Source organism: Taudactylus pleione, unplaced genomic scaffold (genome assembly GCF_031769625.1).
Source record: "Taudactylus pleione unplaced genomic scaffold, aTauple2 ptg000041l, whole genome shotgun sequence".
Classification (NCBI taxonomy): domain Eukaryota; kingdom Metazoa; phylum Chordata; class Amphibia; order Anura; family Myobatrachidae; genus Taudactylus; species Taudactylus pleione.
This window is the reverse complement of record NW_028284443.1, coordinates 71,896,123-71,968,211: the sequence shown is the minus strand read 5'-3', so window position 1 is coordinate 71,968,211 and position 72,089 is coordinate 71,896,123. Positions and strand designations below refer to the sequence as shown.

Sequence of the window (72,089 nt, the reverse complement as noted above, 5' to 3'; positions counted from 1 at the left end):
TCTCTATCCTGTATATCTCTGAAATATCACATACACTTTGTATGAGGCAGACTATAGATTTTTAAGGGCCCCATTTTCAAACGAATGGAAATATCAGCGGGAATTTTTGTTTAGTATTACTGTGATACAAACGAAAATTCCACTGGTATTTAGTAATACTTACCCCTCCGGCGAGGTCCCGTGAAGTCCAGCGGAATCCTCGTCCTCGACGAGGTCCTCAGCTGGGCTGCTGGCAGCCTAACACTGCCAGCGATGGGGCTCCAGGGCATGCGCGACGGTCCGTCTGCGCATGTGAATGACAGGGAGACCCGGCGGTGCCTGGAAGGCTTCGTTGAAGACGGAAATGCACCGCCGGGTCTCCGTTGCCGGCAATGGGGCCCGCATCACTCTCGCCATCTTTTATATGGCGAGAGCGATGCTGTACAAACAGCGGTAATCTTAGATTACCGCTGTTTACTAAATACAGCAAGATGGTACAACCCCTTTAGCGAGCGCTAAAGGGGTTATATTTCGTTTGTAAATGGGGCGCTTAGTGCTAATTATGCCCTCTTCATGGTCTGGACAACTCAATTTGGAAAAAAAAACCTCTAGAAATCCTGTGTTTTCCCCTGCAGCTTGAGCTTACACCTTAAAACACTTGTGGATAACTCTGTAATGTAGAAGGATCTTTATATTATATAGTTGTAGATCAAACAATGCTGTATTTACAGTCAGCAGTATATTATCGTATATTGAAAATGGTCAGAGAGTCAAGAGAGAAAGTACCATTTTGCCCGTTTATTAAACATTGGTGAAACTTGACTTGAACACACAGCTGAGTTTTTAGCAGCAACTCACAAAACAAGATGTCCTGGATCTGCAGAGAATGGCAACTACTGTAAATTAATAAAAGGTGTGCTAAATAATAGTTATAAGGAAAGGCTGTCTAATGCTGGGTACACACTTAACAATGTGTACCCAGCCAGTGTCGTGCCAGGCGCAACTGCGCGACAGCGGGGGCTATGCAGCATTGGGCAGCATGGCCTCCTCTGACGATATTGCCGGGCGTTGTCACTGACGACGCATGGGAGCACGCATTATCAGCGACCTAGCGATGTGGACGAAATGTCATCCGATCCATTTATTGTATACCCGGCTTTAGATAGATTTGTTTACACTGGAGAAGAAAAGATGTTAGGGTGGATATGATCAATGGCTTATATTAATAATTCTGTAGCAACCTGGTCAGTTTAACATCCCTATAGGAGATACACAATAATAGAAAAAAATAGATTTTATATAAAAAAAAAAAACCTGCATGAAACTATACTTCCACATGAACTGCTATTGGTTGAAACTGTAGATGAACATACTGTATTCCAGATAGGGATGAGCGTTTTGGATTCTGTGGAATCAGAACCGCTACGAACACCAGAGGTCCAAGTCCACTCGAGCCGCGGCTCGGATGTTGTCATTTGACTCGGATCCCACTTCGAGGCCGAACGTCAACCTACCGACGATGGATTCTCGTGAGAGTTGTTTTCTATATAAGGCGACTCGCAAGTGGCTGTGTGGTAAAGTGACTGTATAGGGAGCGCCGACTGCACGCTGATGTATGCTTCGCTTTACTCTGCTGATTAAGTGGCTGTGTCCAGAGACTCACAAGTGGCTGTGCTGGTAAAGTGACTGTGTATAGGGGGCACACTGCACGATGATGTATGCTGCGCTATACTCTGCTGATTAAAGTGGCTGTGTCCAGACTCAAAAGTGGCTGTGTACAAAAAAGTTTAAAACAGTAAAAAAAACTTTCAAAAAAACTTTAAAATGTAAAAAAAAAAAAAAACTTGTTTTCAAGCACCTTCCCCTGTTACCACCCACAAACGGTATATTCTGTCAATCAAATTAGCAGCCCCTCGCTGTTTTGCGAGCGCATGATTTCTGACCGCAATGAATGGTTTGCGCATTATGACCCATACGCATGCGCAGTTGTGCGAACATCGCTCAGAGCGAACGAGCGGCCGCTTATGAGCGGCTCTGAATCAGGCCCATAGCTCACTGTGTATACAAACACTGTGACTCCTTGGGCCGTAGCCCTCTGTGTATACAAGTACTGTGACTCCTTAGGCCATACCCCACTGCATACACAAGTACTGTGACACTGTTGGCCGTACCCCACTCTATATACAAGCACTGTGACTCCTTGGGCTGTAGCCCACTGCATGTTCATAGCACACAAGTACTGTAACAAGTTAACGCAAGCAAAGTTAAAACAAAAGTTTAAAAAGTAAAAGAAATTAATAATTGTAAAAAAAAACCAGTTTATTTGTGCTGTACCCCACTGTGTACTGTATACAAGTACTGTGACTCTGCAGGCCGTAGCCCACTGTGTATACAAGCACTGTGACTCCTTGGGCCATACCCCACTGTGTATACAAGCACTGTGACTTGTTCGACCGTCCCCCACTGTGTATACAAGCACCTTGACTCCTTGGGTTGTGCCTAACTGCATGTTCATAGTGTACACAAAAGTGGCAGTCCCTGTTGCTGAAGTGCTTGGTTTGTTAAAGTGTGCATGTCCTTTTTAATATCCATCTTAAGGGTAGGTAGGAGGGCCCCAGGACCATTCCATCTTGCACTACCTTTCATTTCTGCCACTGCTGTGTGGCAATGTTTCATAGATGTGTCTTAAACTGCGGTGTCTGTGCCGCTGCTCTGACACTTAGTAACCAGCCAGCTCATTGCAGCCTTTGGCAAATAATGGTGTAAACAATATTGTGAGCTGTGAGGTGGTCTAAATTGACTGTAAATTACTGGAAATTAATGTTATTGAGGTTAATAATACTCTAGGAACAAAAAAAAAAGCCCAAATTATGTGATTTTAGCTTTTTTTGTAAATTTTTATTAAAAAATCCAAATCCAAATCCAGTCACGGCGGTTTGGCAAATCCAAAGCCGGATGACGAATCAGAGCCAAATCCAAATCCAGCAAAAATGGTTCTGCACACATCTCTAATTCCAGACAAAGCAAAATATAAAGGGATACTGGCATTAATAACACAATGCAGTGTGTTAATCAAAGGGATTTTCTGAAAGTCATTCCGGGAACAGGAAGGAGTCCCCTTCCCCTTTAAAAAAAAAAGAATAATAAAGCTGCTCTGTGTTACTGGATTGGTATATAGGTAAATGTTACCACATTAAGCGCTAATTGAACGTGTTAGTGTATGACACAGGGTGGATGTATTTGCATAAATAAATAAAAAACAAACAAACAAAAAAAAGAAAGAAAAAAGAAAACACAGACAAACAGACACCAATATACAAAAAACAATAAATCGCTAAAAAGATGTATGAAGAAATAGAGGGGAGATGGGTAAGGGATAGGAAAGTGTGGTGGGGTTTGGGTAAGCAAAAATAAAAATTTAAAAAAAATAAAAATAAAAACACAAACAAACTAGCCAAAAAAAACCCACAGACAAACAAGCAAACACATTTGTTTGATAATTATTTTTTTTTTTTGGGGGGGGGGGTTGATGGAGCAGTGCCGGAATAACATGGCAGCAAGGGTAGTATCCCCCACACCCTGGGGGCACCCACACATAGCTACTTCACCAGCGTGGGGTCACTGGTTTCTTTGTAGCGTTAAGTGAATTTGGGTGCACTACGATGTGTTTAACACATTTGTGGTGCTGGGAGTATTTACCCATTATGGGGATGATTATGAGTTGGGGCAAAGCAAAAAAGAGCAGATAACTTTGTACCTTGGTAAAACCATGTTGCACTGCAGGCGGGACAGCTTTAAATGCACATAGAGATTTCGTTTTCAGGAGGCGAGTACAAACTCAGATTTAAATTGCAGTGTAACAATAAATCTGTCCAGCATTTGTGCGCTACATGCAAAATCAGCCAGTATTTACCCAACATGCAAAATATTAAAGAATTTCCACCCCTTCCATTGCATAACATTTTTTACCAGATAAAAAGTTACATGCTTATTATTTTGCCCTCAAGTCACATCAGCCCCTATACTTTTTAATAACATCTCCAGCATATCATAATGACAAATTTTTTTTGTAGGGGCCCTTACACATCTTAATCACGCCCTGTGACGGACCAAACTTATGTAGATATGTCTTGTTTCAAACCGAACAACTATGCAACTATGAAAAAAATTGTTTATGAGCTCAACTCATAAAAACAGAAAATTAACTATATTCCAGGAGAATTTATAAAAATAAAATGTATGACCAAAAACTAATGAAGAAAGAGGAATAAGACTGTACATAAATTACAAAGCACATTTCACTGTGCATTCAATGCCTTCATATGCATATCAGTGCTCATAAAAGATCATTAAACCATAAAAATCTCTAGTCATGTGAACAGCATTAAAAATGAGACTGGACAGGCAGAGTTTGCTGAACATTTTATAACCACACGCAGTCAGACTCCTACAGGACGGAATTACATGGGAATTATTCCCAACAGTTAATCAAAGTTGTGGAGACAGTTTGAAAGAAATGATATATATTATATATTCCATTTGCACATACTGCTTCTGGTCCTTACAGAACTACAATTAGATATATAGTTTATGATTATTATATATCTCAGATAACATTATCAGACCTTCTTTAATTGTCACCTCAGCCTCTTCCTCTTTTCGGTCTCTCTCTCAGAAATGGAAGCTATGTTAGGTTTATCTAGAGTTACATATTATAATTATAAGTAGAGATTAGCGCGTCCGGTTCCCTGAGAACCAAACCCACCCGAACTTCCATATCAGAGGCGAGATCCAGTCCGGCTCGGGTTTTCCCGCCTGACTCAGATCTCAAAGCGAGGCAAAGTGTCATCATCCCGCTGTGGAATTCTCGTGGGTTTTGGATTGTATAAAAGTCCCTCCAACATGGTGATCGGCGCCATTAGCTTGCTGAGTCCCGGGCTGTCAGGACTGTGCTTCATCCAAGAGGGGCTGCTGAGTCTATCCAGGCCAGGGCTGCTGTGTCCATCCAGGGGCTGCTGTGGGTCTGCTGTGTCCATCCAGGGGTTGCTGTGTCCATCAAGGGCAGGGGCTTCTGTGTCTATCTAGGGCCTGCTGTGTCCATCCAAGCTGCTGTGTCCATCCAGGGGTTGTTGTGTCCATCTAGGGCAGGGGCTGATGTGTCCATCCAGGGGTTTTTGTGTCCATCCAGGGGCAGGGGCTGCTGTGTCCAACCAGGGGTGCTCTGTCCATCCATGGGTGCCCAGTATATAAAAAATAAAAGCTAATAAATAATTTAATTAATGAAAACATTTTATTATATTTTTTTTTTGTGCTGTACCCCAGTGTACTATATTTATTATTATTTTTTGTTATTGTGATGCTGCCTGTCAGACCGCAGTGTAATATTCATAGTTCATACACATATTGTTTGTGACACTGTAAGTGGTAGCGCAGTGTATAACAAATATTGTCACACTGTAAGTGGAAAACGCAGTGTATTCGTAAAAATATTGTCACACTGTAAGTGGAAAACGCAGTGTATTCGTAAAAAAATCTTGTCACACTGTAAGTGGAAAACGCAGTGTATTCGTATAAAATATTGTGACACTGTGTGGAAAATGCAGTGTATTCGTAAAAAATATTGTCACACTGTAAGTGGAAAGTGCAGTGTATTCGTAAAATATATTGTCACACTGTAAGTGAAAAACACAGTGTATTCGTAAAAAATATTGTCACACTGTTAGTGGAAACGCAGTGTATTCTTAAAAAAATTGTCACACTGTTAGTGGAAACGCAGTGTATTCGTAAAAAATATTGTCACACTGTAAGTGGAAAACGCAGTGTATTCGTAAAAAATATTCACACTGTAGGTCATTGATACCGCAGTGTAATATTTAAAATTGGTACAAATTGACGTATGTGCTGTACCACACTTAATTCGTGTTTGTTAATATGGAGAACGATCAGTTGAGAGGAGAGCAGGAACCACATGCTAGTGGTGGAGCTGCTGCCAGTGCCACCAGTCATACTCATGACGATACTAGTCCATCTAAATCATCTACTAAAGCCGATGCCCAAGGGCATACAGGGCTTAAGTCAGGGCATCTAAAATCAAGCAAGCAATGTTTTACAGCATTAAAGGAAAAAAAATTAACACCTAAGTTAACTGCAGAGAAACAAAAAATTGGCAATATGCCATTTACTACACGAAGTGGCAAGGAAAGGAGAAGGCCTTGGCCTTTATTTATGACTAGTGGTTCTGCATCTTATGATGATGTAATTCCTTCTCCCTGTAGAAGTGTAAAAAAAAAATTTAAATTGCTAAGGCACATGAACCAACTGTGTGGAATCATTTCCACCCAAATCCGGACAACAGTTGTCAAGCCATCTGTATCCATTGCCAAGTAACAGTGAGTAGAGGCAAGGGCCTTAACCATCTAGGAACCTCCCCCCTATTACGCCACTTGCAGCACATTCATCAAATTGAAAAGTGCTTTTCAAATTTAGAAACTTTGGCTAAAAAAAATGTAACAACAATCAGACCAGTGTCACCTAGCTGCTCCCTTCTCTCTGGATCCAAGCGCCTGCAATCTCCACCACCAACACCTGCATCATCATCAACATCCTCAATCATGATCGGAAGTAGTCCTGCATCCAATTACATAAGAATAACTGACTCTCTCCTATCCGTGGTTCCTCAGAAGGATCCTTGAGTGCAATACCTGTCGCTGCTGCTGCTGTGAGTGGATCTTCATCCCAGAAGGGGACCAGGAAGAAAACTACTTTAAATTTAACCAAACAATTGACTGTCAAACAATCCTTTGCAATGGGGAACAAGTATGACAGCAGACACCCAGTTGCACAGCGGATTACTGATGCCATAACAGCTATGCTGGTATTAGATGTGCATCCAGTATCTGCCATTAATGTAGTGGGTTTTACACAGTTACTGGAGGTCCTTTGTGCCCGCTACCATGTCTCTTCTAGATTCCATTTCTCTAGAATAGCAATTCCCAATCTGTACAAGGACATAAAAAAAACCCTTATTAATGTCCTCCGAAATGCCTTTGTGCCCACTGTCCACTTAACCACAGATATGTGGACAAGTGGGACAGGGCAAAGTAAAGATTACATGACTGTGACAGCCCACTGGGTAGGTGTATTGACTCCAACAGTGCAAACAGCAGCAGCATTTAACAAATGCCAGCTCATTCAGAGTGTATACTCTGTGTATCACCGGTTTCACTAAGAGGCATACCGCTGTGAACCTCTAAGAAAAACTCAGGGAAATCATTGCAAAGTGGCTTACCCCACTTGGACTCTCCCCAGGATTTATGATTTCTGACAATGCCAGTAATATTGTGCGAGCATTACATGTGGGCGAATTCGAACACATCCCATGCTTTGCTCACACAATTAATTTGGTGGTGCAACATTTTTTTTTAAATTGACAGGGGCATGCAGGAGATGTTCTCGGTGGCCCGAAAGATTTCGGGACATTTTCGACATTCAGCAACTGCGTGTCAAAGATTGCAGCACCAGCAAGTACTGTTGAATTTGCCCTGCCATCATCTGAAGCAAGAGGTAGTAACTAGGTAGAATTCTACCCTAAGGAGTAAATAGAGTTGAAGTTGCCTAAAGAACACATGAAAAGGGGCAGACTAGATGGGCCAAGTGGTTCTTATCTGCCATCAAATTCTATGTTTCTATGTTTCTATATGCTTCAACTGATGGAGGAGCAGCAAAAGGCCATCCAAGAGCTACACTACAGCCTATGACATAGGGAAAGGAGCAGGAAAGTGCAGTGGAGAATAATTTCCGTGTTGTGCAAGGTACTCAAACCCTTTGAACTGGCCACATGTGAAGTTAGTTCAGACACTGCCAGCTTGAGTCAAGTCATTCCCCTAATCAGACTTTTGCAAAAGCAGCTGGAGAAACTGAAGGAGGAGTTAAAACAGAGTGATTCAGCTAAGTATGTCTGACTTTGCCAGGATCCAAGGGTCGTTAATCTCTTGAAATCAGATCACTATATTTTGGCGACCATACTTGATCCTAGGTTTAAGTCATACCTTGTGTCTTTCTTTCCAATGGACATTAATCTGAAAAGATGCAAAGAGATGTTGGTGAGAAAATTGTCAGCTCAAGCAGCACGTGACACAGCAGCATCTCCTCCTACAGTTTCTGTGGCTGCCAGGAAAAAACTACATTTTACTAAGAGACCCACTGCTGGTGGTGATGCAGATCAGTCAGCAAAACCTAATGACATCTGGTTGGGTCTGAAAGAACTACCAACAATGAGTGACATGTCTACCATGACTTTGTCTAATACGGTCACCATTCAGAGAATGGTGGATGATTATTTCATGGATAGAATCCAAATAGGCATGTCACACAGTCTGTTTCACTACTGGCAGGAAAAAGAGGCAATTCGGAGATTTTAACACAAACTGGCTTTGCTTAACGTAAGTTGCCCACCCTCCAGTGTGTACTCTGAAAGAGTTTTCAGCACAGCCGGGAACCTTGTCAGTGATCAGCATAGGAGGTTACTTCCCCAAAATATGGAAAAGATGATGTTCATCAAAATGAATTACAAATTCCACGAGGAAGTCCTTTAACAGCAATTAAGTAAAAAAAATACAGAAGCACCTGTAATGCTGGATTCCAGCAGGGACAAATTAATATTGTGTGAAGAAGAGGATGTACACACTGATGTTTAATACAAAAATTAGTTGTGTATATTGGTCACATACACATATATTTACATGGTACATACAGTGCGTAAAGCAAGCTGAGGTAACCTGAAGCACGCCACCTGTTGACAAATAACTTCCAGCACACCCAGCAAACATCACAGATGCTGGGAGTTCTAATTCAGCTGGAGAACTACAGGCTGCTTTCCTCTGATGTAAACAGCAAGTCTTGGTCCCATTATCCCTAACAACCTCCTTGAGTACAAACTTGTAAACATCTGTTTACAGTATGCTCTAGCAGCACCTCTACAAGCAAGGTCACCTGTTAGATCATGAAGTATAAAAAATAAAAAATCCTCCTCCAGATCAAAAATGTGTTTTAGGAACTGAAGAACTTGATCCTAGATAGATCTTCCCTCATACATTTTTTAAGAATCAATACACTAAATTAAATAAATTAAAAAACTATTCAATCCTTCCGTCCTTTTCCTGTCTACAGTCCATAAACATTCCAAACCCGTCGGGCCTCTGACCTAGTTATGGAAAACATTCTTGGTTTTTAAATTCCTAGGGGTCGTATAGTTTATTTAACTGCCATCCTGTCTACCACTTCAATGCCACTCTGTGCCATGTTCGAAGCTGAACTGCCACATGTTAGTGCCGCCCACTGCTGTCGCTTAGCTTAGTCAGCCAACTAGCTGGATGCAACCTTTTGGCCCTAAACTAGATGAAAAAAAATCAATATTGTGAGCTGTGATTTGGTCAAAATTGATTGGAAATGACTGGAAATTAATAATACTATAGGAACAAAAACAGGCCCAAATGATGTGACTTTTTAGTAGTTTTTATGATTTTTTTAGAAAAAATACAGAACCAAAAAACAAAACACGGAAGGGCAGTTTGACAAAACCACTCCAGATCCAAAACACGAGGAGATACAGATCCAAAACCAAAACACGGGGTTCGGCACACATCTCTAATTACAAGGGCACAGTCGTGCTCTTATATTAAGGCTGAATTAAAAACCGGAAATCTCCATAGAGAACTCGGGAGGAGGGGGGCATGGTGTTTAAGGGGCTACACCTCAAAAGCTATTGGAGGTACCGGGCTGAAATTTGGCATGGGCGGGTAGAACTGTCGCTAAGTGCCAAATTTCAGGGAAAAAAAAATAGGATTTGGGAGTAATCTAAAGTGCCAACTGCCCGCTTTTTTTGACACTCTCAGTTAGGACCACTTTTTTGCTGTTCTCTATGGGGGATATTTGGGAAGGCATAACTCAGGGTAGAGGGCAAATTTAGACTTGGGGTTTGTTTTATTAGGTAGCTATTGTTCCAGGGTAGGGCCTTTTGTGGTTCAGGTAATTGAGAAAGTTACAGTTTTTAAACTATTACCTCACAATTGTGCCATTATAGAGATAGGAAGATTCAATTCCATGTGCAGCCTCAGTATGAGCCTCCAGCAGGTGTACTCACTGTGGCTTCACTTGGGTGCACCAAGATAGCTAGCTGGCAAGTGTGGGCGGTAGCAGCAGTGGGCTCGGGGGAAGAAAGCGGTCATTAGCTGCGGCTAGGACCCAGGGGAAGGGGTGGTAGCGGGCATTACACACACCGTAGAAAGTAATATTTTATTCAAACATACATGTACACACACGTATACACACATGTACTGATACTCACCTATGTATCCGCACCACTGTCTTTCACTCATTTGCATCACTTTGGCTCCACCCCTCTGTTCTGCTCAATCTTCCCCCCTCTACACGCCTTTCTGTCTCACCCATCCACACTGTTTTGTCTCCTCCCCCCCATCCACACCACCTTATCTCATCTGCGCAGCTCTATCTTCTGCTCAGACCTCAGTTGCATAGACTGTATGTGTGTATTCCAATGAGCACACAATTTTGTGAATTAGCAGCTCCACCATTTTGTGAGTGACAGCAATCTCACTGCTGAATCTGCAGTTAACTACAGGGTGTGATGGCATACCATATCTGTATTGCGCAAGTAACATATCCATTAAGGCAGCAGCTTTAATTATCGGAATTTCATTGCTTTTTAAGTTGGATTGGCAGAAATTCTATAGGTTTTGTGAAATTTCAGATAATGTCTAAGAAGCCTTAATGGGACACGTGAAAACGTAAGGTTTTTTGTCTATGGAATATATATTTATTTATGAGTATCCCCAATGCTTTTTTGTGTCAAATGTAAATTTATGTAAATTAGTATTACCATTTGACCAGCAGTGGAATTACCTTAATTGCAGAGGGTGTGGCCATTCTAATGCCAGATCACAATCCTGAGGTCCCTGCTTTTTACTTCTGAACATCAGTTTAGGTTGGCACATGTGCCAACCCCACACATACTTAGAAGAGCATAATGGGGGCCACAGAATGGCTTTTATCAGGCATTCCTGACTTCTCCTATGGGGTCTGGCAATGCCATGTTCTGCCTCTGGCATTTAGATACCTCAATATTTCTACATAATTGATATACAAATAAAGTCTAATTTATCAGCATGGTGCAAAGAGTATTGGTTACTACAGTAAAACTTATAGCAATTAATGAGATAATACATTTTAGCACTTTGTTGAAAACGTATGAAAAATAACACATCCAACTGTAGACACAAGATGGAACCTTAAGGGGTCCAAATGATTTAATGTATATTAACTTTAATATTTATTATTATTATTATTATTATTATTATTATTATTATTATTATTATTATTATTATTAATACCAATTTACAAAGTGCTGTACAGAGAACATTATTTTTAGTCAACAGTCAATTAACTTACCAGTATAATTTAAGGGTATGGGAGGAAACCAGAGCACTGGCATCACTAGGGGGTTGCGGGGCATGCGGGCCGCACCGAGTGACACCATCCGAGCTGCTCTGCTATTTTGGTGTCACCCAGTCGGATGGTGTCACCGAGCAGCCACACTACAGAGAAAGGCAGGGGAGAGACTGGGGCTGCCCAGCAGCTATTGGAGCTCTGGGTAAGCCCACTGCGTGCCGAGAATTGGTGTGTGACATGGCCATGCGCCCAAGAATAACACATATAAGGGAGCGTGGCTTCGTAGAGTGCACGCGGATTCCTGGCACAGCCGCACTGGTTGTCACCAAAGTAAGTGATGCCGCTGAACCAGAGGACCCAGGGGATACCCACACAAACACATGGAGGACATACTCGCCTATTTTTGATAAATCATTTCAGGGAGATTGTGAAAGCAGCACCTATGAATGCGGCAGTGACGTGGGCGTGTACTGCTACATCTGAGAGGTGTATCATAAACTGACTTACGTCCAAATGTAAATGAGCCCCAAAGCAGTTAGAAAGATCTATTTGCTGATAGAAAATACACTGATACTTTTCAAGGCTTACTGATGTATTGTGTTTTACCAGTGGTTCCATATACTGTAAGTGGCCAAGAGAAACCTTATTTAAAAATGATCTAGCCATAGGGATCATTGGGGTAGATGTATGAAGCCCAGAAACGGTATCAGCGCACGTTAAGTGCGCTGATACCGTTTCTCCCCGATGTATGATCGGGGGTCTGGGCGGTAAATGACAGGGGCGCTATGCGCCCCTGTCATTATCGGCGCTGCTATCTACAAGATAGCAGCGCCGACAGCCTGGGCTATGTATGAATGGTCAGATCGTCTGACCATTCGGCCGGCTGTAGCTGTCGTTATCGACAGCTACAGCCTGGCGTTAGCCTATACCCACAGCAGGGACAGCGCTGTCCCTGCTGTGGCGGCTTCCGGCTCCAGGGCTGCACGCGGGGATCTCGCGATACTTGCGAGATCCAGCGCATGCTCATTGGAGCCGGCCAGGCCTGACACACATCGCATCAGCACTAGGCTGATGCGATGTGGTCTGCAGCAGGTAGCGCCGGAGGGGGGAGTTAACGCTCCTCCTCTCCGGCCGGTGAGATGTTCACACATCTCACCGGTAGTGCTTCCTGCTTTGCCTCGGTAAAGAGGTGAAGCAGGAAGCGTTATAGCGGCACTTAACGTTCCACTATAATACATCTACCCCATTGTGCCTTAATGATACCGATGATCCAAGTTGAATGTACGTATCTCTGATTATTTTTATATAACAGCTACATAAAGGGGATATGGTGCAATCATGGAGATTCCTGGACTCTTCAGGGAGTCAGGGAGATTGCTACTATTTTAGAGACAATCATGGAGAATTGGCAAGTTTGATACAAACTTCACATAAATAATGCCCTGGTCGTGAATCAAGCTACTGAATCAGTGCCAAGAAACAATAATGCTAACCACTGCACCACCATTCTGCACTTGACTTAATGGGAACATCGATGATGCCAGTTACTAATTATCAATGAGCACGATAAAATAAAATCTCAGACACAAATTATTTGCTTGCTTTAGTTGAACCATTGTCTGCAGCCTTAGTGCCATGGAATGATTGTCACTGCACATCAGGCTGCTTCATGGCAATTTATAACAGGTACTGGAACTATGATTACATGGGCAGCAAGTAATGGATACTCTGGGCCTCATGCAAAGAAGAACTTTACATAAAAAACACAGACGTAAAATGTTTCAATAAAACGATTCATTTCCTTGTGTATGCAGTGCAGAACATATCATGATATACACAAAACTGCATACTATGCTAAATACATATACAACATGTTTAAGCATATCATATGCAGTAGAGAAGGCATATGTCAACATCATTTAGGGAATAATGACTGTGTTTTAATGTGCAAAAAAAAAAAAAAGAAATTAAAGAAGAGCAAAAGTGTGTACCCGTGTAGGCTCATACAAACAGCAGGGGTGTATCTAGTGATCCAAGTGTCCCTGGCAATGTAATGGACTGGCACCCCCCCCCCTATGCAGTACCCCCAATAGTAATCCCCCAGTAGTAATCCCCCCTATGCTGCATTGCCCCCAGTAGTAGCCCCCCTATACAGTGCCCCCAGTAGTAGCCCCCCCTATACAGTGCCCCCAGTAGTAGCCCCCCAATACAGTACCCCCAGTAGTAGTCCCCCCTATATAGTGCCCCCAATAGTGGCCACCACCCTAAATTGCCCCCGGTATTGGCCACCCCTATACAGTGCCCCCAGTAGTGGCCACCCACCCCTAAATTGCCCCCAGTAGTGGCCACCCCTATACAGTGCTCCCAGTAGTGGCCACTCCTATACAGTGCCCCCAGTAGCGGGCAACCCCCCATAAAGTGCCCCCGAAAGCGGCCACCCCCTATTTCAGTGCCCCCCCCCCTGTAGTGCCAGGATTACACACACAAACACACACACAAAGAACAAAAAAAAATTCAACTTACCTGATCCCCGCTCTTGACATGACCGCCGCTGTCCACTCTGAGTCCTGCCGCTCTTCTCCTGCATGGGAGAGACGTCATGACTTATGACGTCTCTCCCATCACATGCTGCTGGGGGAGCTGGCACACGGAGCTCATTAGTGAGCTCCAGCCGGCTCCCTCTGTGGACGACGCAGCAGCAAATGACAGTCTGTCTGACTCTCATTAGCTGGCTACTATTACAAACACACAACCGCCGCTGGCGGCTGTGTATTTGTAAAATGTGTAGGGCAGAACGCTATCACTGCGGTCTGCCCTACACTTGTGGGGCCGGGGGACCTGTCCACCCCTTGGCTACTGGCGGCACTGCCGGATGGTGCCCCCCCCTTTGGACGGCGCCCCTGGCAAGTGCCATCCTGGCCAATGGGTAGATACGCCCCTGACAAACAGTAAGAAATCCTTAAAGTTGTTACCAGCACTAGTCTATGACTAGGGAAGCCAATCCCACACCATTTTTGTATTCCTGGGATTCGGGATTGAAACAATTGTAATGCTGGGATTCCCAGGATTGAATGTACAAATAAACAAACAACTTCAGGGCCCCAGGGCACCTAAAACAGGGGTCTGTGCCTGCTGTGTTTGTGCCTCCTCCCCCCACACCTCCATGAGGCAGCAATGCTGCAGCGTGAGCAGATTTCAGAGCCCGCTAACTGGTAGCGCAGGTAACGATTCTGCTCGTCTCCAGCTCCCGCAGCCCGAAGCAGCTCTCAGCAGCGAGTTCTCCAAGCTGGAGTATACCTGACAGCAGCTGTACTGCTAATGCTGCTGGGAGACGCTAGCGGATGATGTCTCGCAGTATGAGGGACGCAGGCATAATACATAATTCTGGGAACACTTTAAGCCATGCATGCACGCTGATTAACAGCAGAAACCAGCAGCTCGGTAATCAACTATTGCTGTGCTGCTGCTGGTGGTGGCGAAGGCTAATTTTACTAATCCCAGGATTAAAATCCCAGACTTTTTCAGACTAAACCCCGAGATTGGTTTTCCTAGCTATTACAGGCTGGACTGGGGACACTACAGCTATCTAGTGCTGTCTGAGTAAGATACAGAAGTGTGTGGACATGCTCTAGTAGGAGACCTGTGACCCCCTACTTATGTTATCCACACTACCGCTGTTCCAGCACCGCTAACCACTATCCAGAGACAGTCACTGGCTGGTGAGCTGTCAGACCCCTCACCACAACAAGCTCCGCTCTATGAGATAACCAGTGTAATCATTATTGGCTCTGCGGGAGACAGCAGGCTATCATCACAGCAGAAAGGAACCCTCACACCTGGTACCAGCACTGCTTGTCAGACACTCTGGATGAATCTGGACCGTCCGCAGTGCACTTTCAATGCTGAACTTACATCTGTGTTCTGGTACGCAGGCCTCTGGGCCATGCATTGCTGTGTTGTGTCAGTGCCGGCTCTAGGGGTATTCGACCAGTGCGATTGCACAGGGGCGCCATCCATAGAGGGCGCACCCCTCCTCAACATCCCAATTTCAGCGGGACAGTACTGTCCTGATATTCCACCCGTGAGCCGAAGTGGCCCATGGGTGGTCAAATCGGAAGGTTGGGGACCCGCACCGCTGCAGCTGTGCGGCGGTGCCGGACCCCGGAGTCTGAATGAATGCTGCGCGCATCCGCGCGGCATCTATTCAGTGATGGGAGACGGCTGGGGGAAGCCCAGCTAGTGAGGCTCCCCCCAGCCTGGCGTTATCTGGAGGCATGCCATGCAGGCACGCCTACAAATAATGTCACGTAGGGGGCATGGCCTATGGTAATTAGGCCATGCCCCCATTTGATGTAAGGGCGCCCTGTTAAGAGCCGGCACAGGGTGTTCCGACCCCTGGAGCCGGCCCTGTGTTGAGTTTTTCTTTATTTTTCTTTATATATTTAGATGTAAATCCCATATGTTTTATTTATATTTTGTGCCTGCCAGGTCCATGTGCTGTTGCAGAGGTGGAGGTGCGCATTCCTCCTTTTCAGAGCCATAACTAGACTTTTTAGTGCCCTGTGCCAGAAAGAGCATTGGCGCCCCCCTCATTTTTCAAAGGGACATAATGCACCCAAAAAAGGGGAATGGCCTCATGGGGAAGGGCCAGGGAAGAGATAGGGGAGGCCAGGAGATGCTGGGGATGAAATAAGAGGAAGCTACAAGTGAGAATGATAATAAACAGACATTTGACAGGCCCAAACAGCGCCCCCTGACCTGTGGTGCCCTGTGCGATGGCACCGGCAGCACTATCCTATCTATGGCCCTGCTCCTTTTCACTACTTTTTTTAAAAATCTTTTTATTTATAACATTTGACAAACAAATATGTAGAATCAGATAATATATATAATGTGTATAAAACAAACAAATTTGACAAAAAAAAACATGTGAGTTTAAATGTACAAAAAAGATACTATCACCATATATATATGTTTCATTTCAAACTTAAACAGTTAAATAAAATAACACAGACAGTAAAAAGACAAAAAGGGGAGGAACAGGGAAATAAGGAAGGAACTGAGAGATAGACAACATATTAGTTATATCAGATCCGACCCAGAAAAGGTCACTGTCATACCAAACCAGGGAGTTGTCTCTGGTAAGAAGAGAACCAAGGGTCCCAGGGTGCATGAAATCTAAGTACAGAGGGCCTGATTCAGACCCACTCGCGAGCGGCTGTCCGCTCGCAAGTGGGTCGATGTTATGGACTGAGCATGCGCACGACGGAGGGAGCTCCGTCGTGCGCATGCGCCAGACGCGATGAGCGAAGGAAAGTCCTTCGCTCGTTGTGTCCGATCAAAGGGGGCGTGCTGTCAATGTTGATTGACAGCACGCCCCCCTTTGGTGGGCGTGCCGGGGGCGTGCCTCCCTGACAGGGGCGTTCCCACGGGAGCGCCTCCCGTCAAAAGCCGGCCCACTGACATCACTAGTGATGTCAGTGGGAGTGATTTTGGCTCTGATAGAGCCAAAATCACTCCGGAGCTTGCGGTTGAAAACCTCAACCGCAGGCTCCGGCTCGCAATTTCGATGGTCGCGATGGTCACGACCATCGCGGCCATCACAATGCACGCTCGTATAGCCTGTGGGTGGTGACCCACAGCTATACGAGCGTCCAGGAGGACGCTCCATTTTCATGGAGCCCGGCCCTCATTCAGAGCGTGCGCTCTGCTCAGAGCGTACGGCTCTGAATGAGGGCCAGAGTCATTGAGTAGAGCAGAAATATATTCCATTGGCGCAGTAAACCATATCTTATTGATTGAAGCCTGCATTGGAGGAGCATTTATTTGCTTCCAATTCACAGCAATCAAAAGTTTGGCTGCATTATATTTAATCTCTTTATTTTTCAAAAGGTAGATAACAAACAAAGAAGAAAATAATAATAACATACAGCCATAGAAAAGAAAAACAATTAAAGACATCAAACTACCTTGTTTTCTTGAGTTTGGTGTTAAAGAATTTAGCGTAAAAACCAATAATATCTAATAAATACAATATTCAATATAAAATCAGAGAAAATAGATGAGAAGAAAATAAAGTGGGGGGGGGGGGACACCAAGCATCAGAGTTGATAAAATAATAATAAAAATAAATAAATAGAACAGTTTCCAAAAGTACAAAATGAGGGTCACCCCAGACCTGGAAGGGTCCTATTAAAGTGAGAGTACCAAGGGGCCCATACTTCATGAAATGTTGGCATTTTGTCATGGAGGAGAGCAGTGATATATTCCATGGAAGCAGTGTACCAGATTCTATTGAGTAATGCAGGAATGGGGGCCGAATGCATTTTTTTCCAGTTAGTCGCAATCAAGATTTTGACAGCGTTAAATACATGAACACATAGTCTATTATGGGGTTTAGAAGTGTCGGGAAATGGTGTACATAGCAAGACAAGTAATGAATCCTTAATAGGTGCAGAGCTAAAGATATTACCTAACAACGACATGACTTCATCCCAGTACGTTGAAATCAGCGGACAGTCCCACCAAATGTAAAAGTAGGAGCCTTTATGTCCACGCTGATGCCAACAAAGGTCTGATGTCAATGGGTAGATAGAATGAAGTTTTTCAGGGACCATGTACCATCTGGTATAAAGTTTGTAAGCAATTTCTTTAAGGTTGGTGTTAGTGGACGTCTTAGAGACCAACTGACGAATATCTGACCATTCCTCATCATCGAGATTCCTACCCAGGTCAGTTTCCCATGCTATTTCAAATAGCTCTTTGAATTCAGTGGGGAACCCAGCTAATAGGGAATATAGAATGGAAATAGCACCTTTACGACCAGGGTTGTAAGTGCAGAGGCGCTTAAAGGAGCTGAGTTCCTTGAAGGAATGTGATTTACTGAGGAAATTGATGAAACTAGTGATCTGTAAATATGCAAAGTGGTATTTCGGTTGTAGGCCAGATTTTTCACACAGTTCCTCAAAAGTTCGAGAGGCAATATCCCCAACAACATGTAAGACTCTAGTGACATCTACAGCTACCCAGGGGTGCGAGTAAGGGCCCACACAACCCAAAGGAAACTGAGGATGTCTCCAAAGGGGTGTCAATTGGGATAGGTATGAGGTTAAGTCCAACCGTTTATTCACCCTGTCCCAAATACTCAAAGTGGCCTTAACACATGGAACCGTATGCACCAAGGCTGGTCTCAGATGTGGAGGGAGCCATGGGAGAAAACCCAGCTTTTGGTCTTCAATCAAATCGCTTTCAATATCCATCCATCCCCCAATACGTCCAGTCCAGGAAACACAGAGGGGAGCCCATCTAGCCAAATCCGCTTTAATAGATTGTAAAATATGGGTATAGTTAGCTACATACAACTGCTCATATAGTTTTGTTATCTGGATATCAAGATAAGTAAGAGACTTCGGTCACCAGAGGTAACCAAAATTAAGTTCCAATAATTTGGAAGCCGAGGAGGAAAGGTGAAATGCCAATGCCTCTGATTTTGACCAATTTATTTTGTACACCAAATATGTACCGTACAGGGCTACTTCAGCCTACAGGTTGGGAAGTGATGTCAGGGGAGAGGAAAGGGTCAGCTATACGTCGTCCGCAAATAGTGAGAGTTTGTATTGGAGATACCTTTGATATCTTGGCCACCAGGGGTTCAATGCTTAAGGCATAGAGTAAAGGGGAGAGGGGACAGCCCTGTCTGGTTCCATTATTTATTCTGAATGTCGGGGACGAGAGTCCATTAGTAGATACTATTGCTGTCGGATTAAAGTACAATGCTCGGACTGCCTGCAGAAAACCACCACAAAAACCATACGCCTGTAATGCCCGAAATATAAATAGCCAGGATAGCCTGTCAAAGGCTTTCTCTACGTCTAATGACAACAATATTACAGGTGTTTTAAATCTATTAATGTATGTGATGAGATTAGCTGTACACCGAGTATTGTCCAGAGCTTGTCTAGAAGGCACAAAGCCAACCTGGTCTACATCAATAAGCTGCTGGAGATGCAAATTTAGTCTATTGGCCAATATTTTAGCAAACAATTTAAGGTCAGCATTAATCAATGAGATTGGTCGATAGTTAGCGCAACACGTAGGGTCTTTTTGTGGTTTTGGAATTACAATACTAGCCGATTTAAGGGTGTCTGTATGAAAACTTTGCCCCTGTAGTATCTTATTAAAAAGGGTGAGCAAATGGGACAACAATACAGCGGAAAAGGACTTATAGAAAGAAGCAGTAAGGCCATCTGGGCCAGGGGCCTTAGAGGATTTCTGGCTATTCAGGGCAGCGACAAGTTCTTCAATTGAGATTGGAAAGTTAACTTTAGATATAGAGGTTGCTTTATAGATGTGGCCGCAGAGTTTATTTTGAGATTTAGTGAGGGATCTGAAGGGCTTACACAGTAACCCAAGGAGAGCGTCGTTTGGAGGGGAGATACCTAACACCTTATTGATCAAAGAAAAAACTTAATTCCAATATTTAGAGATCACCGGACAATCCCACCAAATATGCATATAGGTCCCAGTATGGCCATATTGTATCCACCTTTTAACTGCTTTTAAGTGGGAGAAGTGTCAGCACCACGGAGACCCCGTCAGTATGGTATCCAGCACACCTGCAAAAAACTGACACTGCTCAGAATTATATAACAGATCTCAGATAGTGTTGTGGCTATTAAACATGGTGGTTACTTATAAACTTCTGGCAATTTGCATACATTGGTTCTCCAGGCATATATGGATTTTGAAAACAGTGTATTGAATAGGTGTATAGATAACAATATTCACATGATTGGAAGCAGCAACTAATAAGGATCCTGGTAATGTAAGTTTATTGCGTATGTTTGAAAAATTGTGTTTTTTTGTGTATGTGTGGGATATAGTTGTTGATAGGTTAAAAAAAAAAGAAAAGAAAAGTGCTATCACATGTAGTGGTGGGCGAGATTATTAAATCTGCACAAAAGTCCCTGCAGTGCTGGAGATCATAAAGAATGAGCAGAGTAACTAATCACTTGTGGGCCGTAAACTTGCATTAAATGTTCACATGAGGAAAACATTAAACATTTGACTTGGTTGCTGTTTCAGCCATATCTTTGGCATGTTAGATAAGTGCCTGGAGATGTTTTCTATGCTTTGTGTGTAGGTTGGGATCCCACCACTTGTGAAATAAAAAGTAGTTTCACATAGTAAAAGTATTTGGTAACCAAGATGAAAACCATACGTACTTTATATATAACTAACATTTGTATCATTTTACAATATTAAATTTGGATTATTATACTTTGATTTATAACCTATGGCTGTTTTATCTTAAGGGGAATATACTCTTTGGTTTTCTGCTGTCTGACAGTGTGAGATTCTCTGAGTAGATATATTTACTGTGAATATGAATAAAATTGTTGACATGTTTGCACCGAGTCTGTCAACAACTGTGGCTGTATAGTTACAGTAACTGTTACAATGATAAGCAAACCTATGATGCACTATCCATTTACTCAGGTTGCCTTAAGGTGCCCACACACTAGGCAATAGTTTACACGATCAGCCCAATTCCGACGCATCGGGACCACAGATCGTGTAAAATATGTCCTAATCGTGAGTCTCTACTCACGATTACGATGCCAATGCACGTCCCCACTGGTCGTACATCGCATCCATAGATCTTGCCTCCTGCAGGCAAGATTTGCCAATCTCGTACCCAATGTGGTGCAGATCGTACGTGTGTTTGTACCAATGCACGATCTATCGTCCCTTCCGTCACTTGACTGACATACCCCTGTACACGCACAGTCTCTATTTTGTGCAGCATCGTGATTTCAAGGAAGACGGACGCGATCACCTTGTTCAGCACAGCTGAACTTGTAATCTGGTAATTTGGTGAGTATATATGTACTGAGCATCAATGTATATGCAGACCCTGTCCACCAATGAATATGCCTGACCCACTGGCCCAACCACTGACCACCTATATGGGTATAATGCATTGCCCACCCACCCACTGACCACCTAAAGTATTGCATTGCCCACCCACCCACCCACTGATCACCCACCCACCGACAACATACAGTATTGCATTGCCCATCCACCCACACCCACTAAACACCTATATGTGTATAATGCATTGCCCACCCACCCACTGACCACCTATATGCGTATAATGCATTTCCCACTCACCCACTAAACACCTACATGTGTATAATGCATCGCCCACCCACCCACTGACCACCTATATGTGTATAATGCATTGCCCACCACCCACTGACCACCTATATGTGTATAATGCATTGCCCACCCACCCACTGACCACCTATATGTGTATAATGCATCGCCCACCCACCCACTGATTCAAGTAAATTACTGAACTTTTTTTTACATTTATTTTAAAATGCAATCAGGATTTAAAAATTTAAAACACCATAACAACATAACCAAACCAAAAACAGAACCAAACCAAAAACAGAACCAAACCAAAAACAACTTAAAAACCAAACCGTAAACAACTTTTAAAATGTATTAACAGTCACTCTCATTTATATATATATGTATATATATATATATTCATTTTTTCCAAAGTATTACAAATTAGGACAGTTTTGTATACGTCCATATTTTTTATAATTTTTTTTTTTCCCAACAGAAATGTCTATGAATAAGGAACGTGATTTCATCACAGGCTTCCTGGAGCGTTGGGAGGCAAAGGAGTGCCTATGGAGGATTAATAGTTGCGACTACTCCAAAATTGTTAAGAAACTTATCGTGTTGGAGGAACTGGTTGAATACAGCCGCCAATTCTACCATGATGCAACACTGCGCCTTAAAATCCAAAACCTCCGCACTGTGTTTATAAAACAACGGAATAAGGTAGAGGATTCCAAACGATCCAAAACATCTGCTGATGATGTCTATCGCCCCAACCTATGGTACTATCCTTTGATATAATTTTTAAAGGAGCAGGAACCACAGCGACAGTCCATTGTACTGATGGCTAAGCGAGAGAGAGAAGAGGAGGCGGATGATGGTCCGAGTGGTTCGTCCCAGGCTGGTTTGGTAAGTAGAGTGCATACACACCGGTTTTTTTTTTTTTTTATATTTATCTGAGACAGTACTCCTGCCATGGCACTGCTCCAGGGCCATTAAAATAGGCCATATACTCCTCTCTCACCTGTTTGGCCTGTGCAGTGCCTGTTGCTTGCATTGTTGGTTCTGCCAAAGATTAAATCTGGCCAATCACCTACGGAAGGTATGGGTCTTCTGGCATAGCTGTGCCTGATGCCCTTTGTAGAGTGGTTTTGTGGCGTAAATAGTTATGGAGAACACAGCACGCCATCACGACCCAGTCTATCTTCTCCACACGCAGGTTTATGCTGGTGTGGAAAATGCGGAACCTGTTACTGAGTATCCCAAAGGCATTTTCCACAATCCTGCGTGCCGAGAAAGGCGATAGTTGTAGATTCTCTTTTCAGATGTCAAGCCCCTTTGCACATATGGCTTCATCACATTTTCATGTAATGTGAATGCTTCGTCAGCCACAAAAACGAAGTTTAGGCCGTGCTTCGTCTACTCCACTGACAGCAAGTTGAGAGTTTTGGAGGTGAGCCTCTCGTAGAATGCTGTCTGCTTGAATGACCCACCATCCGAAGCACGGCCATTCTTGCCAACATCTACAAAAACAAACTCATAGTTGGCATTCACCACCGCCATGAGAACGATGCTGAAGTACCCCTTGTAGTTGAAATAGTATGATCCACTGTTGGCAGGTGGGTTGATGCGGATGTGTTTGCCATCGATTGCTTCCCCGCAGTTAGGGAAATTCCAACACCGTTCGAAGTCTTCAGCAATGGTTTTCCACTCTTCAACTGTATTAGGAAACTAGGGAAAAATTAAAACAAAAACAAATGTTAAAACATTAATAATATTTTTCTTTTTTCTTTCAATACAGACTCTAACACAAGAACTAGATTTGGGGTCTATGCCCGATTTTAAGCTGCTGAGGGGGATGTGTGTTTATCCCATTGCACACCACCAACCACAACACCCCCAGCACCTACCCAGCAAAAAAGAAAACGTCCTGGGAAAAAAAGCCGAAGCAAAGATCCTGCGGACACATTTCTGCAAAAAGCAGAAGAGGTGTCAAGAAGGCCCCCAGACCATGTTGATAAGTTTACCACTAATATTAAAAGCACCATGCGCAAGATGAATGATGAAACGCAAAATCAATTCCAGCGGCTCGTGTATGAGTTGCTTATCAGGGCGATGGGTAACAACCTATACCCAGCTACCTATATTGGAACCCTGTACCCTTCCCACCTACTATTAAAAGTTAAGTTTTAATTTCATATAATTCTGGGATTGATTCTCACCCGCTCGCGAGCGCTGTACACTCGCAAGCGGGTCGATGGTGCCGAAGTGCGGGTCGATGGTGCCGAAGTGGTGGGCGTGCCAGGGGCGTGGCTGCCAGACGGAGGCGTTCCCATGGGAACGCCTACCATCTGGGTCTGGCCCCACTGACATCAGTAGTGATGTCAGTGGGAGTGATTTTGCCTCTGATAGAGCCAAAATCACTCCAGGGCTTGCGGCAGCGAGACCCTACCGCAGGGTCTCGTCGCAAGCCTGATAGTCGAGATGGTCTTGACCATCGCGACCATCATCATGGACGCTCGCTATAGCTGTGGGTGGTAACCCACAGCTATGCGAGCGTCCATGAGGCCGCTCCAAGAACAGGTAGGAGGGCCCTGATTCAGAGCGAGCTCTGATCAGAGCGTTCGGCTCTGAATCAGGCCCTCTGTTCATTAATTTTCATTACATTTCCTTTCTAAGAGTGCCCCAACAAAGGCTTATTTGTATTTTTTCTAGTTTTTGCTTTTTGCGTAACTATTTATTATAACTTTCCCACCTACCACCAACTGTCTCTGAGATGCCTCCATCCCAGGCACAGCCTACTCACCATTCGCTAACCCTCCCACCACAAGACAGGCTATATATAGTGCCCTTTTAGAGGTGATGATGACAATACAGGGTTTTACCAAATGTAATCTTTGATTGTTGTTGTTGTTGTTGCCTGCATTATCCCCAAATTTCAGCACTCTCAATACCTGCCCTATGGAATACAGTGGTGATGATGCTGATTGGACACGGTTAATACCCACATGGCGCAAGGACAGATTGTTGGAAGCCGGGGCCACAATCTGTCCTTGCGCCATGTGGGTATTGGCCTAATCAATCCGGCATCTGAACCACCGTATATCATAAAACAGGCTAGGTATCGGGACTGTTAAAATTTGGGGATAATGTAGTTTTTACATTATAAATGCTTTTACATTATAAATTATTATTATTATTATTATCCTTTATTTATATGGCGCCACAAAGGTTCCGCAGCGCCTTACACAGTACATAAATGAGCACACAAGAAAAACAGTTAATAGTAATACAAAACAATGCAGGACAAGGACAAGGTTATAAACTCAGCTGCAAAACACAAGCAGCAGGACATGAGCAACCAGGTGGTAGGTGCCATTGTAGGGAGTTAGGAGTAAATTATACTATAAGTAGGGGGAGGAGAAGCACGTGAGGATGAGGGCCCTGCTCGTGAGAGCTTACATTCTAAAGGGGAAGGGCAGACAGACAGGGGCGACACAGAGGGGTAGATAGTGAAGAAGGAGCATGGAGCAGTGGGTTAGGATATGTGCTGCGGAATGTGTGTGTATAAGACGACCTGATGTTATGTAAAAATTAAGTCCTTCATACATCTATCTCTATGATAGAAAATAGATTGTTTGTGTTATTTACATGAGAGATGTACAAAGTAAAGTAGAAGCACTTTAATTTGTGTGTTACATTTTAGCATCTATATACAGCCTGACAAGAAATGCAGCTATTATGGGACTGTCCCGCCATCCTAATACAGTAGTGACTACTTTAGTTCCAGCTGCTGGGTGCTATGCCATGCTCCTGTGAGTGGGTGCATCTCACATGCTAGACATGCAGCTTGCCTCAAAACCACTATGCTATGTTATGTATTCCATGTTTGGAATGGCAATGTTTTTACTGCTGTCAAGACAGTTTTATCGCTTGCAGCCATATTGTCTGAAATTTTGACCCAGTATTAAACTGTTTATACATTATTTTTCTACATTTGCAAAAAAAATTTTCTTCTGTTGCAAGAAACAAATGTGTAGTGTTGTTTTTCCTTACCTTGCAAAACTGATACTGCAGTACTTTCACAATAGCCTTGCAGGTCTCCGGAATGATGACGCCAAAAGCCTGAGGGGATATGAAGGTCAAAAAAAATTCAGATCTTCTAGTGACCGTCCTGTAGCCATGTACCTCAGGGTAGCCACCATCCTCTCCTCAGGGTATACAATCGGGAAGCCGGCTGCCTTAATACCGGCAGCCGGCTTCCCGACTGTCATATCCTGGCGAGGGTGAAATGCCGGGCATCTAGATGTAGACGCCTGACATTTCCCCGCCGCCTGGAGACCGGCGCCCGGCATCCTGATCGAAGGGTTAGGCACCCCCCCGGGGAACTTAGGTTTAGGCAGCAGGCAAAGGGGGAGGTTAGGGTTAGGCACTTGGAGGGGGGGTTAGGGTTAGGCACTTGGGGGGGACGTTAGGGTTAGTCAACCCTAAGGAGGGTTAGGGTTAGGGGATTAGGTTAGGTTAGTGAGTACTTACCTATCGACGATCGGGATTTCCAGCGCTGTCGGGCTTCCGCTGCCGGGAACTCTGCTTTGGTCGGCCAGGCGCTGCCGGGAATCAAACCACCGGCCATGCGGCTGGCGGTATTTCATACCGATTCCCTCCTCAGCAGGGATATCCCTCCGCAGCCTTGTGTCCTGCTACTGGATAAATAGGCTCACCAGACACAGCAACTTTAGAATGTGGCGTCATCCATGCGCAGGTAGTTGCGATAGTCATCCGGACTGTTCTCCCGAATCTCCATCAGCAGGGACATGTGCGAGCGACATTCCCTCTGCAGCAGCCACTCCTTGGTCCAGCATGCTCTCCTCCTATGCTGGGCCCTCTCCTTCATTATCTTCACCCCAGCATAAGCAACCATCACTCTATACCGATAGGGATCCATCAGCATAGAATACAGGATAGAATAGACAGAATGCAGCAAAAAAACACTTTGTTGAGCAAGGCAAAGCAATGTATAGCACAATAGCAATGTACAGCGGTCAGCAGGTATACACCAAGTCTCATTAGTCACAGAGCAGAAGTGCACAGACCTAAAATGGCGCCTGCTTTATATACCCTGACTTAAGCCCGCCCATTATTTAAATTTTTGTGCAATCTGACCATTCATCTTGGTGTTCAAACGATTTATCGTGTACGATCTCACGATTTTCGGCATCCGACACGATGCACGATAGATCGTGAGATCGTGTGACAATTTGGACAGTTTTTACTCAAAATCGGGTCCACGACTGCCGGGGAGAGTTCAAGGGAAATCGGACATGATATCGGATAGTGATCAGATCGCCTAGTGTGTGGGCACCATTAGTCAGATCAGTTATATTATTATATGACCATTTAGCTTTGAGAACTCCATGTGATCTCCAGGTCTATAACCGATTAGGCCAGGTGCCAGATCTTGCTATGTAGGAACAAGGGTTAGTCTGTGGGCCTGATTCTGACCCGCTCGCGAGCGCTGAGCGCTCGCAAGTGGGTCGGTGGTGCCCTAGTGCGCATGCGCACGATGGAGGGAGCTCCGTCGTGCGCATGCGCGAGACCCAAATAATGACAGGGTAGCCGTCGCTATGGGTCTCGCACCAAAGGGGGCGTGCTGTCGATGGTGAGTGACAGCACGCCCCCTTTGGTGGGCGTGCCGGGGGCGTGGCTGCCAGACGGAGGCGTTCCCATGGGAACGCCTACCGTCTGGGTCCGGCCCCACTGACATCACTAGTGATGTCAGTGGGAGTGCTTTTGGCTCTGATAGAGCCAAAAGCACCCCTGGGCTTGCGGCAGCGAGACCCTACCGCAGGGTCTCGTCGCAAAACCGACCATCTTTTTGGCCGCTCGCATATGCTGTGGGTGGTCACCCACAGCTATGCGAGTGGCCAGGAGGCCGCTCCAATATTAGGTAGGAGGGCCCTGATTCAGAGTGAGTGCTCTGGTCAGAGCGTCCGGCTCTGAATCAGGCCCTGTGTGTATTATAGAAGATAGCAATCAATTTGCTTTATCAGGTAATATCTTAGACATTTCAGACATGATAGGAAAACCCAAGCTCCAAATGTCACTGGAGAGGTTGGAGGGTTAGTCTGTGGTTTGGCATCCTCAGAAAATCAGTGCTTGCACAGCTGAACAACAGGTAAAGGCAGGACCAGCACAGAAGTATTATACTTTTATGCTTTCTCACACCAGAGGCAGAACTGCCACCTGGAATTGTGGGGCCCAGTACAAATGAAACTGGACCCCACACCCAGTGGTGTAGCTAGGGTATTTGAAGCCCAGGGCAAGATGAAAAATGGACACCCCCACTATGTGCGCATACCTAAGGCGCTTGCATCAAAAAAGTGGGCGTGGTCACATGCCACAAAGGGCGTGGCTACTGGAAAATGGGGGCATGTCAACATGACACACCACTGTTTCTCGTCACTCTGGGAACATTTCTTTCCATTCCATATGCACCTTAATGCCTCCATTAGTAGTGCCCCATGTAGTAGTGCCTCTTATACAGTGCTCCCAGTAGTGCACCCTTATAGTGCCCCATTAGTGTCCCTTATACAGTGCCCCCAGTGGTTTCACTTATACAGTGCTCCCAGTAGTGCCCTTTATACAGTGCCCCCAGTGGTGCCCCCCCTATGCAGTGCCCCAGTAGTGGTCCCCCCTTATGCAGTGCCCCTTATACAGTACCTCCAGTATTGCCCCTTTTACAGTGTCCCCAGTAGTGGTCCCCCTATGCAGTGCCCACAGTAGTGGTCCCCCCTATGGAGTGCCCCCAGTAGTGGCCCCTTATACAGTGCCCCTAGCAATGCCCCCAGCAGTGGTCCCCCTATGCAGTGCCCCCAGTAGTGGTCCTCATTATGTAGTGCCCCTTGCATATACACATTCACAGATACAAACAAGAACAAAAAAAAAACAACACTTACCTGATTCCCCGCTCCTGTGCCTGCCGCCGTCCGCTCCTCCGTCCTCCCAGCCCGCTCAGCACCATGGGAGAGACGTCATGATGTCTTTCCCATCACCCACTGTGGGAGCCAGAAAAGCGGACCTCATGAGTGAGCTCCAGCCCGGCTCCAGACGTGGGTGCAGCAGCCAGTGAGAGTCTGTCTGACTGTTATTGGCTGCTAAAACAAACACACTGCCGTCAGATAGTGCCAGTGTACTACCCAGCGCCGGCGCCAGTGTTTTTGTTTTACTGTGTAGTGCGGACCGCACTCACTGCTGTCTGTACTACACTGACTGAAACGGACCTGGACCGCGGCTGCCGGTCCCAGACACAGTGTGGAGACATAGGCATGCAAATGTAGGCAAAGAGAAAAATGGCAGGGGAGGGTAGAGGGACATGGAACAAGGGACGGTGGCCAGGTCCCATATGAAAGGGGTATATTCGCGCAAATGGTGATAGGTGGAAGCACACATGTGGAGGTGGGCCCCCTGATAGAGAGGGGACCACCGAGAGAAGGGGACAAGAAGGGGAGGCACGGGGCTCTGCTGTCACAAATGAACCTGACCTTGAACTGACTTTGTGGATCAGAACCAGTTTGCAGCCAAGATCATCAGCACCTGCAGCCCACCTTGTACGTTTGTGCCCCTTACTGTTGTACCCTTCTAATGGCATCACTGACCTGAGGAATCTGTTTCTTCTCAACCAAATCTAGTTATGGTCCATAACCCACTTACAAAGGTTACATCCATAAGTGGGTTTGCAAATGCCCTCCCCAAGTGAAATGATGGCAGAGTGATAAAGCTTCTCCTATTCATGTGTTTAGGCCATATATACGTTCACCTGGCAGCTATGCAAATGTAGAAGAGGCGTCTGCAATAAAGTCCCCTGCTTCACTTAGAAAGGAGATCATGCAAAAATGTTCTCTCTGAGGGGGAGATGTATCAAACCTTTGAGAGAGATAAAGTGTAGAATCTGTCCATAGCAACTAATCCGCTTCTGTCATTTTATAGACTGTGCTAGATAAATGATAGCTAGATGATTGGTTGCTATGGGCATCTTCTCCACTTTATCTCTCTTGAAGGTTTGATACAGTTCCCCTTGAGGGTTTCATTAGTGTTGTCCATATACTGTATGTTTTTTATTTTATTTTGCATCAAATATGTTCCATAACATCCATGCACACAAAGAAGGCTTGTGTCTGTATGCTCCTTTTGCTTATGGCTCCTTTGCTGACAGAGTCAGAATGGTTGTGGGAAAGGGCAGATGGGCATAGGCCATGTACAGTAAGAGCATGTTCATATAACGGAGTTACATCTGTAAGGAGGCGCACCTCTTGCATTCTTGTGTGTGCACGACCTCTTGGAGAACTGATGATGATTATCAGCTGCTTCAGATTTGCTAATTATTGCTGGACCCAGGGGCATATTTAGTGAGGAGGGGGCCATGTTCACTCATCATCTGGGACCCCCTCCTCTTTCTCCAGTGGCCGTGGCATACTGACGGATTCAGTAGACTCTTTGCATTACAAAAGTTTTAACCCAGGACCGCTCAAGAGTGGATTCCACTTTTCACAACTTCTCAGGGTAATCAGGATAACCTCCGATGAGACAGAGATACTGCATGCTCTAGAAAGCATGGGACAACGGTCCCTTGATAGAGGCTGTCACAAGAGTGACAGTGAGGAGGCTCTTCGGAAGATTGGACTACTCAAGAGGGAGGATTTGTTGAATAAGACTAAGAATGCACCAACTGAAACTGTGAGATTACCCTTCTGGAGCACCTTTTCTATTGCCTCTAAACATATCAAAGATATGGTATATAAACATTGGCAAAAATACAATATGTATCAGACGGCGCTAGTATATATAGATCTTCTGCAAGATAGCAGACTTCACATGCATACATAAATCAGTCATGGCTCCAAAATAGGAAATATGTACTAATATGTTAATATATTAATTTTTAATCCGATGTTTGTTCACAATTACAAATACTCATAATCTACAGACAAATACAACTCACATTAATCAAAATATACAATACACAAAACAATAAAACCTCTATTGAGCATATATATCTACACTAAAATCCACTTCGCTACTTGTGCATAATATGGCATGAATTTATGAAATCAAAACAAGGGGTAAAAAACCCAGAGCAGTCCACTTAGAATATTGATCCTATATCCACCACATGACAGTTGAATGTCATGTACTGACTTGCCAGCCGAATATTGAAAAACCGCTGTGTTGATGTGATATTAATCCGTTGTACGGTTCAGGTAATATAGCGTTGCGACGAACAAAAGAATGGCAATTTCTCCAATGAAATGGGTTACCGCTATAGCAAATATGGCTAGGCACAAACAAACATACCGTCTCCCTTGGCTCCTGCTGTGCTGATATGTTGTTCTCAGCTGTCCTTAATACAGGTCAAGTGGTGCATCGCCGCTGTATGTAGTAGGAGTCGGTTTCTCCAGTCGAAGTGAGCAGGTATTGGAGTGGGGGTATGATGATACATATTGTATTTTTGTTTTTTTTATGGGTGTTCACATATCCCATCATTTTAGACTTGCTGCTTTTAACTAACTGTTTGTTGCACATTTATTTGGTAAAATTTGGAATTCCAGATTAGCGCCGGGATCATTGGTTTGGTGTGTGATATAAACATTGGCACCTTATATCAAGTAAGGATACTGAATTAATACCTCTATACGTACCTACCTATACCTTCTAAAACCTGCCTATAAACCTCTAATATTGACGCTATTTGCGTACACAGTCATACAGTGAAATAAAGACTTTAGACCTTGAACATGTGTTTCCAAAGTACAAAGTATTATTCAAGTATAGTACAGTCAGTTACAGGCTGTGATCTAAGTACAATTTAGCGCAAAGAATTATACAAACCAAAGATACAGTCATACATACGCACGCGCTCTGGACCAGATCCCGGCATCAGCAAGATAACCTCCGTCAATCAGCAATCAGCAAAAGACTCCCGAATGGGGTCACAACCCACACATTTATACCCTTCCCGAAATAGACAACACAATAGAGAAGTTTGTTGCTGCTCCCATTGGTTCCCCATCGTGGTGTGCATGTTACAGGGCATTTAACAGGTTGATTCAAATGGACACAGAACAGCTTCTAACAGCTTGTTGCCTCCATTTCCTGCCTCATGCAAATCTTGGCTGTTGGTTTTACAATGTACATTCTGGTGCTTTAAGTCTCTAAGGTCCATAAGTTGCGAATGCATGTTGTGATCTCCACACCGATGGTACCGGGAAGCTGTTGATAGAGAGCAGATCAGTATAATACCAAACAAGGGTTACTTATCACTTATTAAACCTTAGATACCAAAATAGCCTTTATTTCACAGCATTTGTAATAAATGAATAAAACTTGGATCTTTTACTCTATAGCTATGGAACCTTTTGTGTAAGTGTGCATTATGTAAGTATTAGGGATATGGGTAAAGACGCTAGTTAGTTTTGTGCAGAAGCGTGCGCGCTAAGCTGAATGGAAAGCGTTCGCATGCTTGGTCTTATACATTCGCTAATGTGTGACATTTTAACAGCACACCTCTGTATTAATGTGTGTATGAGGTATGGAAAAAGATGCGATCACTTAATGTTAATAGCAGCATCGCCACATGTACTTAAGTGGGAGTTTAGCTAAAATGGCACTGAGCGGCCATTTGCAATATGGCGTCTTGCCGATCTCATTTCCAAAATGGTGTCTTGCGGCCATTCGCAAGATGGCGTCGTTTCGATCTTATTTTGAGCTGACCTTGTCTCAGCCAATTATCCAGCTTCGACAGTCCACCCTTTGATAGCGAACAACATGCTATCACATCCTGATGTTAAAATTAATTTTAGGCATGCATATACATGTGTTATTTAATGTTGTTATGGGATGGCATAAGATGATTCTTAATCCATCAATAATGTGTCTCTGGGAAGGGACCTAAAACTACCATTATACGCACACCGCGGATCTTGGAAGATCATGGGAATGATGTGGGGATGTATCAATCCTATAAGGGAAGTCTTGAGGGGGATCAGGGACTTACATTACTTGAGATGTTTAAAAATAACATTTTAATAATAATACATTTCATGAACGTCTAAACATAATACACTATATAATGGTATTCCCAAGTTCAGGGTTGTAATGCAGTTCTATATTTACCTCAGTATTCATATTGTCATTACTGACCACCATCATAATTTTGTTCCTTCATTTTACCTTATTATTACATTTTCCACACTTCACCTCAATAGCAGCACACCGGACACATATGCCAATTACTATGATGATGACCAGTATAAGGATCAGGAAGTTGCCTACGCTTGCAATCATTTCCTGGGCCCATTTCCCTAGGCCTGAGAACCATTTTACGGGGTTCAACCATGACACCCATTCCTCTACCTTTTCCTCTACTTCAGCCACTGAAGCATTATGGTTCTTCCTAAATTCCCATTTCAGCTGCAGAATTTCATCCATCATTCGATCTATTACCTCCTTGGGATCTCTGGTATCATTGGTGACATAGGTGCAACACTTCACTCCAAATCGGGTGGCCAAAGTTACGCAATATCCTCCAGTGACAGCGGTTAAATAATTTAACACTAGCCTGTGTTGCACCAGTTCTTTCTTGTATGCTTGCAATTCTCTACCTGTATACCTGAAAGTGACATCATACATCTCGGTGATATTATCTATCAATTTAGCAAGATCCTGAATATATGTACATTTAGTGTACCCCGAGCTATCCTGGTCGGATCCAATGCTACTAAAACTTGAAAGCCAGTTGTCTCACTAATTAACTGAGGGGCTTTATGCAAGTCACCAGGTATCATATTTCTTTTGGCTCTGTGTTCATACTGTGTGTGAAGATATGGTGATGGTGTGTTTTTATGAATACTGAGCATTTCAACATGTGTGAGGGTCATAACCTCTGGGACTACTCTTCCCAGGTAACACAAACCTTCGGAACTCGGGGAGAGCCACTTATACACTTTTCTTCCACATATAAAATATACATTATCGGGGAGAACATAAGGAATAGAATGCATCATTATCATTAAACACATTTCCCTTGCAAACAGTCCTATCTCAGGCTCTTCCATCTGGTACATGCAAGTTTCTGGTTGTATTATCTTAGCACAATATCCATCTGGTACCTTACCAATAATTTCTTTGGTGGAACTCAATGTATAACAATACCTAAAGCTTCTCCCACTAGATTTAATTGAGCGTAACAGATCATGATTCGTAGACTCATTATCAACTCTTAGTGAGAAGGTCATTGTCTGATTATTCCCCATCACTTCCCAATTCCCTGGTTTATTGGGGTTGGTTATGTTCAATCACAAAAGTGATCTATCTGCTTGGAATTTATATAATTTGAAATGAGGTGATTTGGATGAGAGGAATTTTCCATCCAAGGTTTTCCCTTTTTGCAATTCTAAAATTTCAGTGGTATTCAGCGGAAATGGCACCAACCCTACATTATGTTAACCCTGTGGCACATGAGAGCACACCCAACAATCAGTTTGGTTTAAAACTTTGCCTATCAGGCTATGATAATCCTCTAAAGGATACCCACCCCCATACAGGTTATATTTAGGTTGGGACCTTTGGATACAGTTCTCATCAACTAGGGACCCACAAAACTCACAAATACAGGAATCTTCAGATGATAAACCTCCACACCGTTCCCGAGTATCCAAAATAACAGCTGTTTTAACAATTACAGTACTAAGATTGGTCAAACACTCCCCTGATTGGCATAGCACTCCTCCTGACTCCACTCCATCAGCGCTGCCATCAGCTCCCATCTCCTCTATCGGTCCCCCGACACAGAAACCGGACATTCCCGAACCAACCAGGATGGTAAACACTCTAGAAGAGAATATGAAAATGAACACAGCAGGCCAGTCCATTGTCGCAACAAAAGACTTGCAAATTTCTTTTAGTTCAGGTATCTCACTACGACCTTTTCAATCCTCATGGAACAAGCTTGCGATCAACAGGTCCACGTTATCAGCCTTGTCTCTGCCTTGTTTCTCCACCAGTTGGTTGACCTTTTTGCAGTGAGTGGAATGGACCCAGGTATCTCTCTCAGCCACCTTCAAACATGTAGTACTTGTCAGCAGCACCTGGTACGGACCTTCCCACCGATCAGTCAAACAACCTGAATGCAAGAAATTTCTGATCATAACATATTCTCCTAGTGCAACATCATAACAGTTATTTTCAGGCATATAATGGGACAACAATTTCAGTTTCTGCTGTTGCTGTTTTAACTCATTGATATAAGATACTTTACAGTTACCTCGTTGTTACCCTTCAAGTCTTCCTGTGGACTTATATTCAAATGAGGTTGTCTACCAAGCAGTGTTTCAAATGGGGACAGATTTTGAATGAGGCCATTGGCCCTCATTCAGAGCCGTACGCTCTGAGCAGAGTGCACGCTCTGAATGAGGGCTGGCCTCCATGAAAATGGAGCGTCCTTCTGGACGCTCGTATAGCTGTGGGTCACCACCCACAGGCTATACGAGCGTGCATTTTGATGGCCGCGATGGTCGAGACCATCGCGACCATCGAAATTGCGAGCCGGAGCCTGCGGTTGAGGTTTTCAACCGCAAGCTCTGGAGTGATTTTGGCTCTATCAGAGCCAAAATCACTCCCACTGACATCATTAGTGATGTCAGTGGGCCGGCTTCTGACGGGAGGCGTTCCCGTGGGAACGCCCCCGTCAGGGAGGCACGCCCCCGGCACGCCTACCAAAGGGGGCGTGCTGTCAATCAACATTGACAGCACGCCCCCTTTGATCGGACACAACGAGCGAAGGACTTTCCTTCGCTCGTCGCGTCTGGCGCATGCGCACGACGGAGCTCCCTCCGTCGTGCGCATGCTCAGTCCAGAACATCGACCCACTTGCGAGCGGACAGCCGCTCGCGAGTGGGTCTGAATCAGGCCAATTGCTCTCTTTTCTGCTTGTGAAGAAAAACCCGGTGCGCACCAGTATGCTCTCACCAATTTACACATACCTTGCTTTCCCAGATGAGTTAGACCGTGTGCTGCCTCAGCCAGGCTGGGGTAATATGCTTTGTGGGCTACTGGCTTACCTTGTCCGTCTCTCCAGAGCCCGGAGGACACCTGCCCACATCCCTTGGACTTCCAGATGGACTTTTCCTGGATTGAACACAAATTTAGCATCTCAGTTAGTTTCAGCATATCAATTGTTTGGAAAGACATAGGGCCTGATTCAGAGCCGGATGCAATTAGCGCTCGCTCGTCCAGAAAATAGGGGTGGCTATTCAAAAGAACCGTTCGCTCTTTGCGGTCTGTTCACGCCTCTAGGTCTGAACAAGCGAACAAAACTTGCGGTCGTTTTTTGGAAAACTACGCCCCCTGGCCGCGCGCATCCTACGTCATGTCCGCTATTTATATGATTAATCGAGTACATCGACCAGCGTATGAACTGCTCGCTATTCTTGCGGCTGGTTTTTGCTACCACAATTTTGCGAGCAGTTCTGGCTATAAAATAACCCAGTGACGTGGTCAATGACGCTGCTGTTTTAATTATGCACACCCATAAAACGCCCGTTTTGACCTTTAAGCACGCCTGCGTTCGGATCTCCACTCCCCGTTTTCAAGCACCTTCCCCTGTTACCACCCACAAATGCCTCTTTCTGTCACTCAAATTATCAGGCATTCGCTACTTTGCGAGCACATGAATTTCGACCGCACTGACTGGTTCGCGCATGCGTATAACGATCCGTACGCATGCGCAGTTGGGCAAACATCGCTCGGAGCGAACGAGCAGCCGCTTACGAGCGGCTCTGAATCAGGCCCATAATTTGTTCTGTTGGTAAAAACATTTTTAACCCTGCTGCCCATTTTGCAGCTTTATCGGCTCTTGTGTTGCCCAGTGACACCGGGTCACTCTCACATGTATGAGCTTTGCACTTAATTAGTGCCACTGTTTTGGGCAGTTGGATTCCTTTAAAAGATGTTTTATGTGTCTGGAATGTGCAACTGGTGTGCCTGCTGCTGTTATAAAATTTCTCAGACATCATAAAGCTTCAAAATCGTGCACAACTCCGAACGCATACCTAGAGTCAGTGTAAATGTTAGCAGATTTGTCTGCTGCCAGTTCACACGCTCTTCTTAGTGCTACTAACTCTGCCACCTGGGCTGAGTGAGGAGGACCAAGAGGTTTAGCTTCTATGATGTCTGTGTCATTTACAACAGCATAACCTGTACATAATTCACCTGTGTCTGTGTGTCTATGACAACTCCCGTCCATGTAAAATGTCACATCCACATTCTCTAAAGGTGTGTCACGTATGTCAGGTCTAGCAGTAAAGGTCTGATATAGATATTCCATACAATCGTGTGTATCGTTATGTCTGCTGAACTCACTTCCCACCAGCAACTCGTCTCCTTCCACCCTTTGTACATCATGTTGTACATATGGTAAATACGTTGCTGGATTCAGCGTACTGCATCGTTTAACAGTGATGTTTGTAGGTGCAATTAGAGCTAATTCCCATTTGGTAAACCTAGCTGAAGAAACATGTCTGGTTTGGGCAGAGTTCAGCAGAGCAGATACAGCGTGGGGAGTGTAGACAATCATATCATGGCCCAATACTACGTCCTCACTTTTACTCACCAATAGAGCCGTTGCTGCTACACTTCTTAAACACGTTGGGAGTGATCTTGCTACAGTGTCCAATTGGGTACTGTAGTATTCTACGGGCCTACTGGCATCACCATGTTTTTGTGTGAGGACACCTGCAGCACAACCATCAGCTTCCGTACAATACAAATCAAAGGGTTTTTCATAATCAGGTATTCCCAATGCAGGTGCATTTGTCAGACTATCCTTAAGATTAAGGAAAGCCTGCTCTGTGTTCCTCTGTGTGTTTGACACGATTGGGCTTTGAGGAAGAGACTAAGGCCCTCATTCAGAGGCGGCCGGAGGATGCAAGCGGTCGCTCAGAAACTGGGCGGCCGCTTGCATCCTGACCGGCTTCCTCTGTTTCGGTCGTTAGGCTGTGGGTTTACACCCACAGCTCTAATGACCGCTAAGGTGATGGTCGCGATGGTCATAGACCATTGCGACCATCGGGGCTTACGACGAGACCCTAGGGTAGGGTCTCACTTGTCGTGAGCCCCAGAAAGCTTCTGACTCTGTCAGAGCCGGAAGCTCTCCACTGACATCACTAGTGATGTCAGTGGGGCCTCCCCCAAACGGCAGGCGTTCCCATGGGAACGCCTCCATTTGGGCTGCCACCCCCCCGGCCCTCCTTCCAAATGGGGCGAGCTGTCAATCAACATCGACAGCTCGCCCCCTTTGGAAAGAAACCCGCTATGACAGGCACTGTCGGTCGTAGCGGGTCTCATGCATGCGCACGAAGGAGCCAGCTCCCTCATGCGCATGCGCACTGGACAAACATCGAGGCAGCCGTGCGGTCGTAGACCGCCTCTGAATGAAGCCATAAGTCCTGTAAAGGCAAAGCCAAAATAGAAAAACCTGGGATCCACATTCTACAGTATCCACACATTCCCAAGAAGGTACGAATTTGCTATTGGTTCTGCGGCAGTGTCATGTTCTGTATAGCTTGAATTCTGTCATTTGTGAGATGTCGTAACCCCTGGGTTAGGCAGTGTCCCAAATATTTTACTCTGGATTGGCACGGCTGTAGTTTGTCCTTAGCATCCTTGTGTCCTGTGTGCGAGAGGTGAATCAACAAGAGTTTAGTATTATTTAAACATGACATAAACGAATCAGAACATAGCAATAAATTGTCTACATATTGAATTAGAACTGATCCATTGTCAGGTTGGAAAGATTGTAAACAGTCGTGCCATGCCTGGGAGAAGATACTGGGGCTGTCTATGAAACCTTGGGGAAATCGTGTCCATGTGTATTGTATCCCCCCTGTATGTGAAAGCGAATAAGTACTGACAGTCAGGGTGAAGAGGCACAGAGAAGAAAGCAGAACAGAGGTCAATGACAGTGAAATGGGTTGCATTTGGTGGGATCTGCATAAGAATGACAGCTGGATTTGGCACTACGGGAAATTGGCTATCTACTGCCTTATTAACACCTCTAAGGTCTTGTACCAGCCTATAACCCCTCCCACCACTCTTCTTTACCGGAAAGATGGGACTGTTGGCTACACTAGCTGTATGAACTAAAATTCCCTGTTGTAATAATCACTCAATTATTGGATAAACCTCTAATTCTACCTCCTGTTTTAGTGGGTACTGGGGAATTTTTGGAGCTTGCCTACTGCCTTTTAAAGTTACCAGTACAGGGCTTACATTTGCCATTAATCCAGTGTCTTGTCCATCCTTGGTCCAAAGTAAATCAGGAATTTGGGATAACATTTGATCCACCTGAGATGAATTTTCATTTACACTGGTAGAGTGATACATTATCCTTTGGGGAGTGTCCAATATATCCCTCACCTCATGCGCAACTCTCTCTGGGATATCTAGAAATACACCATCAGGGGTGCAATATATGACACATCCCATCTTACATAACAAATCTCTTCCTAGTAGGTTAGTATGAGCCGCTGCAGCCAGAAGGAAAGAATGTCTAGTATGCAGCGGCCCGATAGTAACCTCTGTAGATTTTATTAAAGGATAATGTTGCACTTTACCTGTTATGCCCATTGCTGGTACTGTCTCGTTCGTTACCTGTAAATTAACTGGAGATTATATCACTGACCTGGTCACCCACAAGAAAAGCATATTTAGTACCAGCTACATCAACCATCATGACTGGCTCTTCCCTAGCACCTCCCGTTAACCTGACTATCTGTAGACTACAGGTATGACCTGACCCCTAGCGTTGGCTCCCACTCTCCAACAAAGCATTAACGGCCACAAATGGTGCTGGTGCCTGTTGGACATTTGCTGGTCTTATGGGGATATCCAGGTTTTCCCTGATTTGGGGGTCCTACCCTTTTTGCCGTACAGTTCCTACTTACATGTCCTGGCTGGTTACAATTGAAGCATGTTCGTGGATTGGATGAAGAAAAGGGTTGTTGTGCGGGTTGTGCAGGAGAGGGAAGTGGCGGGTATGGGTAAGGATATTGAGGGTAAGGATATGGTGGGGGATATGTAGTTGGTGGGTAGTATGGGACTTGTGGTTGTGTAGGATAAGTGGGATAAGGCTGTGTTTGCTGTGATGTAGGATTAGTGAGGGCATATAACTGTTCAGGTGCGTAGGTGCAGGTGTGTCTGCTGGCTATGATGTTACCGCCATTCCTTCCAGAGCTTGAATACTGACAGCCATTAGTTTCTCGCTCTGGGTCTCTCTCTTCTTTGAGATGTTTTTATCATGTTCTATGGCGGATTCTATGAGGGTATCTATTGTGACTCCCCTCCAGCCAGGCTGTGAGGTCTGAACCCGGGTTTTTAGGTTCTCTTTAAGGCCATATATGAGTATGGTGACAATCATTCCCCTGAGGTGAATGCTATCTTTAATATCCTCTAACCCAGTGTACTGGGTGATAGCCTGCAGAGCCCGGTCGCAATAATCTTCTGCAGACTCACTCTCCTTTTGCTTTATGAAAATTTTGTTCCGGTCAACTACTACTGGAAAATATACACCCAAATGAGTTATAATATGGGTAATGTTACCTTGGTTTATTTGGTCTGTTAAGGGAACGTCACCATCCAATACACACTCCGTGATAAATTCTGTCACGTCGATATTGCATGGTAGACAGGCCCTTAACACCACCCGCCAATCTTTATTGGTGGGCTCATGAGAACTACCCAAATTTCTCAAAAATCTTTGACATTTGGCTAATTCCTTCTTGGGATCGGGGAAATCATTTATGATGGAATTTAGCTCTGCCAAGGACAATGCATTACCACATCCCTTGTAAGTACAACTCTGTTCGCATCCGCATTCCCATTTGGAACAGTGATTGTCCGAATGGGATGCAGACTGGCCACAGTGCTACCTTTGACCTTATTACCTGGCTGGGGGTTTAGTCTGTTGCTGCAACGTATAGTATTAACAACTTCCTCCACAGGCGCAGAGGATGATAACACTTCCCGTGCTGTTACTGATGGAGATGGTGGCACCACTTGGGCTTGTCATGGTGTCGCATCTAACATGTGTACAGCATGGGAAACGGCAGACATAACAATAGGCTCATCATCTGCATCATAAACATTTTCTTTATGGTTACTTAAGAGAGGGTACAAATTGCTTGTTACATTTTTTATGAGTTTTTTCAATGACTGTACCTGCACCCCCATCCACATAAGGTGGCGGTGGTGCGCGTGAACTACAGGCAATACCTTCTGCAACACTACCTTGCCGCAAGTGCGCGCCATTTTGCGGCTCGCACGTATTGCAATCCAGCACCGCGGGTGCAATTGCTGGCAATGTGTTCACAACGCTAGTTTGAGTCGCTTGCACATTTTTAAGCCACGCATCCCCTTCATGCTGCCACAACTTTAAACATTCATAATATTTTACCTTTTTCTCTCGAGAACGCATCAGACTGATGTGATCCCGGACAATATCCAATACATCTTTATCAAAACTACCAATCCTGGGAAACGGTCTAGCACTCTTCATCGTTATTTTAAACCATACGTCACAATACCTTATTGCATAAGTACTGTACTTAGTATGCATAATACGACAGGCCGATCCAAGTGGCGCTTCCATTAGCAGCACATCATTGTCTAACATTTCTATTGTTTGCGTGGCTCCCATCTTGGGACAACTCCTAAATTTTTTCAATAAAAATTTAAACTGGTGAAAGACAATTAAGATACTTTCACTTACCTGCGGACGCCTTTGAAAAAGGGTGTATCCGCAAACCCTATGGAGGACTTTTAGACGCTTCCACTCACCTACGGAAGTAAAGGCTGCTTCCACTCAGCAATCCCTTTTTGACTACCTTTCAACTGCTAGGGGGCAACAAAGTACCCTTTATGTTCCAGTTGATTTCGTCCACCCTCTCACCAGCTCACAATCACAATTTAACCAAAATTATGCGGTTCAATTATACTGTTCAAATAAGCCTAACAGATCACACACATTGATTACTGAACGCTATAATCATGCTGGGAGCCGAACCCTAACAAAAATAACAACCCATACACCTGCTTTGTGTAAAGTAAACGGTAAGCAGCTACCGAGTCACTAGGCCAACTCCTGCGCCTAGCTCTATAGGATCCTACAATACCCTTAACATTTAGGTCCCATGTTACACCCTAAACAAGTACTCACAGTTACACACTCTTTTCCTGCACAGAAAAATACACGTTAACCCAGTTATTGGCAATAATTGAAAGAATGTAAACTCAACAGCTTTGTTCAAACACGTGGCAGGACTACCGGAACTACGTATACGCTATTGTGCGACTAGTCGCATACACAATAATGCGACTACCACACAACCGTATGACTCTTACCCATAGCTGCATATGCAAAAGTGCATCTCTATTGCACACGCAAAAATGCAACTCAGCCGCGTGCGCAATACTGCGACACCCTTTTTAGCATAAAAAAACTATCAACAAAGGAAAACAAACTTTTTCCATTCTTGTCCCTGGATTCTAGTCAGCGTCCCTTGCTCACACGATAATGGATAGCGATCTCTCAGCACCGAGTGGTTGCAGGTAAAACTGTGTGTGGCCACTATCCACCCTTTGGTGAGATATCGATAACTGCAGGTATATCGTGTGAGTAGGTAAGTGACCTCACTCTACGAGCCCCCAACTAAGGATAATGAATTAATACCTCTATACACACCTACCTATACCCTCTAAAACCTGCCTATAAACCACTAATATTGACGCTACTTGCGTACACAGTCATACATTGAAATAAAGACTTTAGACCTTGAACATGTGTTTCCAAAGCACAAAGTATTATTCAAGTAAAGTACAGTCAGTTACACGCTGTGATCTAAGGGCCTGATTCAGAGCCGGACGCTATTTGCGCTTGCTCGATCAGAAAAAGGGGCCGGCTATTTAAATTGAGCGCTCGCTCTTTGCGGTCTGTTGACGCCTCTATGTCTGAGCGAGCGAAAGAAACATGCACTCGCTATTTTGTAAAGATGCCCCTGGCCGCCTGCATCCTACGTCATCTCCGCTATTTATATGATTAATCGAGTACATCGAAAGGCGTCTGAACTGCTCGCAGTGCTTGTGGTTGGATTTTCCTACCGCAATCAGGTGAACAGTTCAGGCTAAGAAACAACCAAGTGACGTGGTTGATGATGCTGCTTTGTTAATTATGCACACCCTTAAAACGCCCGTTTTGACCGTTTGGCACGCCTGCGTTCGGATCTCCACACCCCGTTTTCAAGCACCTTCCCCTGTTACCACCCACAAACGCCTCATCCTGTCACTCAAATTAGCAGGCACTCGCTATTTTGCAAGCGCTCGATTTCCGACCGCAATGACTGGTTGGTGCATGCGCATTACAACCCATACGCATGCGCAGATGTGCGAACATCGCTCGGAGTGAACGAGCGGCTCTGAATCAGGCCCTAAGTACAATTTAGCGCAAAGAATTATACAAACCCAAAATACAGTCATACATACGCATGTGCTCTGGACCAGATCCCGGCATCAGCAAGATAACCTCCGTCAATCAGTAATCAGCAGAAGACTCCCGAATGGGGTCACAACCCACACATTTATACCCTTCCCGAAGTAGACAACACAATAGAGAAGTTTGTTGCTGATCCCATTGGTTCCCCATCGTGGTGCGCATGTTACAGGGCATTTAACAGGTTGATTCAAATGGACACAGAACAGCCTCTAACAGCTTGCTGCCTCCGTTTCCTGCCTCATGCAAATCTTGGCTGTTGGTTTTACAATGCACATTCTGGTGCTTTAAGTCTCTACGGTCCATAATTTGCGAATGCTTGTTGTGATCTCCACACCGATGCTACCGGGAAGCTGTTGAGAGAGTGCAGATCAGTATAATACCAAACATGGCTTACTTATCACGTATTAAACCTTAGATACCAAAATAGCCTTTATTTCACAGCATTTGTAATACATGAATAAAACTTGGATCTTTTACTCTATAGCTATGGAACCTTTTGTGTAAGTGTGCATTATGTAAGTATTAGGGATATGCGTAAAGACGCTAGTTAGTTTTGTGCAGAAGTGTGTGCACTAAGCTGAATGGAAAGCGTTCGCATACTTGGTCTTATACATTCGCTAATGTGCGACATTTTAACAGTGCACCTCTGTATTAATGTGTGTATGAGGTATGGAAAAAGATGCGATCACTTAATGTTAATAATAGCATCGCCACATGTACTTAAGTGTGAGTTTAGCTAAAATGGCGCTGAGCGGCCATTCGTAAAAAGGAGTCTTGCCGATCTCATTTCCAAAATGGTGTCTTGCGGCCATTCGCAAGATGGCGTCGTTTTGATCTTATTTTGAGCTGATCTTGTCTCAGCCAATTATCCAGCTTCGACACAAGCGACTCAATATTGTGCAGGACCCTTGAAGAACCCCCCTTGCTTACCGAAGAGGATGCAATCTAAAGAATCTATTAGTGGTCACTGATCCTACCAAGAGACTGGGGAGTAAATTTACTAAGATTCGTGTTTATCCCGATTTGCATTCTCGGGTGACAATATCACTTATTTGCTAATCAGGAATTTACTATCATTAAAGTTGGGTGATTTGTTAATTTTTTCAGATTAAAATCAGGTGGTTTAATGCCGCTAATTCAGCTGGTTTTTGCAATAGAAATGATATCACCATCGGCTTTATTCGGAAGTACTTTTCACTCATTTATGCCTAAATCGGGAATTTACAATTATTAGTTTTGCTCAATTTGGCCATTTTACACTCAAATCGGGGACTCATTAGAAGTTTAAATGCACCACCTCCAGAGCTGCGAGTTGCATTCCAACATAAACAAATCAGTGTGATTTGTGTATGTTTATGAATGGCTAGTGTGTTGTAAGGGTTAATTTTAATGAAAAATTTATGTGAGGTCCCCCCTAAAACAGAACCAGCCCCAGACTTTTCATAGCCAGTCCTGGTTGTCTAAGCACATGGAAAAAAATTCGTAGGGTTCCACTGTACTTAGTAAAACCAGCACTGGGCTCTGGGAACCAGTCCTGGTTCTGGAATTACAGGGGAAAAAAATGCATAGGGTCCCTTGGCATTGAATGGCGGGCTGATAGTGTAGATGTAGTGTAAAAATGGTAAAATGGCTCCCTTGGCTGTGGCATCAGCCCCCACTAGAAAGGGTCCAGTGCTGGTTTTCCCCCTATAATTAAAACCAGGACTGGCCCTGCAGCCTGGTGCTGGTACCTAAATTACAGTGGAACCCTACTCATTTTGTTCTCCGTAATTTTAGGTACCAGGACAGGCTGACCAGTCCGGGGCTGGTTAGGCTTTTGGGGGGGCATCCCACGTCATTTTTTCAATAAAATGAACCCTAAAAATATTTTAAAAAAATAAACAAGCAGTCTGCACATATTTCACTGATATGTCCAGGCTGCTTTTTCGGGAGAGAAATTCGGCCGGTTAAATCGGGGCTTCAAAATGAACAGGATTGACCAAATAAACCATCAATAAAAACGATCCTGTCAAAACCGGGAGCTTGGCAAATTCCCGATTTTTAAAGTAAAAAAAAGGCCATTTTTGGTCGATCCTATCCGAGTTGAAAAACGGGACAAATCGGGACCAAATTGAATCTTAGTATATTTACCCCTGGGAGTCAAAATGCACTGGTTGAGCCAGAAACCCAGAGTGTTCAAGTGCACAAATTGCCAATTTATGCTGACAGGTAGGTATTTTCTTAACCCTCAAGACTCGTGTAAATACATGCCATCTCTAAAAGTGAGCAGTTGGAATTAAAAAATGTGCCAGTAGCAAGACATTTCTTGGAAAAAGGACACACTGTGAGTCAACACAAATGTTTCATATTGGATCATATGACTCCCCTAAGGAGAGGTGGGGATCGTGAGAAGATATTACTCCAATAGGAGCTACAATGGATTTATAAATTGAATTGCGCGGCACTCCTTGGTCTCAAAGAAGGCTTTAAAATGGGATGATTTTTGTGATTTTTTTTTTCTGGATTTTTTTTTTTTTTGACAGGACATGTTGCATGGATTTTCCATGCTACATATATGTTCTTTCATTTTTCCATATGTTGGTCTATACTACACCATCTTTTTCATGTTTTCCCCATTTTCTGTGAAATTTATAATTTTTTCTGTTATTTGTGCACCGCCGTGTGCTTTGTCATTTTGGATCATTCATTGACACTGCTATGATGTGTCCAGGACGGTGCTATGAAGGCTGATGCCAGCAGCACTTTCCAATATGGACTGCACTTGATATGTTAACTTGTCATATTTTGCACCGCCTTGTGCAGGATTTCTCTTTTTGGATTTGCTTGTGTATTTTGTTTTGTGTGGCGCAACACTGGCGGTGACAGTGAGCACACTGACACCTCTGTGTGTCAGCTTTTTGTGCTTTGACTGCAGCTGTTGTTTTATTTTTATGTTTATTATTTTTATAATTCCAACTGCAGTTGTTTTCATGTTTTGGGTGAGCACATTGGGTTACAATGGATCTACCACTGCTCACTGATATCCCTGTTTGAGCTTCTCTTTCCTGTACCGCTAATACCTTCCTATTACAGCACGACTGACAGTGCCTGGGCTTCCCTGGTTACCATGGCTCCTGGTGATCGACAGACTGCACTGAGGCAGACACATCATGAGCCGGGATTCCTGTCAGGGACCCCGCCTACTCACCATTCATTGGTCTGCCTTGATCAGCCTGCTCCTTACCTTAATCACAGGTGCACATAGAAGATTACTCAGGCTGTGTGATTGGCTGTCTGATTTGTACTGCAGCCCTTTAATAGGCTCAAATGACATGTGTTTGTTATCCCCTGATGAAAACTGCCTATGAGCAGTTGAAACAGACTTTTGGGCCTCTGCATTTGTCTGCATCATGTAACCTTTATATTGGATTAAACCCATTGTTTTGGTGTGGTGCAAGTCCTGGAATTTTCCCTGGAAGGAGGGGGTGAGTGTGCATTTCATATAGATAGATAGATAGATAGATAGATAGATAGATAGATAGATAGATAGATAGATAGATAGAGGGGCAATCACCAGAGCATTCAGTAGGCAAACGTAGGTTTAATGCTTAAATATGTCGACGTTTTGGTCAGACACAACCTTTTTTTAAGACCACGACAAAGCAACAATCTGCCAAAAACAGCATATATGCTTTACCTGAACGGGCAGAAATATTGATCTTTTGGAAATATTAAGAATCAGTGTCCATCCCTATGTTAAATAAATTGTGTTGGATCAGCCTGCCTGCTCCTCTGCTGTGTCTCTAGACAACACTGAGAATTGGTTAAATGCAAATCCGTGCACCCAAAGAAGTGGCTTTATTAAGACAGTGGAAAAACAAAAGTGTATGCCTGGTGAGTGGGTGCAGCAGTAAATATTTTTGTCATTAGCTGATGTGCTGCCATGGGGAGGACACACCAATTCCCATAGCATTGATGCAAGTGTCAGTGGGCCGGATTCAGCTTGCTAATGCACACGCAATCGGCCGATTGTTGCGTCCTGTGCATGCGTATGCATCACATTGCGTGTGCGCGAACTAGCTATTGCGATCGGGACTACGATCTCAGAGGCTACGCAGACCCCTCGCAGAGTGATTGACAGGAAGTGCCATTTGTGGGTGGTGACGGGGGGTTGTCGGGGAAACGCAGGCGTGCCAGTGCGTTCACCCGCCGTTTCAGGGGCGTGCATAAATTAGCCACTGGGAAGCCATACGCCGCCTGAAGCCTCATAGCGTGCATGGCACTTAGCAATTCCTGAGTAAGGTCAGGGCTTGTGCAAGTGTGTGTATGGGTCCGATCAGGGGCAGAACTATGGGAGACAATGGAGACACCTGCCGCCCGGCTCTAGCACTGAAGGGGCACATCCTCCAATGCCCACAACATATTCACCTCACTTAGGGCTGTAACTATGTCCCCGGAGTGTACTGTCATGGCCGCTCAATACATGGCACCTCTACCCGTCACCTGAGAAGCCACCATACACTAGTGGAGAGCTCCGTATCACACCATCAGCTGCCGCCTCTGTATATCTATAGACTGTCCTTACTCACTGGTGTTGCTGCTCCTCAGCAGCTTCTTTTGTCAGTGTGACACGTTTGGCGCCCCCCTCACCCACAACTCTCTGTCTTACTCCTCCATGGTATGCCTGTATTCTGTGTGCAACTGCGGGTGTATCTGCTTGCAAACTGTATATTACAGTGTCAGCGGCTGTAACGTGGGGCCACCATATTATAACTTGGCGTCTAGGAAGAACTTACATCACTTAGTCCGATGGTACTCGATTGTAGCAATGGTTTCGCTATTCTCCGAAGTATTACGGATGTGCGTATGGTAAAGTGGGCGTCCTTATGTGGTGCGGAGTTTGCATTGCGTTCGCAATGGTTTAGTTTGCGATCCGTAGTGAATCAGGCCCAAAGTTTGAATTTGCACCTTTAACTTCCTGTGATTTGGAACAAAACTTAGGGCCTGATTCAGACCCACTCGCGAGCGGCTGTCCGCTCGCAAGTGGGTCGATGGTCTGCACTGAGCATGCGCACGACGGAGGGAGCTCCGTCGTGCGCATGCGCCAGACACGACGAGCGAAGGACTTTCCTTCGCTCGTTGTGTCCGATCAAAGGGGGCGTGCTGTCAATGTTGATTTACAGCACGCCCCCTTTGGTGGGCGTACCGGGGGCGTGCCTCCCTGACGGGGGCGTTCCCACGGGAACGCCTCCCGCCAGAAGCCGGCCCACTGACATCACTAGTGATGTCAGTGGGAGTGATTTTGGCTCTGATAGAGCCAAAATCACTCCGGAGCTTGCGGTTGAAAACCTCAACCGCAGGCTCCGGCTCGCAATTTCGATGGTCGCGATGGTCTCGACCATCGCGGCCATCAAAATGCACGCTCGTATAGCCTGTGGGTGGTGACCCACAGCTATACGAGCGTCCAGAAGGACGCTCCATTTTCATGGAGGCCGGCCCTCATTCAGAGCGTGCGCTCTGCTCAGAGCGTACGGCTCTGAATGAGGGCCTTAATATTAATTAGTAAGCAGTAAAGTTAACACCTTGAAATTTGTGGAACATGTTGATGTAATGTTGTAACATAAATTACACGTAACCAATATTGTTGGTTAAATCTTTTTTTTTGTAGCAATAAATAGTTTCTACTGTTCCCAAAACAGTATCAAATAATTGACTTCTTGGCATAGATCTTTGCATATTTCTACAGTTTTGGCTGTATATTGTACATTTATTTTGGGTAATAATTTTTGCATATAGTAGTAACCTTCTTGGTCTATTTATCATTGAATAAATTATTAATTATAACCAGCTTATAATACTGCATTGCCTGAGCAGAAATTTCACATGTGCAAAATAGGGGAGTCTTCTGCATCTTCCTAATATCTTGCTGCCTTGATCTCTCTCCGTCCGGTTTTCCCTGCACTGACTGTGACCTGTTATCTATCTGCAACTTGGTTTCCCCAGCACATTACCAAGTTTCTGTCTTAGCTACTGTACCTCAACTTTGCTTTGCAGTACTACCAAAAAACTCAACCGGGAATAATAATATACTGTACCACATATAGCGGCTTACCTATATAATAAAAGTAGTGAGAGATGCTCCCTTGCAATCAGAGCCATTTATGATATCTGACAGCAGTTTGTATATCACCACCTCACCTATCCCCCCTACTCTCACCTGGACCTGCTTCAAACTGGTTTTTGTTCCCTCCATTCCATTGAAACTACTTTCACAAAGGTCAGTGATGATTTCTTCACTAAAGGTTATTTGGCATGTCAGACAGCTTTTATACTCTGGACCACCCTCTCTTCAAATGCTCCATTTGTTCTTTCTCTGTGACGCTCTTCTCTCATGATTGGCCTACTAAGACTCCGCTGTCTCTTCACCTGACCCCACCTTACCCTCACCCTGCTTGTCGGTACCCCACAAGAGTTTGTTCTGGGACCTCTTCATTGGTTCCTGTAAACCTCCTCAGTTGGAGAGCTCATCACCTCCTTTGGATTCCAATACCACATATACAATATGCTGATGACACCCACATTAATCTCTCTTTTGACCTCTCTCCCTCCATCTTTTCTCATGTCTTTCTGCTATATCCTTCTATATGTCCCAATCCAAACTCATTGTATTCCCCTATCCAGGACCCCCTAACCTCCCTTCTCTTTAACCGTTAACTTCAACCTCACCTCTGTCCATCAAGTCTGCTGTCTGTGCGTAATCCTGGACTTCCCTTACTCCTTCACTCACCACATCCAGTGTATTTCACAATCATTCCGCTTCCACCTCTGGAATATCTCTAGAATCAGACCTCATCTCTCCATGGAGAGCACTGATACTCTCACCCATGCACTTGTCATTTCCAGCTTGGACTACTGCAAGCTTCTCCTTTTTGGTCTCAAAAACTCCTCAACTATAAAGCTCTTAATCACGCTAATCCCCCTTACATCTCCAACCTCATTTCTGTCCATACTTCCCTTCCGTTCTCTCTGCTCATCCACTGATCATGTCTCGCTTCAACTCTGATCACCTCAACTATCATTTCTCCAGTGCTGCTCGCTGTTCTAGAACTCTCTTCATCTTCCTATCAGACTCCAGTATCCACACCTTCAAATGCGCCCCTAAGACTCACATCTTCATAAAAGCCTATCAGCCCTCCACATAACTATACTCTACCCTTCTGATCTCCCACCTACCCTCTTACCCAGTCACCCTCCTGGTTGTGCCCCTCCCTTTAGACTGTAAGCCCTTATGGGTAGGGCCTCTTCCACCTGTTCTCTATTCCTAGCAATAGCACTGTCACTATAGAACCAGTTTCCCAATCTGTCATCCCCTACATTGAGTATGATCCTTTGTGTCTGCCCACTTGTTGGGTATGAGATGGCTGGTGATTTTCTTCTCCTCCTCCTTCAAGTGTGTTTTCATTACTTGCTTTTACTAGCCATAATGAGATACTTTACCATTCCTCTCTCATCCCCCAGTTACTGCACTCTACAGTTTGTTGTAGAATTTTGTTATGGTTTTCCTATGTATTGTTTATTTGTATTGTTTACCCATGCATGGCACTACCGATCCCTTGTGGTGCCATAAAAATAAAATATAAAAATAGGCCCACACTATGGTCTAATTTTAGAACTACACCCTCAGCGCAAGATTAACCCCAACCAATGGCCAAAAATAGCAACTCCACCATGATTGATGGGAAACTCCATTGTTAAGGCAGGGGTTTTAGCAGATTCCTTGTTAGCAAATGATTACATACAGTATATGTTCCCAAATGCACACACTCACAAATGCATTAAAATCCTTCAGATGTTATTTTTATTCTATACAAAATGATTTATTTACCTTCATGCCTCCATTCAAATAATTATACAAATGCATACATTTAAAGTGTTAAACTAGATTTCAGTTCACAGCTCAATCCATAGGAAAGTTGAATACAGAAAAGCAAAGCACCAACAAAATAGGTCTGAGACACTATTTAAAACAAAAACACCTTTTCATCAAAGTCTTGGAGCAGAGACTGGAATTATTATCCCCTGACAGAATTTTAATAAGTCTCCCTTTTACAGTGTCATAGGGCAAAATCACCATTGTACAGTAAAAGAAAAAATATATTTACAATACATACACATAAATACAAGAACAACACTTACATAAGATTATTTAACTTAGAACAGAGGTATTGCCTAAATTCTACTTAGTATATGATGCGGAGAGAAAACACAAGGGGAAAAAACTTAGGTGATTTCCATGACAGATTAAGTTTGACTGTAATCATTAAACCCCTTTTATTATAAAACAATAGCATTTCAGGCAAAGTACACCCTTCTTTACATTTGCTGGTGTTATACTTCCTCTTATCCACATTCATGTTTTCCATAAGAACTATATTGGTGAGAAGTTTTCAACTTTAATGCCAAACTCTACACAAAACACAACACTGCAGCTCACCCCCACCCCAAATGTTTTTTTTTTAATAATAACTGGTAAACACAGATCGTAATTTTATTTTTATTTTAAACCTTTGGTAGGCATTATTAAATATTAATTATTTAAAGGAAATCTATAATTATTTAACCATAAGTATATAGTAAGCAAAGCAGTTTAGCATCTCTTGTTCATATTTTGGATTCATATAACATTTATTATATTTACTTTTTATTATCCATTCAAATAAAAATATCTATAGATAAAGTTATAGTCTCTAAATTAAACCTAAGAAATGTGGGTATTCTGAGAGTGATTTAACCTTGGTGATGACATTGGGTCAATATATGGTTATTCATATGGTTTGATCTATTTAATTTTTATAAGGGACAATAAACAAATTAAAAAAAGGAAGTCAAACAGCACGACTGTGATAAAGAGCTTGCTTTAATACAAAGTAAAGCTGATTCTAAATATATCTGAAAAGGTGCATGAAACAATAGCAGCCAATCAGCAACTGGTGTTCTTTGATCAAATGCAATGTAGACAAAGCACCCATGTATGTTGATGGCTTTGCTTTAATGCACCCCTATACAGGCTTGTCTGCTTTTAATAACTATCCCTCTGTTACTACATCATTTTACTCTGAGTCCATCTTAAGGACCTCCCATGTTACCTGTTGCAGGACTGGCACCATCCTTGACTTGTATGTGGGAATGAATGTGACACTTGATAACCATGCTTCAGTCCATTCAGATGCCATAATAAATACACATACAGTACCCCCTGCTTATAAAAGATTGTAATTACCATCCAAGGCCAACTTCTGAAGGCATAGTTATTAAAGTGCGGGAACTATCACAGGTGTACAATACTACACTATATCCCAATTTGTTTCTGAAATATAATACTGACACACACAAGCCTGGAAAGGTAATATTACAAATATCATCAATTTAAAGACATGTAAGAAAATATTAAATAATATCAAAGTAAAGTCACAAAGTTGAAAAATAACTATGTTAATTGTTTAAAAAATATTTTTAAACAACTATGCATACATGTGGGATTCCTGGAAATACATAAATTTGCCCTTACTGTGCCTCCTAATACTGTATATGCATGTTATTTTATTTATTTATTTTTTAAATAACAAAAATAAGCAACATTTAAGACCATTGAGCAGCACTAGGCAAACAATGCACTTGTAATTTTACTACATTGTTTTGTTGTACTTATTGTTGCTGTTGTAAATGGAGTTACTAAGTGCTAGGAGGTTGTACGTATTTAATATATACATGAGTTTATTTCAATGAACAGAACTTGATAACTATGTAGCTTAAGCCGCGTGTCATTATTTGTGCTCTCTCAAACAAGTTCATTATTTGGCGCTTCATAAATGAACAATTATCTATACAGTTTAATTTGTGCTATGTAAGTTACCTATTGTCATGATTACAAAACATTACACAAAACTGTCTGAAGAATTAATGAAACATCATTATTGCAAAGTTGTGCCTCAGTGTATTAAAGAGCCATTTCCTTTCTACAGCCTCCTCCTGCCATCAAAAAACATCTGTGACCCTAGTTTTCATGATTTAAGAGTTAAGTAGCTTTTAGCAGTGTTCGTATACATGTTAATCATCAGTGGCACATAAGTATATAGAACATAAGCAATGTAATGTAACTGTTACAAGTAATATAAGTATGCTTTTCTAGGTCCCTAAGACAATGATAGCTAACATTTTATTTGTTACTAGCAGTCACAGCACATTTGTGTGCACTGGCTGTACCACGTTATTAAATAACCCTCATTATGTTTAAATATTTTTGCCCAGTAGAGCTATAGTCAGTGAAATGAGTGCTTTATTTCTCTGTAAATATAACCCATCCAGTATTTGCCAATCATTATGACTATATCCCAAGTCCGATAACTGCTTTGAGAGTCCATATTATATCCTTTCTTTTTCCTTAATGACTTACATTATAGCCAAAAAGTCCTCAATAATGAGCTTACTGACCCATAACCTGCAGTAAGTGATCTCTGTCTGGGAGCACATTACATTATTATCTATATTACACTCTTTTATTGTAAGGTATTACTGTCTGCTAATTGTTATTAATGGTAAAGTTTGCATGTGTTTGAGAGCTACAAATGAATACCGGTATTAATGTGCTTTTGTGCATATACTGAACTTCTCAGAAATATATTATTTCATGTCATTTAAATTGACGTGTAACTGCTACCAAATGTAAAAAGATATTAGTATGTCCTTATAACATCTTAAATATGCCAATCTGTAACAGTGAAATAATTTATACTCCCAATAACTACTAAATAACCCCCCAGATTTCCCAGACTTCAGTGCGGTAGTTAATGTTTTACTGAGAAATGCCACTGGTATTTTATCAACTAAAATAGGTGACTTATCATTTGTCAGTACACATTCTGAGTTATTACTTCTGAGAGCAGATACAAAGGGCTGCAATGCTGCCTCTCCTGCCACAATAATTCTCCTTTAATGACGGAAATCTATTTATAACATGTAAACATTATTGAATGGATTCCATTTGTGCTTGTAGAGGAGGGATATGACGTATACTAGGACACAGAAATATGTGACCTTAATTGAAACAAATGCGAGGGACACATTCACCTTGTCTAATTATAGCGATGTACAAATAGTACGGTATCTAACTTCTTCCACCCTGATAAATATTATATACATCACATACAATGCACGCCAGTCATTATCTGCATATTTTGCCTATAGCAGTGATCACTGATGTATACTAGAGAGAACTGTTCAATATGGACCATTATGTCTGCAGGTACAACATTTCACAGCAAAGAAGGCTATTGATACATTTTACAAGTATTGCTGAAGCATCTGTAAATTTGGTCATCATAAACATAAATTCGTGTTTGTTTTTTTTTTAGTTTACATAATGTAATCTCTACACCTGATGAATATAACTAATAAATGAATATGTTGGTTGCAGTGCCAGATTACCAAGTACATAAACCATAGACATCAGATTCACCAGTGGCGTAACTATAGAAGGTGCAGGGGGTGTGCTTGCTATGGGGCCCGGCGGCTTAGGGGGCCAACCAGCCCGGCAAGTGTCCCCGTGCACCCTCTGTAGCACAGCCGGCCAAGTTGCTGGTGCAACTGGAAACGCTGGTCTCTGAAGTGATCAGAGACTAATGACACCTCTGATCGCTTCAGAGGCCAGCGTTCCCAGTGATGCAGTGCGCAGGTGACGTCATGGCGTCACCCGCGATGAGAGGAGCCTGCGTCTGCTGCTGGATCTAGTCAGATCCAGTCAGCAGCATCTAAGAGCAGAGCTGACAACGTGGACTGGAGCATCAAGAGAGGTAATAACTGCATGGGAGAGGGGGCCACAGCATAAGGGGCGGTAGTAGGGGCATTAGTGGGGGCACATCATAAAGGGCACTGCATAAGGGGCTTTAATACTGGGGGCACTGCATAATGGGGCACAACTACAGGGAGCATTGCATAATGGGCACAACTACAGGGAGTACTGCATAATGGGAACAACTACAGGGGGCATTGTATAATGAGCACAACTACAGGAGCACTGTATAGGTAGACCTATGAGGGCCCCGAGGAAATCTTGCTATGGGGTCCCCATACCTCTGGTGACGCCCCTGAGATTCACATTACATGGCTCATCTTCTTTCAGCTGTAAGTTTGTAAAAAATGTTTGGTGCAACCTACGTACTGTTTATTAAAATGTTTGGTTGGTAAAATGAAAAACGTATTAGGAGAAAATTTGCGAGGGGCACCCTGAGATTGTGACTGCCTAGGGGCCTCCACAGGGCTTACTCCGGCACTGGTCAGCTGTAAGGGATAACTTACCTCCATAGTCCATACAGTAAATTATAAGACTCAGGAGATTCCTGACCATTAAAAAGGATGAGGCCAGAGTGCTTTTATACAGGTCAAGGATCTTCTAGGTAACTTCTACTACCTGTAGCAATTTATAGTAGAAGTACATTCAGGGTCATTACTATATGAGGCTACAGGGCCGGGAGATTATACATTGTATAGAATGCACTATGCCTGTAAGGAATATATCTTACAAATATAATTTAAAGATTGATCAAAGGAATTGGAAATAAATATATGTAACGCTAATATGTAGCATAGTACATATTACTAATTCCACACTTGACAGATCAAATAGTGTCAGTCAAACATTAGTAATTACTGTAGTCACTTTATACATCCATATGTTCATAAAAATGGTTCATATTGCAGCACGTCTGTCTTAACCCCATTGCCTGGTGTCCAAATAGTTAATCATTGTGATACAAAAACATTGAAAGGTCATCCTACTGTAGCTTCTATTACCACTTATTGCTATGTAAATAAAAGTAGACAAATATTTCATTGGAGGGTCACACCAATATATCACATTTGCATACACAAAAGACCATATATGATCTTAATATGACCTTTACAGAGTATGAAGAAAAAAAAATATTGTTTAAAGGAAAATCACAGTATATGTGCATATGAAATAATGCTGGCTAGCCAGAAGCATCAGCACCAACTGGCTTTCTTGGTCACTGTATGCGGCATATTGTGTTATTAATAAAACTAGTAAATATTGGAGAGCACTAAACACACATTACAATTAACAAACAATTAATGTGTGCTGTTGCTACTGTTATCAGACATGGTCCGCGAACAGCCCAATAATACACTTTTTTTTTTACTTCATGTATTACTCTTCAGAATCTTAAATCCTATACTATAAGCTTTAAGACTTTTAATGATTAGCAACTTGTATATATTAGTTGTCCCAAAAGAGGCGAGCCGCCCACATGCTATATATCAGCTTGCTGTTGTAAACTTCACTTATGTTGGGAGTTGTCCTGTGTGGGCTAAATCTCTAGCCAGGCATTCTGGCCCATGTGCTTCTTTCCCAAACATATGTCATGGGGGGAAACATGTGGGTGATTCTCAAAACTGGAATTGTTTTACTCTAAAAGGAGATGATAATTTGTTATATAAAATACACATTAATCTGTTTAAGCAACACAACAAATAGTCTGATACAGAATAAAATGAGTTATGTTATTTTACTATACTATATATATTTGAAACTGTGTCAATTAACCATTATAAATGATATTTTATGCCTGTATTTTGGCTTAACATATAGTATTTTTTTATTGTTATTTAGCTGACTTACAATTTACCTTGCTGATTAAATTAAATTAATTTATATACAACATTGGTTGCTGTATTGTAGAGTAGTCCGTATACAATGATGGAATTTCATAATTAATCCATTTATATCGTTCAGAATGACAAGATACAATGAAATAAACAGTATAAAACTTTCCCACAAACACCTCATCAACAATTAACAAACATACCATAAAATATTTCCTATAGATTCTAGAAATGATCTGTTGTGCTTTTGATTTTTCTTTACAATATTAAATACATAAGAGATTTTGGGGATCTTTTTACTAAGCTGTGTTAGGAGATAAAGTGAACGGTGATAAGGTACCAGCCAATCAGCTCCTAACTACCATGTCACAGGCTGTGTTTGAAAAATGGCAGTTAGGAGCTGATTGGCTGGTACCTTATCATTCACTTTATCTCCTAACACAGCTTAGTAAATAGACCCCTTTGTACCAAAGCGCCTATCGTTTACATTTTGTGCCCTGTGTTTTGCAGTGACTGGGGAAGAGAATGTTATATTATTTATTATCTTTTTTAGATGTTATGGGGGAAATAGTTTTCAATGCTAATGTTATCATTCTGTATTACACTCATGGCTCGATCCAAATACCCGTGATATGTAATCAGGGCAATGGCCGCACTTTACGGCAACCCAATATCGAATAAAAGTGCCTGCAGCCCCATAGGGCTCCAAGCACATGTATGCGAATTCGGGCTCGGAGCAGGCCGCGAGGGGTGCGATATGTAGTGCCATGCCGGCGTTTTAACGCAGTGGCAATGGCACATCACACCCATCGCAAACAAATGGATTGAGACCTTAATGTTACTCTTGTAAAAAAATTACTTGATTTAGCTATTTAGAATTACAGCTGTAATCAACTAGGAGGAATTATACATAAACTGCAAAATCTCAGAGCAAGAATATCTCCACTTAACACGAGCACACTAAGCAAAACTTCAAAACAACGAAACACATGTACCTGATACGGGTTTTAAAAGTCTAATGTACCAACAAATACAAGCTAAAATAAATTGCATTGTCATTTATTTTAGGACAGTAACCCTATATATCCCTATGTGCTGTGTGGCTGGCTTGTTTTATGTATGTACACAAAGCATACATACAGTAGCAAAGCTGGATCCCTGGCATAACCATCAATTCTTGTTTGGCATTCATTAGAACCACAGTGCCTGTGCATTTTCACTAGAATAATATTGCTTGAGAATAAACCAATACTATAATCAGGAATGAGTGCACTTAATAATGTATAATACACTTGGTACGGTAATGCCTAGTTTTAAGATATGGGGCTAAATGTAATAGGGTGCAGGGTTTAGAAAATGTGAGAGTTTTCTCACACTTTATAAACTCACCCAATGTAACTAATAGAGTCTGAGAACATGCAAACTCGGCCAATGTAATAGATTCTGAGAACATACAAACTCGGACAATGTAATAGAGTCTGAGAACATGCAAACTCACATGTTTTTAGACTCAAAAAATTCTCCCAATTTAAACTCTCATCCAGATGTTTTCCCATTTTGTAGATAAAACTCGGCCAATGTAATAGAGTCTAAGAACATACAAACTCGGCCAATGTAATAGAGTCTGAGAACATACAAACTCGGCCAATGTAATAGAGTCTGAGAACATACAAACTTGGCCAATGTAATAGAGTCTGAGAACATGCAAACTCGGCCAATGTAATAGAGTCTGAGAGCATACAAACTCGGCCAATGTAATAGAGTCTGAGAACATACAAACTTGGCCAATGTAATAGAGTCTGAGAACATGCAAACTCGGCCAATGTAATAGAGTCTGAGAGCATACAAACTCGGCCAATGTAATAGAGTCTGAGAACATGCAAACTCACATGTTTTTAGACTCAAAAAATTCTCCCAATTTAAACTCTCATCCAGATTTTTTCCCATTTTGTAGATAAAACTCGGCCAATGTAATAGAGTCTGAGAACATACAAACTCGGCCAATGTAATAGAGTCTGAGAACATACAAACTCGGCCAATGTAATAGAGTCTGAGAACATACAAACTCGGCCAATGTAATAGAGTCTGAGAACATACAAACTCGGCCAATGTAATAGAGTCTGAGAACATACAAACTCGGCCAATGTAATAGAGTCTGAGAACATACAAACTCGGCCAATGTAATAGAGTCTGAGAACATGCAAACTCACATGTTTTTAGACTCAAAAAATTCTCCCAATTTAAACTCTCATCCAGATGTTTTCCCATTTTGTAGATGAAACTCGACCAATGTGAGAGATTACTGCTAAACTCTCACATTTTCTAAGCTCTCACCTTATTACATTTGGCCCATGGTGTTTTTGATACAGACATATATACCTTTTTAAATATTACAAAATAGATCCCAATGCATATAAATTACAGGCATTCATTTGCTTTAATACTGGTATTGTTCATAATTTATGTATCAACCTACTGAGATCTTCTATTCCTGCTCTCTCATTCAGTACAGCCACTGCAGACACAGGAGATTGCCATACGTCTGTGACAAACAGTGGGGTAGTGAAGCAGATAGTACGTTGCTTCATTGTTAAAAGCTGGTGAATTTTCCCTTTTTCTTACATGAAAAATTTGTGACATATAGAACAAGTACAAAATATACTCGATCTGTAAAGGCCAGGCTCCGAAACATTTCTATTCACATTTTATATCTTTATTATGCTTTTTCTTTTTTTCTCTTTGCCTTATGCAGCCTTTTTAAACGTGACGCGTTTTGGGGTTAGGGTTTTAATATCTAATATAGAATATTTAGACAAAGGCCTCCTGTGACGTGGTAAAAAATGCAGTTTAACTTGATCTATAGTAAATCCATATAAGACAGTCATTATTGCTCTTTAGCAGCAAGAAGTGCAACTGTTCCAGTTTGTGCTTTCTGATTCCCCCAAAATCCCTACTGGGGTGGGGGGGGCATACTCCGCCATTGACCGTTATGTACATAATACCTCAAAGTGTATTACTTAAATCTGTGACATAGAATACTGAGAGACTGTGCAATCGATTTGTGATGTATAAATACGGGGAAATATAAGAAGGCTTTAGGCAAGGCCAAGTCAATTCACAAACACAAACAGTACTTCACTTAAGATACCGGCCTAAATAGTTTCACAAACAACAAAGAAAGTGAGAAAAAAAATCAGAATACTCAAAGAAGGAGTATGATGTTTTTATGCCCGCTTCATTTGATGGAAATTATGAGTGACACCTCATTACCATCGCAGTTATTGCAAAATCCCAGGTTCCGATGACGGACACTTGCCCGAAGTAGCTAAAGTTGCCGTCAGTTTTTCTTATACATGTACCTGTAGTTAATAGTCCACGATTTCACTGTCACTTTACAAAAACATGTCCCAGCAAAAACAAACAAAAACTATCATTCAATCCAAGAGCTTAAAAACAATCTACGATACATATTTTTTTTTTTTAAATTAGGAGAAAATCTTTCAAAAACATCTGTCCGTATATAAGTGAAATGTACAAGAGAAGCTATTTAAAGTGATGCAGGTCAAGGCCTATAAAAAGTGCCTGTGTCCTCAGTGTGAATGTTTCTGGGTCTGAGGTATGGCCATGTACTGGTGATTCCATGTTTAGAGGAGATTCTTTAGAGAAGCATGGCACTTCCTGTTTTATTCCTTCACTTTGCTTCACATGTGGGCATCCTGCTTCCGTAACACTGTTGGTGGGATTCAGCCCTGCTGAATACATTGGGAAGAAAAGAACCAGCTTTTCCGCATGTTAGGACGGACTTTGGGCTCAGACCAGCATGTGCCTCCGACGATGCAGCGCTAAGTGATCAGAACGGGAGAAGCTGCGGTCACAGTCTGCGCATTTGAATGGCTTTACTCCCGTATGTTTGCGGTAATGCCGTGTCAGTTCATCTGACCGTGCAAACTTCCAGGTGCATCCTTCCCAGGTACACATGTACGGTTTTTCTCCTTTGTAAAATTAAAAATAAAAAAAAGGTGTTATTTGTATTCAAAATAAACATTGTTTCAACAACATGGTCTAACATCTTTTTAATAATTTCTAATTAACTGGGGAAGACAGGCCCAATAATTATAAGAAACAGCTTTTGCTGTAAACCAATCTGTGAGTTTGTACTTAAGAAATAAGCCCCATCAATGTGACTCATTCTGATAATGTTCCATACTGGAATACACAACTATACTGTACATGAGTATCATTTCATGCAATCTATTGTAGGGTTCACCACGTCAGATTTCATTTTGCTTACAATTAATAGGTGTTAAACCTGCCTTCACAACCCCAACACAGCTACTACAGCTGTCATAGCTGCTGTAAATCCAACCTATTACACGTTACAGGGTGCAGTTTAAAAACCATTTTATTGTTACATTTCAGTTTATATGACAGGAGAGTGTATATGACCTTGGCTGCATTTCTGTGTTATATGAAGCATGATGTCATTGTAGGGGACTCTCAGAAATTACAACCCTTGACCTTGGGTTGCAAGCATAGGGGGCCAATTTATTAACTAAATTCTGTTTTTAAAACATGTGGAAATAACTGTTTCCGCATGTGTGAGGCAGAATTAAGCAACCTTGCTATTTAACAAAGACAGAAAAGATCAAATGCACAAATACCCCTTTGACATCGCTAATGGCAGGTCACTCGGGCTCTGTGCACGCATCGATCCCAGGTGCGACCCGCCTGAGACCCCTTTCAGACTGGCGGCCCGACCTGGCACTAATGCCGGGTCGATGATGTCACCTCCACCGCTGCTGATCTGGCACTTGGAGATGCGATAATTTACAAGCGCCAGCTCTCCCTATGCAGTGAATGTCTTGACCTGGGTTCCCTGTTCACACCGTGCCGTGAGCTGGGTTGAACTCATGCTCAACCCTGCTCACTACCAGAGTTGAAATGCAAGGTGACTTGTTCCAGGTTATTACAACTGGCACCTTTTACACTGCGCTGTAACCCAGGTTACTACTCATTCGTTATTTGATGGCAGTGTGAAAGGGGTATTATTTAATAGTCATCTACTTATATAAAAGTGACAAATGGGTATTTTTTATCAGTTCTATAACCTTAGTGTTATCTGACTGGTTGCGGTCAGATAAATTCTCTCAAGTCGATCTTTATATTGCAATACATACTCACAGCAAATCAAATTGGTGGCTAAATATAAATAATGAAAATGTTTTGCTCGGATTTTATAATCTTTAAGAAATATAAGTAAACCACTAAAAGAGTCTGAAATAAAGCTGCCCTAAAATACATTACTGATAACAGAGCCGTTAATTCATTTATTAAACTATAGTGTCTATCACAAAACAATTCTGTTTTCAAAATGATGAAAAGTTTCAATAATAACAAAATGCAGAGGAATTGGAAATATTTTCTCTGTTCTCCAATGATCTTTCTTCACAGAAAAAATAAATAGAAGCCACTATATATGTATGATTCAATTGAAATAACAAAAATGAATGCTTCCAGAAACTTTCAAAAGAACACATTTTATTTTAGAAATTATTTCCCTCATTACCATATATTGTGAAACAAGTCCCACATGTTTATACATTTCTAACCAGGGGGTTTGATCATGGCAAAAATGTGGTGTGGCTGCTCCCTGGTGGGCTATAATAAAATACATAAAAAGTTTTAAAAAATGATGACGGGTGTAAGGCACAAGTGCATTTATTTCCACATTTTCAGAAGCGCTGGATACCGTGTGTCATCTCTTCATAGTGAATTACACTGTGACCTACTGTATGTGCTGATGCTGAACTGTCGTGGATGCAGCGGACGCATAAAATGGCTGCACAATTGTACAGATGGCTACTAATGTATTCCCAAATCTCAGAACAAATCTAGATCACTCAAAGACATCAGTTATTTCACCCAAAGACAGTGGTTATTAGCCAGTGTCTTTGGGTGAAATAACTGATGTCTTTGAGTTATCTAGATTTGTTCTGAGACAAATCTAGATCACTCAAAGACATCAGTGGCTAATAACCACTGTCTTTGGGTGAAATAACTGATGTCTTTGAGTGATCTAGATTTGTTCTGAGAATTGAGGCTATTACACATCCACTTATAGCACACAAGCATGTCGTCTCCGGCAACCAGATGCTACCAAACCGCTGTCATTGGGGTCTCAGAGTTTTTCTAACATGAAACAAATCAACAGTGATTCATTATAATCCTTTCGGGACTGATTCAAAGTCCTACACTGCTGCCACCGCTTTAGCGTCTTTTACCGTAGTCGCGTCTGCAACTGTGCTAATGCTAGTAGCAGCCCTTTCCTTGATGTATTGTTCACAAACTGGGACAGCCACTTTGTACTGGGACAGCCACTTTGAGCGTCTTTAAACGCAACCATGGTCGCACCGTCAAAACGTGCACCAGCCCCATGCTAGATGCAGGATCTTCATCAGAGTATGGCCTCCAATGTGAGCAAGTAAGCGTCTGAGAGCCAGATTCTGAGTTCAGCGCTATGCCAATGTTCATGCAGTTGAGCGATTATCGGTGGTTTGCGAATGTGTCACACCTGCATTGCGCATGCCTCTGTGCGCACTCACAGTGTAATGCATGCATTATATGAGATTTTATGATTAATGCACACACACAGTAGGAGAAAATAGCTGAACTACATGAACATCAGCGCTGTGTGCACCTCAGAATCAGCCCTTACAGCGAGGATTCATTTGCAGAATGTTTTATATATGAGCCACCACATTATTATAACTGGGGCCATAGGATATGGCTTGCTGGCTGATTTTATAGTTGCAATCTTTATTTAGAAGAGTCAATACCACAACAACATAGCGACATTGTACCGGTACCACGTATCTCTCCTTTTACTCATATTGTTCTTATATAGACTTGTAAAACTGTAGTTTTAAATCTTCAGTGGTTAATGATTGAGTTAAATACCTATAAATGATTTATAAAAAGATCATGTTCTACAGAAGTTCTCTAAATTATATTGATTTACCATGCTTACCATGCTTACATATTCTCCACCTGCATGTGCATTGTGTTACACAGTATGCTCTGTAATAATGGCAGAGTGAATAAAAGGTTTGTAGCGTATAAAGGTGATCTATATGAATCACCACTCTGTAGGTTAAAACCACACTATTTACATATACACCCACATACTTGTTGAATGCCTGATCCCAAAACTATGACCATTGACCATTATTGTGGAGTTGGTTCCACCTTGGTTGCAGCAACAGCTTCTTCCCTCTTCTAGGAAAGACTTTCCACTATATTTTGAAACATGGCTGCAGGGATTAGCATCCATTATGCCACAAGAGCAATAGTGAGGTCGGGCACTGCTGTTGGGCGATAAGGCCTGTTTCACATTAATCAAACCAATTCATTCCAAAGGTGTTCAACGGCTCTAAGTCTGATCTCTGTGCACCCAGTTCAATTCTTCCCCACCAAACTCCGCACACCAATTTTCTAATCTTTACAAATTGATTTGTTGTCAAGGTCGCATCTTATAACAGTGCCAAGATGAAAGTTACTAAGCCTCTCCGTACAACCCATCCTACTGTACTGCTAGCGTGATTGCATGGCTTAACTAGACGAGTTATTAACACTATTTTTTGCCATGTAGTTTGTATGTATGAATGTATATGTATGTGTATGACTATGTATGTATGTACAGATGTGTCCTCATACACCTAGCCTCAATATGTCATGCAGCGCAACTTGCCTGGCGTAAGTGAGCCACCAGGTCCCGTGCTACTCTGCTAGCGTTGGGCGTCTTTCTTTGCCAAAATTTGATGTGACTAGAACACACCAGCAGACTGTGCTGATTCATTTGATATATGACACTTGTATATCTGTGTGCACCTGAGTAAGTATATGAAGCACAACGGAACTTGGAATGACAAAAGCTGGGCTGCTACATTGTAGCACTTCGTACACAGATTCAGGGACTCAGTCGCGCACAGATAAACAAGTGAATCAGCACAGTCTGCTGGTGAGTTATGACTTAGACGCCCGGCGCTAGCAGAGTCTCAGGGGAGACGCCGAGAGGAGCTTTTTAGCACAACTGCAGCAAAGATGTATAAGGACACATCTGTGTGTGTGTGTGTGTGTGTGTGTGTGTGTGTGTGTGTGTGTGTGTGTGTGTGTGTAGTGTGTGTGTGTGTGTATATATTGAAGAAGAGAGATTACTTGAAGCCAATTTCTTTAAAAATATATCATGTATGTGATGCGATGTATTCATGGACAGACAGTGACCATGCTAGCAGATGACAAATAAATGGGGTTACATATTTATACACATCCTACTATAATCCTATTGGCCACATATGACATGGGAAGTTATGTAAAAGGAAATAATCTCTAAATTATAACTATAGTAAGCTATAGTAAGCATTTCATATATGGTGAAAAACAGTTTTGTGTATAGAATTATATGCATGTCTATGTTTCTGCTGGAGTAAAATAGTGCTCAGCATGTGAATTCTCATATTTACTGTATATTATAAACTACCAGTTTTGGACCTGTCTTATGACAGTCCCTGGTCCGAACCCTTCTCTGTCCCATCTTTATCCCCCTCCTGCTATACTTACGGTTCCTTGTAGCAGGTTCTCCTCCCCGCTGTCATGTCCCCGTTACTGTCAGTGGGAGAAGTTAAGTGCACTCCCCAGAGCCCACTGCACATGACTAAGACATGACATTCATTCTCATTATTAAAATAATATATTATTTACTATGTATATATATATATATATATATATATATATATATAATAGAACAGTGTAAAGCCAGCATTCCACATGTAAAGAAACAACAGAGACTCCAGACAATACTGTATCAGTTAAAGTGGAATGGACTGAGACGCTGATAGAGTATTGTTTGGAGTCTACATTTAAAGGTCCAGTGAGTGCCGCAGCTGTTGTTTCCATATATATATATATATATATATATATATATATATAATGTAACATTATATTTCCAATTCTAAAATTTCCCGATGTTAATTTTTCAATTATGCATTAATGTTTAATTACTTAATGTTTAATCCCTTGAAAATCAACTGAAGATAATAGTTGTTTTATGTGATCTAGGTATATACCGAATTTAAAACATTTGAGTTGTTGTACATCTCTGTAAGATGTATGATAAATCGTTGCCAACTGGTTGTAGACAGTCATATAGAGATAAACATGTATATTGACAAAGAGCAGTTAGGCTATTACTTGTACTTCAAGACTCATTATATACTTTGCATACGTATATTGTGGAGATGTTCTTAGTGTACTTAGAATTATGAAGTATAACATAAGATCTCTTATGTCATCCCAAATATGCTTTTATAGCCATCCATAAAAGACAAAGGGGTTAGTCAAAACTCTACACAAAGCCAATGTCTTGTTTTACAATAAAAGTTTGGTTTCGGTTGCATTAAACACATTAGCTTTGTTTAACATATGTGCGGTTACTGTGTAATAAAAGCAAAGGCAAACAGAGGCTGTTTCTTAGACCTGTTTCAGCAAGGAAGTATACAATTCAAATGACTTTTAAAAATGATTCTAAAATGCCTAACAACCAATACAAATACAACAGTTAACCTTCGCCTGGCACCAATTTACATGCACCCAAAAACACACAGTGTTTTAGGTTCTCATGCCTGCCACAATAGAGAACATAAAGTAGCTGAACAGACCTAAGGTGACTGTCAATTTTAATGATGTTCTAAGTAGTAAAATCTAGTCACACACAAAGATTTGGCTCTTGGGCAGGGAGTCACATAACTACAGTGCACAAAACATTGTTAATTACATTTTGGGCCAATGCCTAAACCATATGAAATCATAGAAATGTACAGGAATACCTGCAGGTCTAAAAAGACTAGGATATAATTATTAAACTTTAGAAATGAAGAAAATAAATGTCAGGTCTCTTAAATAAGTAATTGATCGTGGCTTAAATTAAGTTTTATGGGGGAACACAAAGCAAAATGTTTGCCTGTTCTAATTATGTTAGTAACAAAAATTATACAGCGAGAAAATGTATTTGCATGCCATCTACGTGAAGTCATTTATGTCATAGCTTATTAATTGTCCATTTGTCTGACATTTAGTAGCATTATTACGAGCAAGTCTGCAATGCAAAAATGCACAATAACTTTTTCCCTCTTCTACCTGGTTTAAGCTCTGTTCACATTCACTTTACTACTCAGCTTGTGTGCAAGACCAAGGGGCTATTTACTATTTATTAGAGTTTTCCCCCCCCCAAAAAAATCCACTTCTCAATGTTTAGGACCGAATTTTCAGTGCTATATAACAAGACTTGGACTCTGGAACAGTAGCATATATCCCATTGTGAAGTCTTTCATGCCAAAGACTTCACTTCCTAGATTCTCAATGCTAGTGGAGAGGGATCCGAAGATCCCTCTCCAGTGATCCTGTAGCTGGTAGACTTTGATAAATAAGCTAGTTATTTAAATCATATGGAAACTGCCCCCAAGACAAGTTCTCCAAAAACTTTCCAACTGACTGTCATGTAACATTCTCTCACAAATGAAATTCCATGCAGTGAAGATGCAGTTCATCATCAGTGACCATGAGTAATGAACAATGCCACACCTTGTACTTGACTATAACTTAACCTTTTGAGTGCCATCATGGTATGATTTATGATAATGCCTTTCCCACACTCAGGAGACCTCTGTTTACATCCTACATCATATTGTAATAGCTCCCTCACTCCCACAGCTTTACATATTGACACAGATGTTTACATACACACATATATATGGACACAATATATTTAATAGGCTTCATTTATTTAGTTAAAGTTTCTAAGGGAAAATATTTAATATTTAGTATATTAATATAAAATATATTTATTAATATGAAGTTTTTACCCTATAGAATACAAAAAAATAAATGTAAAATGTATTTTACTCAGGTAGGATACTATCAAAGGGGTATCTATCCTCTCCGGAACTAAAGACAGTAATATCTATAAACCCCTGGCAGTGAAGGGTCTTTGATGCACAAAGATGGTTATTTCCATGTCTATTTTTTCCATGTAAAGTAATTACCCTTATTTCACAAGCTGCTGAATGCGATCATCTTTATCGCACCAAAGACCTTAAAACATAGCTCCAAATATACTATATTTCTGAATTGGCCCCTTCAAAAGGGGAGTAAGATTACATTGCATGGGGGAGGTGACTGTCTTGGGCGATAGGTCGTCTCCCCCCTAAATCCACCGCAAACTTGCAAAGTGCAGCAGTATCAGTCATATCTTCCAACATACTACAAAGTCAAGACAAAAGTCCTGAGTGGCAGGATGGCGTGACAGGCTACTAGCATAGGGCCTGTCCCAGCTATATACAGGCAGGTGGATGGTATTGTTAAAAGAGTAACATGTGCAGCTGCCTAAATGTTACAAAATATTACACATTGCCTACTTTTACACCTAGCCTTCTGATTGGTCACGCCTTACATGCAAACTATGCACAATAACTACACTACATTCATAACTGCAGCCAGGAGTGGTAGACAGAAAATCTGGCTGTCATCATGGGTACAAGCAAGTTTGGGAACATAGTATTTGTATGCAGGTATAAATAAACAAGAATTGATGGGTGACATTTTCACACCCTCTGATCAGGCTGGAGACTGACAGATTTTATTTTAGTGCAGCAGGTTGAGTTAATGGGTCAACAACATATAATTCTATTTACCATGAAGGATAACATGAATGAATGCTGTAATTTGCCTTGCAGTTATAAAAACATTGTTAATGAATCTTTTATAAATGAGAGATTAAAATAAAAGGTTTCCAGCGCCAACCTTTATCCTTCTACTTATTGTGGTTGCTCTTCCTATTTGTGTCTTTCTGATTTAACAAAGGAGAACAATTCTTGAAACACACCCTATTTGTAATATTACAGTTCAACCGTTGCTGGTTATTTAGCACCAGCAATTTATATATACAATATATACACACAGAATATCTGCCTGAGCAATATAGTTTTGGCCCACAGGCTGTTTGTTCCAGATTTAGCACCGTGATTTACAGATATGACATATGTCAGCGGTATATACTTTATACTGTATTTGTATACTACATAAGGTAAATGATAGTGCACTCCAACCAAAAGAAAATACAGCTCCATATCGGTGCTGTTCTCCTTTTGGTGGTGTAGTGTAAGTACTGAGTGTTGAGACATAAAGGATTGTATTTTCACAATGTTCTGTATTGTAGTGGAAGAGTCATGTCTACTAAGTACAACCACTTCTATAATATTTTACAATTACTTCCAAAAAAACCCCATAAACAAAACACAAAGGTGAGATTTAATTCTCTGTGATGCCCGCGAAGTGCCTCCCAGCATGATCAGGTGATGGCAGTAGCATTGCTAACTTTCTTTCGCACCCTGCACAAATGCCCAGGAAAGTTAGCAATGTAGTATACAGTCATGTGCACAACCGAAATGTCTGTGGCACCACTTCCAGAGCACAAGATTTTCACTCCTTCATGGTAAGGTCACATGTAAAATGTTTGTTGTGTGTGTATTCAAACGGGCAAAACTTTTTATTTACTATTCCCCACAAAATAATGATATATAGATAACAATTCAGCTCTCCGTGACCTCCCCACAGTTTTATCCAATTGCAAAACCCACTGATACTCATATTACAATATGTTCTCCTGGGCATAAGGATAACAAATTTGTATACGTTATACAAAGTTTGGCACAATTCTAGGGACCTACAGTAGGTCTAAGGGCGAATATATTTTATTCCTAAATTATGTTCTTTCTTATGTTATAACACCACTGTACATGGAGATAACATATGCAATAATAATAATAATAATTAGCAGTACAGGGTGGTGGTGGCGAGGGGAGGGGATTGGCATCATCTGAGATGGTTGGGGAGTAATTCATTCTGTGTGACAGTCACAAATTGTACATGCATGTCACACACTAGGATCTATGCTGTACAAAAATCAGGATAAAGATAGGGAAGGAAGCAACTTAATATCAATATATAATGTTTAAAAATAGTAATATTTACTTTTTCCTTCATGTTTCTAAATTACTTTTAAGAAAACATTTGTTGTGCCTTGTACATTGCTTAAGCTGCTATTAAATCTGATAGTGTAAGTGGTAGAAGGGATCCTACACTGACTTGTGGTTCCTAAAGGTGCCCACACACATAACGATGTCCTCACGATACGATTTTATGGCCAATTTCCTCATGAACTTTCACGGGAGCTCCCTTGCCGTCGTGATCACAATTTGGAGTTAAAAATGTCCAATCTGACTTAAGATCTATCTTGCAGCCAATGCATTGTATCCCAGATTGGCTAATCTGCCCTGCAGCACGGCAGATCAGAAGATGCGATATACGACGAGCGGGGACGCGCATCGGCATTGTGCTCGTGAGTATAAACTCACGATTTGTACTTTTTTTACCCGATTCGTCGTCACGATTCATCGAAATCGGCCAAATCGTGTAAAATGTCGCTATGTGTGTGGGCACCTTTACACACCTTTTTTATTTTTATTTTACATTAGGTGTATTTTTATTGTTTTTTATATTTTAATAAAACATACAACATGCAGCTTCTTATCTAGCAGCTAACTAGTCCAACGAAAACAGGTCCTGATTCTGAGCCGCACGCTACTGCGCCACGTTACCACCCTTTGCCATAGTCACGTCTGTGAGTGTATGCTAATGTTAGTATCAGCCCTTCCCTGGTGTACAAGGCTGTGTCTGACTGAGCTGGGACACCCACTTTTTACATCTTCAGACGCTGTAATACAGCTTTGTGCGTCTTTAGAAGCAGCCATTGGTCGTACCGTCCACACTTGCGCCAGTCCTGGGCTAGGTGCAGATTTTCCGTCACAGCATGGCCTCCAATGTGAGCGATTGAGCGGCTGTGTGCACAACCATTTCAGTGAAACACCTGATACACTCCCATAAAGCGCCCATAAGAGGGACCATTTGTGTGTATCTGAATAGCCACCTCCCTGTCACCGCCCAGCACATATCTCATACATTTCTAATGCAGTACATCTCAATTGCAACTGCTCCTCTGTGCGTACAGCTGTGTCCTTATACATCGTGCCAAACAGTCCCTCTGGGCGTGCCTGGTCCCGTGCTACTCTGTTAGCACCGGCATTTTCTTTGTGTTCTTTTTTTGTAAAAAATGCGTCTTAGGCCCGTATTCAATTTGGAACGAAAAGCCAGAATCGGCGAAAGAGTTTCGCCGATGACGTCATTTCGCCAGGTGGAAAATATCGCCGTATTCAATTTGAAAGACTTTCCGCCTAGGCGGAAAGCCAATACAATGTAAAAGGTAAAAAAGTTTCGCCTATGAATAGCAGGCGGAAAAAAGTGCAGAATTGGGGTTTTGGGGTGCAACATTGCTGGAACCCCCGTGCAGCCTTCAGACAGTCCCCCAAAGGTAAATTGCATCAAAATTTTTGCAAAAAAACACTTAAGAACACCCAAAAAAATCACTTTAAATTTGGAGGCGGGAAAAAAAAATTGGGGAGACAAAGATAAAAGCTAGCTAACTACATTCCAGGGGGTCCCCAAGTATGCCCCAGGTGTTTTTTTCATTGCAGGTGCTTGCGGCAGGTGGATTTTTCACAATTTTTTAACCTTAGCTTCAGCAAGTTTAAAATATGCTGGCTCCCATTTTCAAGCACCCCAAATTTGCTGGGATAAGTTATTTTCTGCAAAAAAAACCCCTCCAGAATACTATTCTTCACCACTTATACAAAAACGCTATTTAGCAGCTATTGAGCCCGTTTAAAAACACCAAATACTTTCAGCAAGCCAAATCGGGGAGTATCATAGGGAACCCCCATGTTAGAGCATCTTTTGAGGGGTGTCAGGATGATTTCCCCAAATCTGACATGATTTTCCGCTTGTTTCAGTTTCGCCGGGTCCCGTTTTCGCGTACTTTCAAATTGAATACCGGGATACGCGGGCACGTGTGCAATACTTTTCCGCCTGTAAAACAGGCGAAGTAGGCAGAAAGTCCGGGAGGCGAAAAAGTATTGCGGATGCGGATCAAATTGAATATGGCCCTTAGTCGCAATGTGTTGCGATTAGGATGCATGGCTAATTTTTAAATATTGTGTTACTCTTTATTAAAAACTAGCTGTTCTCTGCGGCTTCGCCCACGATGAAATCGCTTCTACCAACCATTTTTTTTAGTATTGAGGTG

General features: G+C 42.5%; 1 protein-coding gene and 1 pseudogene across 2 annotated transcripts in view; both read right to left on the bottom strand.

Annotated features, from left to right (window-relative positions):
• Positions 1–22,511: 22,511 nt before the first annotated feature.
• Positions 22,512–25,749, bottom strand: LOC148538259 (uncharacterized; annotated as a pseudogene). The gene is made up of 2 exons (XR_015872573.1): positions 25,639–25,749; positions 22,512–23,313 (listed from the first exon to the last, which is right to left on the bottom strand). The product of XR_015872573.1 is annotated as an uncharacterized LOC148538259 (transcript).
• A 34,684-nt stretch (positions 25,750–60,433) lies between these two features.
• KLF12 (KLF transcription factor 12) overlaps positions 60,434–72,089 on the bottom strand; it is a 271,098-nt gene continuing 259,442 nt past the window's right edge. Inside the window, exon 6 of the mRNA XM_088457310.1 lies at positions 60,434–60,831. Coding sequence (XP_088313436.1) covers positions 60,650–60,831 — 182 coding nt within the window. The 3' untranslated portion in view covers positions 60,434–60,649. The remainder of the gene's footprint in view (positions 60,832–72,089) is intronic.